The sequence below is a fragment of the Euleptes europaea genome, chromosome 13, assembly GCF_029931775.1.
Source record: "Euleptes europaea isolate rEulEur1 chromosome 13, rEulEur1.hap1, whole genome shotgun sequence".
NCBI lineage: Eukaryota > Metazoa > Chordata > Lepidosauria > Squamata > Sphaerodactylidae > Euleptes > Euleptes europaea.
The window spans coordinates 50,907,731-50,967,794 of NC_079324.1; the positions used below are offsets into that span (position 1 = coordinate 50,907,731).

Genomic DNA, 60,064 nt, shown 5'->3' on the forward strand with positions numbered 1-60,064 from the left:
TTTTATGCAAGAAACAAACACCCACCGGCCACTGGCCTAAAGTGTCCAGTGCACAAAAGGGGATTGGCTGGACATTAAAAAGTTTTTTCTCCCCTCCCTCCCACCGACTTCCCCCCCCCCTCCTGTCAGTTCTAGCGTACAGGTTCCTCCTGGGTCTTAAAGCCAGAGGGTCCTCCAAATTCAAGTTTATTTGGAAAATAAAAGGGTAGAAAAAGGCCCCCGCAGTGGATTCAGCATTCAGCAAAGTCAGTAAATGCAGGTTCCTAAAATCTGGATCGTGGCCTTCACTCTGGCAAGATGTGAGGTTAGGCCCTCAGCAATACTGGAAGGCAAATATTTTAAAAACCATATCTAGAGAGCCCTCTGTCTATGTGCTATGGGTGAGGTGGAGACGACGATTCGTGTTTTTTTCTGATGCCCATATTATAGTGGATTGAGGGTTAACCTTGTTTATCCTATGATAGCTAAATTCACAGAAAGTTCGGCGCAGGTATGGCTGGGAAAGTTATTAATTGGCGAAAATCCCATGATCTCGAAACAAGTGGCCAAATTTTGTGCTTGTGTGGGGAAAGCCCCGAGCAAGAAAAGGGTTGCTGGAAAGGATAAGGAGTTGTAAGTTGTATAGAAATACTGCTCCAAGTTTTGCACTTTTTTTTTTTTTTGCTTAATTAGTATTTAATCTGTATTTTATCTGTTTTGTTAGCAATCCTTGAAATGTAAGGTTTTAGGTTTTTGGAAATATAGCATAGAAATGCAATATGACATTTTCTGGTCGATGACTGCAATAAATTTATTGTTGTTGTTGTTATCTGGATCATGGAGGAAATGCACTTTCCCACAGGTTCAGAGGCATTTCCAGTACCAAAGAGAAAAACAGTTCTAATATATTATGGTGTAGTAACTTGGGTGTCAGACTAAGACCTGGGAGATATGGATTTAAATTCCCCTCTCAGCGTAGTTATGCCAACAGAAAATGCAGGAGGGGAGATGTTGCCCCTATCGCTCCACACAGGTTCCAAGACTCCAGTTTCCTTGCAAGCTAACATTTCTCAAGCATCCTCCAAGCGTCAAGATTCGGTCCAGTTAAAATGGAGAGAAAACAGGCACCAGTTGCTGTCAAGGAGGCCACCCTAACTGAAAGCATATGAGACCCTGCCAAGGGAGGGAGAGTGTGGGAGCCAACGTTGTGTAGTGGATAAGAGCAGTGGTTTGGAGCGGTGGACTCTGATCTGGAGAACTGGGTTTGGTTCCCCACTTCTCCACAGGAGCGGTGGAGGCTAATCTGGTGAACTGGACTTGTTTCCCCACTCCTACACAGGAAGCCAGCAGGGTGACCTTGGGCTAGTCACAGCTCTCTTAGAGCTCTCTCATCCCCACCTACCTCACAGGGTGTCTGTTGTGGGGAGGGGAAGGGAAGGTGACTGTGAGCTGGTTTGATTCTTCTTTAAGTTGTAGAGAAAGTCGATATATAAAAGCCTACTTCTTCACTCCCTGAAGCTGAGCAGTAGAGAGGCTGCTTTTGGAGGGACTGGATCCCTTGCCCCATGATAGGGGTGAATCTGGCCTATTGGGATCAGGTATTGAGGGACAAATAGGAACTGAGTAAAATAGTCTCACATTAGGGAGTTGTTTTCCAGCCAGCTTCCTTCTGTGAGTTTTACCCTGTGCCACTGTAGTGTCCCTATATCAATTCTGCCCGATTTTTATAGCTGTCCTTCTATTTACTCAACTGTTATAGTGTTTGTTTAATAAACTGTTTCTCATTCACTCTGTTGGGTCCACCATGCCTCATATTCTGCCATATATCGAGGCACGTCATGTCTGAAAGGGGCATTGCCTGGTAGGGAGGGTACTCTGGGCCCTCTCCAGTAAAGCCCTAGAACCATAGTGGTAGCTGCCAGTGAAGACCTTTGCCTGCTCCAGGGCCGGAAGGAGAAGGACGGAGCACAGGAATTGTCTACAGGTTTTTAGTGGAGATGTATGGGTAAGAAACTAAATGAGACAGATTGAAAGATTGATGAATAGTTCTCCAGCACATTTGTATGGCTAACTAGCAGCTGCTTCAGGGTTGTTGCAAGGGTAGAGAAAGGGATAATCCCATGGCGCTGCCTCGCACTCCCAGGTCAACTTGCAATTAAATGGGTTCAAGATGGCGGATGGATCAGCAGCATTGCTTTGAGGCTCTCCCACGACTTTGCTTTTAATTCTTACTAACTCATTTTGTAAAGCTGTCAGAGCAACTCTTGGCTGCTCAGAACTTGCAAGAGCATCTGTGTGTCTGTTTTGTTTTTGGGCCTTGCGCTCCTTGGAGAAAGGACAGTAGAACAGTCAATGGTACAGCTACGTTCTGTCCAGAACCTGCCCTGATCAAGGGACTGTATACATCATGATTGGAAGGGAAACGTTGGGCATGAACTATTGCCTAGTGGGTGGCATATTAAACTTTTTTTTATTCCAAAGGAGCAATATATGTGTCTTTATTACAGAAGGTCGTAAGAGCAAGTGTCATTTTTATGACATCCCTGAACTGCTTAGGAAACTCTTGGATAGACAGCAGCCCTCATTCTGGCTTTAGGGGGATTTCAGACCTCTCAAAGTGAAAGCAACCCACCCCCCGCCTGAGCTTCCGACAGGCAGGTCATAGAGCTGCTTAATCAGCAGGTTCCCACCATTGTCAGGGTGGGCAGGCTAAGAGGATCCTATTGTATTTTGCATGTTAGGAGTCTTTACATTCTCCACTTTTAACATTAAGCACTGGGGAAACTCCAGAGTAAGAACAAGACTCAAATTACGGGTCAGAGAGGAGAATGGACCCCAAACTTCAGTTTGCACAAGAGTTTCAATCCTATTAACATCGGCCCAGGTAAAAGCAAACAGATGTGTTAGATGAGCTTGGAAATAGAAAACAGACACTACAATAGCTCAGTGACTTCCGGTTGACAGTGGCTGTCCAGGTTCTCAGCGAGAGAAAGGTTTTTCCAGACACTTAACTAAGATCCATTAGCTGAAGAGGTCAGGAACGGAACCTTCTATGGACAAAACATGTGCTCTACCAACAAGTCACATCTACCTAGCTCAATATTGTTTACTTTGATTGGCAGCAGCTCTCCATTGTCTCACTCCAAGACCCTCAGCACCAGCTACCCACAATCCTTTTAACTGAAAAAACCAGAGAGGCACTATGATAGAGGCACGGTCAGTCCCCCATTATTGGATGTGACTCTTTAAGACTCAGAAAACTTTATGTTGAAGGAGTGCATTTATATATAGAAACATCCAGGAGACACAAATTCTTCCCTTCCCTGCTCTTCTTAGTGGATTCACGCGTCACGGAAATTCTTCCTTGCACCAAGAGGTAGATTGAGGGTTTGAAATTCAGCAAAACAGCGAAGAGACTTAAGTGGACAGGCAACTTTGGTTTTATTAGCGGCATTTTCATTGGACAGCTCAATCTGGGGACTCCTAGGAGAGCCATTGTACTGCTGGTCTGCCAGTGCAGTGATGGATTTAACGCGTTCAATTTCAGACAATCCAAGAAATTCTTGGCTGGTAAAACAGGAACGACAAAACCTAAGCATCTGCAACAGCGCACCACATGATCAAAACAGGAAAAGTGGTAGGGTACTGTGCAATCACCAGCCCACAGTAGGAAGACTACAATAAGCCAATTGGGTGTAAGAGGTTACAGGGACAAGGCCAAGCAGCCCTATTTCTGTGAAATATTCCAGGAAATAAGACTGGTTATAACCAATGTCCACATTCAGTTGGATACACCAAGCCAAAATGTTCAAGTGTTTCACATTTAAATCCCAATGCTTTCAAAAGTTCATCGTATCGTTTTCATTCGTTTTGTGATTATATCTCAATCTTGGCAAAAGAGCAGATCTCTCTTGGGTTTTTCCCTGGTTTGCCCCCTGCAATCTCCCTCCTACAACAGGCTGCACTTAATTAAACAGTACATAACGAAACAAGGGCAGGGGAGACCACCACCACAAATATTTCGGACATGGGCATAAAAGATTTGGCACAAATTGGTCATGGAATCATTGCGATTTCCCTTGGCACCTGGGCAAAGAGAGGGGGGATGGTCCCTTTCCTATGCCGTGTGAGCATCGTGTTTGCCCAAACTTGTTATCAAGGGACTTGCTTATGGCCCTCGAAGCGAAGGAATCCAACGAGAGCGAGATTAACGTGCTATTTAAAAAGAAGAAATTGATTCACTGGGGAGGATGTTGCTGCCCAGGGCACCACGAAGCCGAATCTGAAGGGTAAAACCACACTGCCAGCTGCTCCGTTTTTCTGCTCAGCCTTGCTGCAACTCTCACCGTAAACAAACTAATTATGGACTGCGCTCATTGTGGGCAGGGATTTAACTCACCTCAGGAACAACTGAGGGAAATTTAAAAGGTCCAGGGAAGAAGAATGGCCTGTCGATCTTTCACTGGACACTGCGCAAAAAGGTGTCTGCCTTAATGTCAGTCTGTATATTCCAATGCAATAAGAACATGTTCACCGTTCTTTTTTTGCCGTTTATCCAGCTTGAGATTAGCTTTCAAACTATTTCTCAAACTTGACCTCTCTGATGTTAAGATGCCAGTTTATGCTGGCTCGCTTAAATCGACTTCCAACAGCTATGACTAGAGCCAGATACATCAAAATCCCTTACGAAGAGAGAGGCTGTGTTGGCACAAAGAGGCCACCCGGATCGGTAGCCCACATCTTACTGCACTGCGATCTTCATGCGCCCCTGTGGGAAAAATTCCTGCTACCACTACTTAAGGATAGTCTAGCCCAAACAGATGTGGGCCCAGTGCGCTACCTATTAGGAGACAGTAATGCGCATATAACATTGATGGTAGCAAGATTCTTGGAAACCTCTCTAGGAGCGCTGCGCCAAGCTCCTCCACAGAGTTAGGCTTTATCAAACGGGTTACATAGCACATTAAGATTTATAGATTTTAACTAATGTATTGATATTTTACTGCTTAAAGATTGTATTTCAACCATTGATTACTGTATTTGAAAGATCTATGCCAATAAAGGTTGGAATCTGAATTTGTGTCAGCCTTAAGAAATCTGTGAGGAAACCCTAAAAATCAGACATGACCAGGCTGGTTAAAAGGATGCCAGCGGTAGACAACTGCCTCCCCGCTACTTATGCCCAGGATAGGGGTCTCTACAGAGAACCCCTCTACGTGTTCTTGAGCCAGCAAGCCCACACACAGGTCAGACCCCTGAAACTTAAAAGGCCAAACTAAATCTCAAAATGGGAGATCCATGATTAGGTATCTTGCTCTTTCTTTTTTTAAAAAAGAACAAACACAAAAACACAACCTCGTAAACAATGAGGGGGGTTGGGGTCAGATTGAGGCTCCGGCATGGCACAAAACATATGCCATGGCATACCTGCATAAGTTCCCTCTGGGACCAAACAGCTCTGGGGGGGGGGGGGGAAGGTTGTAAAAACAGCATGGAGGGAAGCCATTCCTTCCCCCAGCCCCTAATGTAGGCTATCTGTGAAAACCTGGGATAGCCTCCAACCGATATCCCATCATCCCACCTAGCTTGGACCTAAGGTGCCTGCTTCCGACTGAAAAGGACTAGGAAAGGGTCATGAGGAATCAGCTGTTGAGAGAAGCTGTTGGGAGGACTTATGGAATGAATTACATTTCTGTTTTGTCAAAATCCTCCAAGCGTTCCCTCCACCCACAACCACAGTCCCTGAAATGTGCAAAGTACAAAACTGGGGGTGATGGTTCAAGACAGGAATGAAGGCCACCAGGCATCTGATTCCCACCCACCCTCTCCCGCCCGGCCTTTTGAGTTTCTCTGGGATGGCTCCCTTGGTAAGCAAGTCAATGGTAATCTCTAAGTACCCACTGCTGGCAGATTATAGGAGAGGAATGACTGAGAGTGACACCCCCCCATGCTATTTCTGTACAGTTCTCCCTAGCTAAAGGCCCACCATTGGCTCTTTATGGTACCCCTTGGAGTGAAAGGCACAGAACCACACCACTGGCAAGAAAACCCAAACCCGGATCCTAAATTAGTATGGTTTGTAAAAGGCAACTTGGCTTGAACTGCATCCTAATGTGTGGAGGTGGGGAGAAGGAATGTTTCTTTGCTCCCTTTCTCGTGGGCACTGAGAGAAATCCTCTCCCCACTCCCCAGGATTGCAGAGATGGTCTGGCAGCAGACGGTATCTGGACTTGTGTCCCCCCCCCCCGCCCCCAATCTTCTCTGGTCACGTCACCACACAATCAATAATTTAAAATTCTCCAAAGTTCCTTCTGATAAATAAAAGTCAGAAAGCTTGATATGGAAACAGCTGGTTGGGGACGGGGTTAGTGTCCTTTTCGCAGCATAGGAAGAAGGGTCGGGCGCACTCCAGGCACATTCATGCAGACACCCCTAGAATGCCCTTGGAGGTTGGTCACATCGGTTTTTTTCTCCCAGCTGTTGCCTGGCAGGTGCGGGGACAGCCCCATGGCTTCCCACCACGTCCGTTTCAGTCAGTTTTCCACACCTTGTTGAGTACCTTGACCACTTCATCATAGATGATGAAGACGATGGCCACATCTAAGCAGACCCGGCCCAGACGGGGGATGGTACCCTTGTAAAACCTGCAGAGGGTGACAGTAAAGGAAAGAGGTAAATGGACAGGTCACAGAATCCATTAGGCTGTAGTAACCCTAGTCAGATCCTCACAGCAGCACTCTGAAGTAGGTTAGTGTGAGAGCACATTATGACCCAGATTTTAATGTGTGTCAACCACTTTCAGACTCATTTTATGCACATGGGGCTGGGCACAAGTCCCTCCAGAGCCACTCTTTCAAGAAACAGAAAATGGCAGAACTCACGCCAAGGGTCCTTCATACTTCATGATCTTGTAGGCACAGTCCCAAGTGCTCTTGTATTTGTGTGCTTCAAGACCCTACAAAGAGAGGAGGAAAAAAGATGTTACACACCCCTACCTGCCTGGCAAATATTTTGTGTGTGCGTGCACGGCCCATAGCCCATTTCAAACAAATAGCCAGTGGGGAAGGATAGACAGGAGCCATGAGTAATGGCTGGCAAAACCAAGAGAAAGGACACTAGTAAAAATGGATACAAGTCATGATGCATATTTATTCTCTCCAGGATCAGAGGAGCATGCCTAGTATATTAGGTGTGTTGGAACACAGGCAGGATAATGCTGTTGCAGTCATCTTGTTTGTGGGCCTCCTAGAGGCACCTGGTTGGCCACTGTGTCAACAGACCAACCTCCAAGGACTTGATGGGCCTTGGTCTGATCCAGCATGGCTTTTCTTGAACACATGAAGCTGCCTTCTACTGAATCAGACCCTTGGTCCATCAAAGTCAGTACTGTCTACTCAGACCAAGAGTGGCTCTCCAGGATCTCAGGCAGAGGTCTTTCCCATCACCTACTTGCCTAGTCCCTTTAACTGGAGATGCCAGGGATTGAACCTGGGATCTTCTGCAAGCCAAGCAGATGCTCTACAAAATGAGCCATAGCCCCTCCCCTAAATGTAATTCTTATGACACTGTGGGAAAGGTTAGTTCCTCTTAAAAGAGGAACAAACTTCATATTACAAGAAAAGGGTGCTAATAAGGACACCTAGTGATGAGCTACAGTTGAAGTCACAGTCCCTGACACCAAGGGTGGTTTTTTTTTTATAGTGGGAGATTAAAGGTCAAGAACCACTCTTCTAAACAAAGCAAGGCCCCCTCTTTAAAACACCACACTGGCCAAGAGACATTTGCTGTACCTGCATCCTGGTCTTCACGACATCCAGCGGGGTGTTGCCAAACACACTGGCAGCTCCAGCAAGAGCCCCAAATATCCCAGTGACCAGAGGGTTCAAGACTTTGTTGGTATCATCGCCTTGAGGAGGAACATTTTTAAAAGGGGAGAAAGGTATCAGAACAGCCAGACTTGCAATGGGAATTGATTTTACTTTTAAAAACACAAGCACTAATAAGAGCAAGACACGGTTAGCCAGGAAAAGCATTCCATGCCAGCAATATGTCCCAGTGAAGGCTCAGAAATAGATTCTACCCATCTGGTAACCAGGGACCAAGGTAGAGCCAGCAAGGCTTGGATCACTAAGAGCATTTCTAGATAGACTCTTGGCCCAGGTGGGTTTGCTCTCCTGACTCCCTTGCTTAGTTTGCTCTTATTCACAGCCCTCCAACTCAGATCAAGGAGATTCTACCTCTTGACTTGCCCATCCTTGCTGGCTTTTTGCCATCTCAGACTTCTCACCCCCAAACCACAGCCTGGCCACTTAGAAGTTATGCTTCTACCTGCTCTTCCACCTCAATATTTAGTAGCACCTTATAATAGGAAGAATATTGCTGCCAGCTGCCCCATCTGAGCTGTTACTTCTGTTTTCTCTTCTTGTCCCCAGGTATAAAGTTTGGGCATGGCCAGAGATACAGGCCAAGGGGCAAGAGCCAAAGGGCTCTTAGCTCTTGGACAAACTGACCAACTGGATCCAGGACTGGCCCAAGATATAATTTGCCACCTCCTGTACTTTTTTGGACAGTTGCAAGCTGCTTGCCCCACGGTGCAGAGTAGTAAGCTGCAACACTGCAGTCAAAAGCTCTGCTCACGAACTGAGTTCGATCCCGACGGAAGTCACTTTCAGGTAGCTGTCTCATGGTTGACTCAGCCTTCCATCCTTCCAAGGTAAGTAAAATGATTACCCAGCTTGCTGGGGGTAAAGTGAAGACGACTGGGGAAGGCAATAACAAACCAACCCATAAACATAGTCTGCCTAGTAAACATCGGGATGTGATGTCAACCCATGGGTCAGTAATGACCTGGTGCTTGCACAGGGGGGCTATCTTTACCTTTTTAAGCTGCTTTAGGCCCCTCTCTAAAGACAAAAAAATAGGGAATGAATATTTTAAAGAAGCACACCGAATCTGATCATTGGTCCATCTATTACTGTAATGTCTACTTTGACATCAGCCCTCCAGTTCTCAGGCCATTAACTGGACATTAGCAGGGGATCTTTGGTATGAAATCTAGAACCTCCTGCATCAAAGCAGGCGCCCCATCACTGAGCCACAACCTGCTTTTTACTGAATCAACCCCATTCAGCTCAGTACTGTCTGCTCCAAATGGCAGGCCACTCTCCAGAATCTCAGGCATGGAAATGTCTCGTCCCCTGGCCCTGCCCCCCAACACTTCCTAACTGACATTTTTAATTGGAGATGATGGGGAATGAAACTGGGACCTTCTGTATGCAAAGCATGTACTCTACCCATGAGCCCCAGCAACTCAGTTCCTGTGATATAAAAACACAGCAACAAAAGAGATGAAGAAAAGCATGGTAGATAATGGATGGCGATCCAACAGACGGAACAGCCGTGTTTTTGTGCATTTTAAACAAACATCCAAAGGACCTGCTCTCGTTAACAGTGGGGGAGTTGACCTTAGGAAGCCAACTTGTTATTAAACAGCACGTCTACCATAGCTGGTTGTTAAAATCAAAACAAGACTAGGCGGGCATACTTCAGAAAGATCAAGAGTTTTGCACTGATTGCAATATACTGTATCGCTGTGAGGATGGGGAAAACTCAAATGTAGGTGAACATCTCCACCTAGTGGCTTAGCCACAAATAAGGCCATGCTTCTTAAAAAGATGGCCAAGAAAAATGCATGCACACGATCCATGTAATATGTTTTATTAGGACTAACCCAATGACACATAAGAATACATGCCTAGGTTTGGCAGCTAGAACATGGAGACACCACAAAAGATAGTCAGAAAAAACAACAAGAAGAGGTCCCCTTTTAGTTCACACCAAGTAAGGGATCGTTGCTAAGATTGGCTGCAATGTCCCCAGTACGCCCTAACAGTCCTATACGCCCCTTCTGATTTGTTTTTCCTGTCTCCTTTCATGTAATTGGCTAACCTCCTCGGACATCACAAAGGGCCTCTGTTGGCAGAGTCCTGCCATTCTTGCTTCACTTCTCTTGAGACCAGTAGATGACCTGTTCTGCCCCATAAACAGCCTGCGTGAAATCAGTTACCATACAGCTATAGACCACTTCAGTGGCCTTATGGCCCCTATCCAAAGAGGGGCAGGCAACATTGCCATCCATTACATTTTAATCTCATGCTTCCTCCAAGGAACTCAGGAAAGCATGCTCTGGCTTATAGTTTATCCTCACAACAGCCCTGCAAGTTTGGTAAGGCTGACTGAGAGTGACTGGCTCGAAGTCGCCCAGCAAGGATTTAGAACATGGGTCTTCCCAGTCCTAATCAGACACCAACCTCTACACCAGGGTTAGGAGCTGGGGTAGCATGGGGGCTAACAGAATTAGCTGAGATCTGGGAGGTCCCCAGTCCATGTCACCTCTGCCACAAACTCACTGGGTGACCCTTGGGCAAGCCACTGTCCCTCGCCTCAGCTGCAAGCTCCCCTATACGAGGAGAATAAAATTGGCCTGCTTTACAAGTCTATTGTAAGTAACAAGCTAATTTATGTGAAGCACTCCTAACGTTGACAAAGCTAAATAAAATACTAAATATTCTTCCACACTGGCTGTGATGTCTAGGGTAAACCCCCCTTCCCCCATTTTTTTTAAATCACCCTGCAAAAAACCAGGGGCGTCTGTGCATTGCTATGAAAAGAAAACCAAAAGTTCCACTTGTGCAAGTGATTTGTTTTGCCTTCCATTGATGGATTTCAGCCTACAGCTTCATCAGAGAGCACCCATCAGAAGGAAAGCAGAGCATGCTGGGAATGGATGTGATTGTAGATGGGCCAAATACCTTTGTACCAATTCCGGAGTGCCGTCATGACGTAAAAGCGGATAGCCTGGTTTGATCCCTGTTTTAGGACAGTGGCTGTTAAGCCTTGGTATGTTCCCTTCAAACCTGCAGCAGAAAAGGGAAAAGGAGAAACATAATGACTTTTCTGGCAGAAGACTGCTCTTTCACACAGATACCAATCCTAATGTGGGGAGGGGAGCATAATCTGTTCTCTGTGTATGCTTTTTGAGGACAGGGGAAAATCTAGACGCACACATTTACATGCAACAGAAAGTCAGTTTTGCCTGTGTCTGGATGAACCATAAACAAAAATGTGCAGTCCCAAAAATTGGGTCCAAAATTAATTTCTTCTACAAAATATTGTCGAAGGCTTTCACGGTCAGAGTTCATTGGTTCTTGTAGGTTATCCGGGCTGTGTAACCGTGGTCTTGGAATTTTCTTTCCTGACGTTTCGCCAGCAACTGTGGCAGGCATCTTCCAGATGAACTCTGAACTCTGACCATGAAAGCCTTCGACAATAAGAAGAGAGCCACTTCAGCCGCCCATCAGAGCTGAGGCGACTCAAAGATAACAACGCAATTTCCCTCACCCCCCTCAGACCCAAATGAAGTTTACACAAAGGCTTCAGGAGAACAAAACCTTGGGAATCTGAAGGAATTACTATGGCTGTAGATCAGGTGTCAAACTCAATTGTTATGAGGCCTGGGTATGACATACATGTCACTTAGAATCATAGAATCATAGAGTTGGAAGGGACCACCAGGGTCATCAAGTCCAACCCCCTGCACAATGCAGGAAATTCACCACTACCTCCCCCCCACCCCGCACACCCCTAGTGACCAGAAGATGGCCAAGATGCCCTCCCTCTCATCATCTGCCTAAGGTCACAGAATCAGCATTGCTGACAGATGGCCATCTTGGTTGGGCCGGGCCATACCTTACCAGCCAATTGAGAGTGAAGGGGGTGGCTGCCTTGAGGGCCGGATAAGAGCTCTCAAGGGGCCTTATCGGGCCTGCAGACCTTACGTTTGACACCCCCGCTCTAGATGCTTTGTCTTCTCGTGAGCTGATACAAGGAGAGTCCCATGTTGTTTCATGAACCATGATGAGAGTAGAAGGATCTATTCAACTCTAAATGAGGCAGCCACTAGGGGCAGTGCTGCATCAAGGCTAGAGATTACCAGGCCTCACCTTGTTCCCGAACGATCTCTCTCACTCCATGGAAGAAACCTCGATACTTTGGCTTTGGTGAGCATTGGTCATGGATAAACTTCACCTACGAAGAGGACACCAGGACACTCTTCATCATCCATAGTCAACAGCCATCAAAGTACCACTCTGCAGGTACCTTGGGCAAAGTGCAGTGGTAGAGCATGCAAAGGACCCTAGGATTAGTCACTGCCATTTCCACTTAAAATGCGTTGGGAAAGACCCTTCTGGGCTTGAGACCTGGGAAAGTTGCCACCCATCATCAGAGTGGATAATAATGGGCCGGATGGACACATGCCCTTACCAGAATGGCCCAGGATAGCCCAATCTCATCAGAAATCGAAAACTAAGCAGGATTGGCCCTGGTTACTACTTGGATGAGAGACCACCAAGGAAATCCAGGGTCACAACATAGAGGCAGGAAGTGGCAAACCATCTCTGAACATCTCTTGCCTTGAAAACCCTACAGGGTCGCCATAAGTCAGCTGCGACTTGACAGCCAGATGAATGGTCCAACTCAATGCAAGACAGCTCTGAGAAATTAAAAGCCTAGCAATGTATGTTGGATCATTCTTGAAAGACGGGTCCTTCAATGGCTACGATCAACAATAGCTAATAATGGAATCTGCAGTCAGAGAGAGTAATGGGGTGGACCTACCCCATCCTACCAGTCCACTGAACAAAGTTCATTTAGTTAAATATTTATAGCCTGCCTAAAGAGTCACTTAGAGCCCCATGGCGCAGAGTGGTAAGCTGCAATACTGCAGTCAAAAAGCTCTGCTCACAACCTGAGTTCGATCCCGACGGGAGTCAGTTTCAGGTAGCCGGCTCAAGGCTGACTAAGCCTTCCATCCTTCCAAGGTTGGTAAAATGAGTACCCAGTTTGCTGGGGGTAAAGCGTAGATGACTGGAGAAGGCAATGGCAAACCACCCCGTTAACATAGTAAACGTCAGGATGGGTCAGGAATGACCCAGTGCTTGCACAGGGGACTACCTTTACCTTTTAAAGAGCCACTTAAGTTGGAAGTAGCCTCCTTAGGAAAGCTACCTGGAGGATGATTGGATCCACTAACCACTATCTGGGGGACAATCAGGGAAGGCTCTTCCCATCATGTCCTGGTTGTGAGCTTTCTAAGGCGTCTGTCTGTCCACTGGTGGAGACAGACTGGTCTGAGCAGGCAAAGCAGTTCTTATGTCTAACTCTCCCAATACTTCACTGCCCTTTGACATGCCTGTAACAATACACACAGAAAGCAACAACAGTACATAGCAGAAGTTCTGTCAAGCACCTCAAAGGGGACATCTCTCCAGAACCCTCCTCCCCATGCCCCACCCATAAGGAAGGAGAGTTTCAGTCAGATAACAGGTTGTGTATGGGGGGCATTTAAGCCCCCTCCAGTACCACAGCCCTATGCTATCTCCCCCTCCCCCCACTTCCTGCGGTTATTTTTAAGGTTAAATTACACGTCAGGAGATTTGATTATAGATCTCCAACATTATACGTAGTTGGAATCAAAGCCTTCATTTTCTGAATTCTCAAACGGAGAGCCAGAAAACGATAGACTTCTCCCAACCCTTTATTACCTTAACAGTTTCCATGGGGCATACCACCACCACGGCTTCCGCCACGCCAGCCCCCAGGCCAGCAATGAGGCCGCGTTTGCTATCCAGCTTCCCTTGTGCATCTCTCATTTGGTTGCTGAGGAATTCAAACATGCCAAACCTGACAGAGGAAGAAGAGGAGACTATGAAACAAATATTCTACCCAAAAAGATGATAAGCATCATGTTAACTTGCTTTACACACATATATACTGCTAAATATAACCAAGTTTCTGAACCCAAACTTAGCAGGCCCTGATCCCCCACCCCCATACAGAGGGAGAAATAAAGCAGCTGTTCACCACACTGACCTGGAGAACCAGGTTTGATTCCCCACTCCTCCCCATGAACGGCAGAGGCTAATCTGGTGAACTGGATTTGTTTCCCCACTGCTACACACGAAGCCAGCTGGGTGACCTTGGGCTAGTCACACTCTCTCAGCCTCACCTACCTCACAGGGTGTCTGTTGTGGGGAGGGGAAGGGGAGGCGATTGTAAGCCAGTTTGATTCTTCCTTAAGTGGTAGAGAAAGTCGGTATATAAAAACCAACTCTTCTTCTTCTACTAGTACTGCATCTGCCCCCTCTGAGTGTAGGTAAAGGCCAGCCAACGCACACACGCATTCACCTTGCTTGAGCCTGGAGTGGACCAGGAGGGGCAGGGGCAGTGATTTTGGGGCCCCATCCTGGATTTTTGCCCAGGGTCCCAGAATCACTAAAACTCCAGATTAACAAAGCTCATTTTCTCAGTTAAGTTGCATTGGCCAGTACATGGTTGGGGAAAACTGCCTGGATGCCAATCCCATCGTGTTGGAGCAAGTGGCAAGACACAAGCATAGACAGTAAGGCATTCATTTGGTTATAATTTTATGTTATTTAAAAGACAACGACCACCGTAGGACATGATACAAAACAGAGAACCTTCACAACCCGAACAGTTTCATATTCTCTCCCCTACAGCAGACCAAAAAGTTAAAAGCGAATTGCTATTACCTCACGGCGGCCTTTGGTATGGAGCCATAGACCAAGGAGCTGAGACCCCGGTAAAGCCCTTTGATGCCATGGCCTTTGACAGTCTGCGTCACGCAGTCCGCTGAAGGAGAAAACAGCAAAGGTGGGGGGAAGAGTAGAGTGAACTGACTTGATCAAGAAGACCTCAACTGTGAACATGTCATGACACAAGTACCATCTATTACTAGATGGATTAGAAAGGATCCGGTGGGCCAAAAGATCCATTCCTGCAATATCCAATACCAGTGGCTCTTTCCATTTGCATGCCACCCCAGTTTCCAGGCCAGGACCAGGCTCATGCCGGATAACAACCCGTTGCACAATAATACAGTAAAATCACAATAGCATAAAAATGGAAAACTGCATACCAGCCTCAATAACACTAAACTTAATAAGCATCCACAATAAAACATTACTTTAAATACATCAGATTAAAACATCAAATTAAAACCGTCTAATGGCGCACCCCATGAGCTTAATGCGCCCCATGAAGTAACTACATTCATGCCAAATGATCCCACTTACCAGGGAAAGGTCCTACTTCCTGGGACCTATCTAGGTGGTTACAGCATCAGCTAGGATTTGGGAGAACCAGGTTCAAATCCCTACTTTTTCATAGGAGCTTGTCGGATAAGCTTGGGCCAGACACATGCCTCTCAGCCTACCCTACCTCACAGGGTTGTTGTGAGGATAAAATGGAGGAGAGAAAAATGATGTAAGCCACTTAGGGTCCCCGTTGGGGAGAAAGGCTGGGTATGCATGAAGTAAATAAGTCACTGCTTATTTTTTGCCACTGGAAGGTCTTCGTGTGCCCAGATCCCTCCCCATTGTTTCTAGAAGTTAAATGTCATAGTGAATGTATCTCCTCTTTGAGGCACATGTATGCAAATATGGGCACAAACACTAGGGTATCATACAGTGCATAGCCCAACACATCACATACTGTAGCTGCCAAGGCATATTTAGGATAATCTGTTTTAAGAAGAAGGACTTTTTTCTAGCATCTCTCTTATCAAGAACACACGGCATCTTCTCAGTCAGTGAGATACTACAGGCAGCAAGGACTCCTTGGCAAATGAGTGAGTCAGTTGATATAAAACTCGGGGTCATACAAGAACGTCCCTGTTTTCACCTGTGAAATGTTGACAGGTGGGCAATTGCATTGCCTTCACCCCTGCAGGGTATACCCGTTTTGAATCAGAATACAATAAAAAAATGTTGTCCACTGTCTCCCTTGTAAAGAAAAAAGATAGTTTTCAAGGGTTCCATGGGTGTCACATCTCCTTATGAGCACTGTATGTTATCCAAAAAATGGAAGCAACCTGGGTCAGGCTGAGGGAACCACTTCTTTCATAAATCCTTCCAGTCGTGGATGTTATCAATTTAGGCAATTCAATTCAATTCAAAAACCTTTATTGGCACAACAAAGCGTACAAGGTATTCCAGAATTTGACAAATGATAAAAACATCAATATCAAAATCTGTAGCAATAGATATGAATAAGATGAGGTATGCCGGAGTACAGTGAATATAAGGTATATATAGAAAACGAGTGTCTACGAGTAACCGGAATAGCAGCTATTATATTTTTTGTTTGATTTTTATCATTAGAGCTTGCTTCAAAAACATGGCTACTGCGTATTTCTGTAGTTTCTGGATCATCCCCGTTCGGTAAAAGTCTGAACAAAGAGTGGGGGGAAGAGTTCCTATCCAAAATTGATGGCATTAAACATTTAGTGCGTAGGTCGGCTAGCATTTCACATTCCAATAAAATATGATAAATGGAGTCTATCTGATTCAAGCCACAGCCACAAATTCTCTTTTCCAAAGGGGTACCACTAAATCTCCCGAATAAAACTGCCGATGGGAAGGCGTTTAGTCTAGCTAGCATAAAGGCCCTGCGGAGGGAAGGATCACTTAGAAAGTAGAAGTAATCCTGGAGGAATCCAAAATTGGCAGAAAGACCCAATTTGGAATCAATTTATGTATTATTTGATTTAATACCCTTTTCAATCTAGATGCTAAAATTGCAACAAATAATTTATAGTCATTATTCAATAATGAAATCGGTCTGTAATTTTTTAACTTCCGATGGAATCAATTTAGGCCTCTTTCCATCTCTGCAGAAACACAATTTTTGTGGGGCTCCCTAAAGACTCCTAACCGTTTTTTGTTTTTCTGCTTGGAAGTCTAATATCAGATCCTGTTTTTTGTTTGTTTGTTTTAAATAATGCAGTAAAAACACACTGAATTTTCATTTTTTTAACAGTAAACCACTTTTACAGTAAACCAGCTTTATAAGGAACGGGGTACATGACTAGTGTATATAAATACACCTTGAAACAGTGACCATAAGAGCCTGGCCAACTTGGACGAAAAAGCATCCCCCCAGCTAAGCCCTGGTGAACATTTTCTTGAGGAAGACATTTCTAGAAGAACCTGTTAGCAGCTTATCCACTGCACAACAGCTCTTATATTCTAAAAAGCTTTAACTGGATTTAGCCTAAAAACTCAGCTTCCTCTAGCTCAACATCTCCTGCTTGTCAATAGATAGGCTGAACCTCTCCTTCTGACATTTAAAAAAAAACATTTATACTGTCAACATATCCCCCATCCACCCCTCCCATCAATATTCCTTTCTCTGGTCTAAATATAGCCTGTTCCATCAGCCTTTCCTCAGACGACTGGTCTTCTACAGACATTTATCACCATTGTGACTCTCCTCTGTCTCTGTCGCGGTTCAATCCTGCTTCTCAAAATGGCTATAATATACAACAGAGCCAGACTGAAAAACCGGAGCTCTGTTGGGCCATAACCATTAATACTTTTATCCTATTTCCTGGGCTCTGTTTTCTTTTATGTACCATATAGTTTCTGCATGCAAACAAGCTGTGCCAAGAGGAATTCTGCGACCTGCTTGGACAATACAGATTTGCATAACTGCCCCTATTTTGCACAATTTATGTGGGCTTCCTGGTTCTAAAGTGGGTCAACGGACACTGAAATCCCAGCCACAAGCTCTGGAAATCTAATTTTGCTGACTGATTTGAAGCTTCAGCTGAAATTGTCTACACACTGCTAGGTATGTCCGCATATTCATGACATCTAGAAACTTTTTTTATTTAAACCAAGATATTCAAGAAGGTGAAGAATATGCAGCCTTGGCAATACCAGAATCCTTTATAATTTCATATATCATGGAACGAGGCAGGCTTTCTGCAGGCTGCAAGATTATAATCAGCGCAGCCAGTCAATGGAAGCTTTTGTTGAGAATTCAATTCCTCTCCCCTCCCCATTCATCAGTGGGGCCAAATACAAGCCAAAACTCTTGAGCTGGTGACTCCAGCAAGGCTGCACAGATCCTCTTACTACAAAAAAGGACATTTAGCCTTTCCAGTTCCTGTTCAACGTTGGCAGAAATTTCACCCCTGAGGGGTCAGCTTTCCTTCCAACAGTAAGAATCAAAAGTAACTGAAGCCATCAATGCTTAGCTGGAAGCAATACAGATGTGTCTTTTAAGCCAGTACCTTCATAATGTCATAGGGCCTTCAGAAATAGTGTTGCCAATTTCCATGTGGGGCCTAGGGTTGCCAGGCTGCCCCTGGCCACTGGCGGGGGATAGGGGGTAGGGTTACCAGATCCAAGTTGGGAAACTCCTGGAGAACTGGGGATGACTTCAGAGAATTCTCTCAAAATCTGGAGGCTCAAGTCCACAAGAACAATTGCCCCCTGCATTACACTCGCCATATAACATCTACAACTGTTTGGGGATGCAGTCATCATCTGACCATACAGTAAAGCAGATTTAGGATAGCAAGGGAAAGGGCAAAACCCATGTCAGTATGCAACTGTGTACCCCTACAGACCTAGCTGGATGGCAGCAGTCAACCTGATGTCAATTTCTAAGCACCCAGCAAGAGGCAAACTGTTGTATATAATCCAGCAAAGATTCCCTTGTGTATTTCACAGAGAGGAGGCCAAGAGTTTCTCTTGCCAAACCAGAGATCCTTGGGAAACAGCCAGGCTACACTCAGCCACCCTGCCTTTAGCACATGTTAATTCCGATTGCTACATAATGACATGCATATATGTGATTGAGCAAAGCACGTGAACAGCACCAGCCTCCATAGACCCATCTTCTTCAAGTATGGCCCTGACACCGTTTTACTGGGACCGCCCACCCTGCCTGATCTTTCCACACATCTCCCTTGCCACCTCTCCCGCATCACTGGCTGCTTTCACATCGGCTGATTTGGGGCAGCCTTGCAGGGGGAGATGCAGCCTCTAATATTGAGCAGTACAAGAAACCGCAGCACAGAGCGTACATCAACAGAAGGTTACAACCCCGTCTCCTCCAGCCAGGCTGGAACCCTGCCATCCTCTTAACTGATTCAGCTAAGCAACCCTCTAGAGCATGACTCATCAGTTTCTGTCTCCTGAGCAGGAAACCTCTTTCCCTTCATACTGTCACATGGTGTATGCTGCTGGCCAGGTGTATTATGGGATAGCAGACAGCTGTTCAAGAGAGAACTTAATGGACCAAGAATACGAAATGTCCCAAGTTAATGACGAAGAAGAAGAAGGAGGAGGAGGAGGAGGAGGAGGAATAAGAGTTGGTTTTTGTATGCCAACTTTCTCTACCACGTAAGGAAGAATCAAACTAGCTTACAATCACCTTCCCTTGCCCTCCCCACAACAGACACCCTGTGAGGTAGGTGGGGCTGAGAGAACTCTAAGAGAGCTGCGACCAGCCCATGGTCACCCAGCTGGCTTCATGTGTAGGAGTGGGGAAAGCAACTCGGTTCACCAGATTAGCGTCCGCCGCTCATGTGGAGGAGTGGGGAATTAAACCTGGTTCTCCAGATTAGAGTCCACCGCTCCAAACCACCACTCTTAACCACTACGCCATGCTGGCTAGGACGGTCAGTGAGAGCATTTGAGTGGGACTTGTTTACTTTATGAAAGAGGCAGCAATTCTTACAGAAAATATGGCACCCCAATAAGCATTTCCTTTGAAAATTTTCAGTAGGTAGGTTTTGAGTCAGTATCCAAATGAAGGAGAAGTAACAGTTCAATGAGAGAGTCCCTGCTTTGCATGCAGAAGGTTCCCAGTTCAATCCCCAGCACCTCCCGTTAAAAGAAAGCAAATACCAGGTCTGGGAAAGCCCTTTTGTCTGGACAGCTGCTGCCAGTCAGAGTGGCCAATACCAGCTGGATGAAGCAATGGTCTGGTTCGATATAGGTGAGCTTTGCATGTTCACAGGTCCTATGCTCATAACAACCTTGTGAGGTAGGTTAGGCAGAGAAGGCAGCGACTCGCCCAAGACAGTGAACTGAGTGGAGAGTGAAACCTAGGTCTCTTTCATCCTAGTCTAACCATGGCACTAGATCAGCTCAATTCCCACGGCCATTCAGCCAATGCAGAGATCAGCGGGTTTTTAGTCTGACTCCACGGCCAGGCCAAACACTTACCAATGCCTTTGTAGCGTGGAGGATTCGCTTTCTCATCCAACTGGAGCTGAGTTTTCACATACTCTGTGGGGAATGTAATGCAGATCTCGATGCCACCTGCAAGGCCACCTAAGGATGCAAGAAAGAAAGGAAACCAAAATATGACATCAACAGCTTTCTTTGCTGTGCTACGGTGAGTATCCATCAGTGCTGAACACTCTTAGGAGCATGACACATGACAAGCTGCAGTGAGTTCACCCAGAAACAGCGTGCCACCAACACACATTATTACAGTTCATATTTAAGAATTGTGCAGACTTTTTTGCCCAGGGGAACAAATTAGGATAGTTCCTTCCTAAGGAACGTGCCTAGAAAGCAAGATCTGTATGAAAATATGGCTGTATGAAAATATGGCTGTATTTCCCCCCTTGTCACACCTCTAAAAAGAAGAATTCTGTCAGCAATGCTGATTCTACGAACTTGGGCAGTTCATGGGAGGGGGGGGGCATCTTGGCCATCTTCTGGGCACTGGGTGTGTGTGTGGGAGGTAGTTGTGAGTTTCCTGCATTGTGCAGGGGGTTGGACTAGATGACCCTGGTGGTCCCTTCCAACTCTATGATTCTATGATTCTAAGAAGAGTTGGTTTTTATATGCTGACTTTCTCTGCCACTTGAGAATCAAACTGGCTTACAATTGCCTTGCCTTCCCCTCCCCACAACAGACACCTGTGAGGTAGGTGGGGCTGAGAGAGTGTGACTAGCCCAAGGTCACCCAGCTGGCTTCATATGGAGGAGAACTGAATGGGCAGATTTTTGTAGACTGGCAGTTCTATGGTGATCAGCATGGTGTCAACCACAGTGTCAAAAATATATATATGCAAAAGGTACTGTATGAAAAAACTAACTCTTTTGGAAAGCCATAACCCAAATCAAGGACATCATCTATCAAGTACAAATCAGGGGTGTCGAACTCAATTGTTACAAGGGCTGGATATGACATAAATGTCAGTCGGGTCGGGCCATGCCTCGCCAGCCCAGATTAAGAGTGGGGAGGTGGCGGCCTTGGCTGACTCATGGGCCAGATAAGAGCTCTCAAGGGGCTGGATCTGGCCCTCGAACCTAAGGTTGGCACCCCCGGTCTAGAGAGATCGCAAGTGAACACCCCAACTCACAAGCCCCAACATCATTACAGAAAAGTTCTCTGTATTATGATCCTAAGTCACCACACTTTTTTCTACATACAGGGAACTTTTTGGTATGAAAACAGTATTTAATTATGGGAGCTCCCGGTTACAGGTCGTGTTCCCATTGAGGTGATGTGCCTGTATCTATGTATGCATGCACACACACACACACATTCAATCATGGTCAAGCAGGAGGAGAAATCAACTTGTTCCTGCATTTCCTACCAGCCAGATGACGATGAAGGAGGATTCCTCATTTACTTTACAGGGCTGATGCACAAATTCATCCTTAAGTAACCGAGTTCCAGAACAATCCACATTTCAGACAGTCACCTCTGTCCTTATCTCCCCCTCCCACATTCATTGGGGGGAGGGAGAAACGCTTGCCAGTAGTTTTGTTCTGGCCGTTTCTCTCTGTCGTGATCAGCTCCAAGCTGGCTTCTTTCCATACCAGCCAGTCTCTGAATTAACTCTCAACCTCCCACCAAAAAACAAGCAAACAAACCTGCCTCTTGCAAATAAAACTAGATAGGCTCGAAAAACCATCAGATAGAAATATCACCCTTGAGGGCTGCAAAGAAACAACCAATGCAAGGACCCCCCCTCATTGGTCACAAGGAGGAGTCACGTAGCCTGGACAAGTTACCCAGAACAGTCTGCAAGAATTAGGAAGGGGGTCAGCAGTGGACAGATGCAACGCTGAAGCATCCTGCTTGGGGCATGGCAAGGGGGGGGCAGAACAGATATGGGGCAGGATTAACCAACATGATCTGGATGTAGGGTTGCCAGCTCAGGGGTGGGAAATACCTGGAGATTTTGGAGCTGGAGCCTGGGGAGGGCAGGGTATATTGCCATAGAGTCCACCCTCCAAAGCAGCCATTTTCTCCAGGGGAACTGATCTTGGTTATCTGGAGATCAAGTGTAATAATTGGGGGGGGGGGGTGTCCAAGTGCCACGTGGAGGTTGGCAACCCTATCTGGATGACATGGACCGTTGACCATGAGATAGGGGATGTGATAAAAGGGATAAAAGGCAGAAACGATGAGACCTCTGAGAAGAGGGGGCAAGAAAGCTGGACACAAGGACTATTAAGTCCTCTGTGTGCATGTCCCCTTGCATGTTACGTTCATAGGGTGGACATTCCCAGAATTTTAAGTATGGTACAATCAGAGGCCTTGGGGAAGGACGTGGAGAGCTAAGAATAGATGTCTGGACTTATTCTTCTCCAGAGTACTGGAATGCTGATTACCCAAAGCTGTATAAAGCACTCATACCTGATTTATACCACTTCTGAATCTGAAACTGAGCAGACCTACAGAGTTTGCATTAAGCACATCGGAACCAAGACAGCTGGCTTAACCAAGCCATCTAGGTCCGTTCACTTGAAGAAAATGGGAAACTGTAAAGCAAACAAGAGTTCAGTTCCGGTGCAGGATAGCTGATGGAACAGCTATGAAGCTGCCTTATACTGAATCAGACCATTGGTCCATCAAAGTCAGTATGGTCTACTCAGACCAGCAGTGGCTCGCCATGATCTCAGGCAGAGATCTTTCCCATCACCTTCTTGCCTAGTCTCTTTAACTGGAGATCCCAGGGATTGAACCTGGGACCTTCTGCATGCCAAGCAGAGGCTCTACCACTGAGCCACGGCCCCTCCTCAAGTCAGCACAATCCTCAACATCTGAATTTTTTTGACACATAAATACAGCTACCCACCCTCACCAGCAGCATAAGAACACCTTGATTTATTGGAGAGAGAAGCCAGTGGCTCAATAGTTAAGCATCTGCTTGGCATGCAGAAGGTTCCCTGGTTCAATCCCCAGCATCTCCAGTTAAAAGGATCAGGTGGTAGTTGCGGTGAAAGACCTCAGCTTGAGACCCTGGAGAGCCACTGCCAGACTGAGTAGACAATACTGACCTTGATGAACCAGTGGTCCAATCCACTGTAAGGTGGCTTCACACATTCAGTATCATCAACAGGCCTACACAGATCTCCAAGGGACTCCAGTCGGTGCATTGGAGAAGACACAGGGAAAGATCTTTTCCCCCTCTGCAAACTATTTATTTAGTGCATTCCTAAACCATGCTCGGAGCTCGATTCCAAGGCACACAATGGCCAATTTGGATAAGAACCGCATGGAGAAGGGAGCTTAAAGCCTCCCCGTCACACACTATTTTCCTGGCCTTAGGGTTGCCAGGTCCCTCTTCACCATTGGGGGGAGGTTTTTTGGGCGGAGCCTGAGGAGGGCAGGGTTTGGGGAGGGGAGGGACTTCAGTGCCATAGAGTCCATTGCCAAAGCGGCCATTTTCTTCAGGTGAACTGATCTCTATTGGCTGGAGATCAGTTGTAATAGCAGGAGATCTTCTGCTATTACCTGGAGGTTGGTAATCCTACCCGGCCTGCCATGGAAGTTTGTGGGATATAAATGAAGTCAATTAATAGATATATCTTAGCCCATTTCCCTTTAGTTAGGCATAATCTTTGTTTTGATCACTTACATAGACTAAGCATATGATCCCTTCACATAGTACAGGAAACAAAAATCTGCATTTTAGAGGTCTCTAACACAAGAACATGTTTTACTTTAGGCACATTCACCTTTCAAAATGTGTATTCTAGTATGCACTTGCTGAAAACGTAAAGAACGAAGCAACAATTAGGAAGAAAATTTTTTTGGTACATATAATTCTCTCGCTCCCATCTGTAAAGAAAGAAAACCTACAGAGAGCCAGGAAGATAATGGAAAGTGTCTTTCAGAAGCACTTTGTGGGGGTTGCAAGGCAAGCGTAAAAGCATTTCAAGTATTTCGTTTACAGCAACAACTGCCTGACAAACAGAAAACACACACATGCCCCAACAACTCACATCCCTGCCACAAGGCAAAAAAGCTGTTTAGGTGCATTAAGAATTGGGTACTTTATGGTTGGCAATTCGTGATTGTACTGGAACCCTGCACATGAATGCAGCATGAGCCGAAACACACATGTGCGTACACACACACAGACTTTGCTTCTCTACAGGTTCCCCATTTTTGTTTAAATTCTTAACACCTACAAATGTAAGCCTCCAATCCTCTTCACAGAGGAAGAACTTCAGTCAAGACAGACTAGTGGTGGGTTATAAAAGCTCACAAACCAGTTGCGAACAAGAAGAAGCCCAGTTTGGGTGGTTTTCCTCATGTGGGGAGAAGGAGAGGGCATCATCTCATAGGCTTTCAGCCAGGACCATAAATGTTGCTTTGAGCTCCTGGGCAGAAGGATAGGGCAAAAACACAATTCTAATTTAAAAAAAAAACAACAAGAACAAGATTTTGTCTCCAGAGGGTTGAAGATGTTCTAAGGGAGTCTGAGGTTGTGCCTCTCTGAATGCACAAAGCAGGTGACCAACACAAAGTTTTGCAAAACTGGAAAAAGGGGTTGTGACATGGATTCCATAGAGTGTCAAGGACACAACCCTGCTGTTTCAAAATAACCAACAGCGCCCCCATTACTAAGGTCCAGCTCTAGAGCGAGGGTCATCTGGCAGTCTCTTCCACTGAAGAGAAGCTTCAGAAGCTCTTCAACTGGCAGTCTCTTCCACTGAAGAGAAGCTCTGATGTAGCTTCTTATTTTCATGGCCAGCTGGTGTACACACCCCTACTCACTCTCCAACAGGCCTGAAACCTGACCTACCCAGGCAGGGAAAATCCACCACCACGTTATATGCCTGCCAACCAGCCAAGTGCCCCGCACCCTCTGTCATTCACAAGGCACATTACCGAGCATGACTCAGCAATGCGAGAGGCACCCTGCCAGTTATCACTGGCCGGCCGGCTACACACCCAGCCAACGTCCCAGTCGGCAAAATTAAATGGAAACAGGAATCAGCTGAGAAGCCGCAGGGTTCAGATTGACAAAGCTGACGGCGGACCCTGAAGGGAATATATTCAGTGTATGCTGAAAATCCTATTAAATGAGAATTTGGCTGGTGGGCAATGGGTTCCTAAGTTAAGGTGGCAAACAAGAAACAAATAGAAGTACCCAATAGTTTACGATTAAGGAAGACTGTATGAATGATCGGGTCAGAAGTGTTCAGCACAACAGTCAATAGATATTATCTAAGTGTACAAAAAATAGTATATGAGAGCCAGGTGGTGTAGTGGTTAAGAGGGGTGCACTTTAATCTGGAGAACGGAGTTTGACTCCCCACTCCACCACATGAAGCCTGCTGGGTGACCTTGGGCTAGTCACAGTTCTCTCCAAACTCTCTCAGCCCCATCTACCTCATCAGGTTGCTGTTCTGGGGTGGGGGGAAGGAAAGGCGATTGTAAGCCCCTTTGAGACTCCTTAAAGGTAGAGAAAAAGCAGGGTATAAAAGCCGTCTTATGGAATTGTGTCACCTGTCTCCTATGATGACACGAGTACTGTCCAATAGGCACCCATGGGGCTTACGTAACCATAACCTACACAGCCCTTGTAAGCTGGCAGGGGAGAAAATGCAATTTCACCAACACACTCAACTAGCTACCTTGAAGAAAAATTGGATCCCCCACAATAACCAAGTAACCGTGGAGCATGGCACGTGCCCAAAATGATATTCCATTTCCAGCTGTGGCCTTGATTGAAGGTGGATCTAATTCCATTCTCAACACATTGTTGGGCAGGTATTTATTTTCAAAATTATTGAATTTTTTTTTCACAATAAGCCACTCCCTTGCTGTCAGCAAATCAGGGTGGGGATTTTGGAGCTTCCATCATGCCTTGGGCAACTCTGAACAAATCCTGTTCCCAATACTTGAAGGGGCAGGGAGAGAAGAATCAGGGCTCCAAAAATTACCCTTTGCGACAGGTACTCCCAGGTATTTGTGTGGACAGATAATTAAAAACCAGAAAAATTTACCCCCTCCCACACACACAAATCATTATTTGGGGAGGGGCTGTAGCTCAGTGGTAGAGCATCTGCTTGGCATGCAGAAGGTACCAGGTTCAATCCCCGGCATCTCCAGTTTAAGGGACTAGGCAAGTAGGTGATGGGAAAGACCTTTCTCTGCCTGAGACCCTGGAGAGCGGCTGCCGGTTTGAGTAGACAATACTGACTTTGATGGACTGAGGGTCTGATTCAGTATAAGGCAGCTTCATGTGTTCATTATTGAACAGCCTCAGAAGCAGACATAATTCACCAGCCTATGGAGAACAGCAGGAAATGATACAAAAAACACAACAGTTTTCCAAAGACTGAACCACTGTCACAAAGTGCCCCTCAGCCCCCCAGAAATCTTTGCAACCAAAGGACCTTGTGAGCCATTCCCAGAGATTCAAAAAGAATCAGCTCTCCCCGAACACTAAAAACTAAGCTACTAAATGTTACTTGAGAAACAGGTTTTCTATACACACCCCACCCTCAGAGTTAAAACAGAGCCAACACTCCTCTGCATTCCCCTCCAAAGCTTAGAACACCAAAGCCAACCCAACTGAAGACTGAACAAAACTTCCTTCTAGGGTAACACAGCTTTCAACAATCGCCACTGTATAGAGCTCTGATTTCTGGCAATAAATAAATAAATCCAAACTCAATACAATTTGGCCTCCATTCCAGCCCACTGATCCAGAAAAAAATCAAAGTCCTATCTTTTGACTTTGTTGAAAAACCCCTCACTGTAGCGGATAGCTCAGTTTCTTCCCACACCCCAACAATGGCGATCCTTTACAATTTCTCAGACGCCAAGGTTAAAAATCAGCTGGTTTCAGTGGGACCACATTGCTAGGATACCAACCTAGAGGGCAGAGCCGCTGAGCTCGCCTTCAGAACAGGTACTACTCGATGATAGCCAGAATGTAGGCTTCGCTTTTAACTACTTGGCGGCAGCTGCTTCAAGCATAATCTATAAAGACACAGTAATGAACACTTTTAAACCACATCAGCACACAAATACTTCTAGAGTCCAAAGAAATCAGCTGTGCCTAAGGTTCGAAAAGGAAGGCGGGGGTTTAAAAAATAGGCGATGCTCCATATTATCAGGCAAGCAGATTGCTTTCATTCAACTGGATCCATCCCAAGGGACTGGATTGAGAAGGTCCCAGTGAGCAGAATAGCATCGACCATAAGTAGAACAGTATCTTCTGGTCCTACGCTGTAATTAAGATCCAATGAAGCTAGCCAGAGCTATGGGGGATCTGAAAACTCAAGGTTTGCAGATGCTCTCTCTAAAATAACTGTTTGGGGGTAAAAGAAAGGGGGAATTGGGATTTCCCTTCCCTTTCAATTCCTTGAGGGTCACCCACTTGTAAATTTATATACTGTAACAGCTGTAATTCCAGGTCATCTGCATGATTTTAGTACGTGCCGAGCAAACTCCCAACATCTGGCTTCCCGTTTTGCAGAAGGGCTTTCACTTCCGCGAGAATGGCTTTCCATGGGGGGGCTCTGCTCCGCTGGGACTCTTGCACGCAGAGGAGCAAGGCATTCAGACAGGATCGTTCAGGGTTTGCATCATAAACTTCCCCAGTGCCAAATGCCATGTAACAGTTGCAAAGAATCCTAGACTAAAGAATGGCAAGTTGGTTTAAATACCCTTCCCCAACCACAAAGCTTTATGGAAAACAGGGGCAGCAAAAAAACAACAACCTGTAGCTTAGGAAATGCTCAGAAGGAAGTGAGTGGAAGGAATTGTTTCATGTGCGCACATCAGCAGCACAGACCATTTTTCGCTACTCTCAACCCTTCCTACTGGGAATAAGGAGTCCACAAGACAGCAGAAACAATGATGTCCCTCTCAGCAGATTATGGGATGGCCCAGAGAAGACAATTAACATGGATGCTGTGGGGATAAGGCTGCTGCGGAGTTCGGGCTCTGTTCTTTGCAACTCCTGGCCATGTGAACCCCCTTTTAAAAGAGTATGTCCTGACCTGGTTGGTCCAGACTAGCCCAATCGTGTCACATCTCAGAATCTAAGCAGGGTCGGACCTGGGAGACCACCAAGGAATACCAGGGTCGTAACGCAGAGGCAGGCAATGGAAACCACCTCTATTTGGCTCTTGTCTTGGAAACCCTATGGGGGTTGCCGTACATCAGCTGCGAATTGATGGCAAAACAGAACCAGCAGCAAAATCCGATTGGTCAGCTGCTTGCATGCCATTCAATGTCCAACTAAACAACAGTCTTCACTAGCGCCTCAAGACTAAGCAGGTGCCAGTTCAACTGAGAAGGTGCCTCCACAGAGAACGCCCTGTGCATGGTAGACACCCCCTTTGCTTCTGAAGGAGAAGGCAGACAGGGTTGGATCTCAGATGAAGATGTTAACTATTGAGCATGTCTGTATGGGAGGGAGTGGTCCAGATACTCTAGGTTCCAGAGCATGCAGGGGCTTCCCAAGTCAAAGCCATGACTTTGGCTAGCTTCTACTGAGTGTGGGACTAGGATCTGGGATGGCCAGGTTCAAATCCACACACTGCAAGGGAAAATTGAAGAAGAAGAAGAGTTGGTTTTTATATGCTGACTTTCTCTACCACTTAAGGGAGACTCAAACCGGCTTACAATCACCTTCCCTTCCCCTCCCCAGATACCCTGTGAAGTGGGTGGGGCTGAGAGAGTGTGATTAGCCCAAGGCCACCCAGCTGGCTTCGTGTGTAGGAGCGGGGAAACAAATCCAGTTCACCAGATTAGCATCTGCCACTCATGTGGAGGAGTGGGAAATCAAACCCGGTTCTCCAGATCAGAGTCCACTGCTTCAAACCACCACTCTTTACTACACCATGCTGGATGATCTTGGGCCAGTGTGTCTGTCTGTCTGTCTTTTTGTTTGTCTCTCTCTCGCACACACAGCCTAACCCTTATTGCACAGGGTTATGGTGAGTATAAAATGAAGAAGCCAATACTTGGCTGGAACAAAGAAATAAACTCAAGGAAGCAACGCAGGAAAGCGACACCTGGACTCTCCAGTTAGCAGCTGCTGCTGAAGCTCTGTTGCGCAGGAAGAGAGCTCTCGGTAGGGGAAAAGTCCTCTCTGCCTTCAGGCGAGAGATGACGGGACGTGCCACAACACCCTCCGTTACAGCTGGGCACCCTGCCCAAATCAGAAACCTATTGGCACGGCGTACTTGACAAGAGAAGAGAGGCAACTTCAGCAAAGCTGCTCAGCTTGAAAATCTGGTCCCAGTTAGCAAGGCATGCACTGCTAGAAGTTGGCAAGATAGTATCGGCAAAATATGCCTGGCACAGATTTAGACCTCAATCCTTACAGAAACTACATCTTGTTTTTCAACTGAAATGAAATTGGGTCGGGGGGAAAGGAATTCAGAAGCTCAGAGCAGAAATTTGCAAGAACAGATTTGCCGTATGGTGAAAAGTCCTTGCACTCAAAATTGCCAGTTATTATCGAGGTGAGCCATCCACAAGACACCCACAATTCATTAGGGAGGCCCGATAGATCACACTCACACACACAAAGTATTCCCTGTCTTTCAAACAGCAATTCCAAGTGTCAATCTAACTGGTAAAGTACTTCACTTCTATAATATCTGCATGACTTCTTTAGCAGGGGTTAAAATGACTCCAAAGGGTTTTTTCCTTTGCTTTGCCCAAACAGCGTCCATTTCATATCCTCGGCATTGAGAACAGATGATGCTGTCTTCAAAAAGGGAATCCTAAGTTAGACAGAAATGCCCTAGTACGACAGCAGTCATTCCAATCAATGCCAAAACTGCCTATACTACTTAAATATCCCTGGGGAAGTCACAGTACACCACTGCTGGATCTCTGAACCACTGCTGATTATGTGCAAACTCTGCAGAGTAGAAGCAGAGTCAGGAGTTTCACTGCAAACTGGAAATGCACTGCCAATGCTATCACGGCCAAATGCTCCAGATAAATCATGAGTTCACTGCTGGTCAAGTCAGTATGGTGGAGTGGTTAAGATGGCAAAATAGGACCTAGCAGATCCAGCTGCAAATCCCCACTCTGCAATGAAGCTAGCCAAGGGACCTTGAGCCATTCACTGTCTCAGTCTCAGCCCACAGCCGCCAGTATGCCACCGCAATTTCACTGGAAGGAGGACTGCAGGATAAAAGCATACCAGATAAAGGTAAAGGTAGTCCCCTGTGCAAGCACCGGGTCATTCCTGACCCATGGGGTGATGTCACATCCTGACGTTTACTAGGCAGACTCTGTTTGCCAGTGCCTTCCCCAGTCAACTTCCCTTTACCCCCAGCAAGCTGGGTACTCATTTGACCGACCTCGGAAGGATGGAAGGCTGAGTCAACCTTGAGCCGGCTACCTGAAACCAACTTCCATTGGGATTGAACTCAGGTCGTGAGCAGAACTTTGACTGCAGTACTGCAGCTTACCACTCTGCACCATGGGGCTCTTATAAAAGCACACTAGGCAGACAATTTTTAAATGCCTTTGATCTCAATATTTCTGGCACAAAGAGATCAGCTGCGACACAGGGATTTAGGTGGGACGTCTTGAAGTCTTAGCACAAACACCATGAAGTTGCAACAAACCCTCCCTAACAAAAGGTTTCCCCTCCCCCTGCTGTGCAAAGAAAAGCAAGCATTTTAAATTTGCCCAAGGAGCTCTTAGCTTTTTCACTTTCTCCTTCCTTGAGTGGTGCCTACTGAGAGCCTCTCTAGTCTTAAACTGAAAAGCAAGTCAGTGGGGAAGGGAAGAAGCAAGAGAGATGGAGAGAGCGTGATTAACTGGAGCAATGAATTTGTAAAATCACTGCCATGATCTCCACCTGTCCCTAGAAGGGCAGCAATTAGATAGTAAAACTGTACTCAGAAGCCTTAGCCTACAAGTAAAGGCCTTCCTGGTGAGAATTCTGTCTGCCCCAATTTGAAATTAGGGATTCGGTTCCTGCAGAATGGTGCACCAAAAAAGTGAGCTCCCCAAACTCCACATTGCCCCAATTCACTGAGCATTCATCCCAAATGTGTATGCTGTAGCCCCACAATATCATGCAGAGAGTCTAGAATGTTTAATGCATCTTTCCAAGTATCTAAATCATGAGTCAACTGAGCATGAGTCTAGTATGCAGGGGAAAAGAATACATGTATCTAGTCTTACAACTACAAAACTCATGAGGCAGTGTAACACAAGAGAAGAAGTAGGCACATAAGACAACCAAATATGACAGATGGCACCTCAGGTCTCTGGCAGCCACACGAATTCCCTTTCTTCTACCTGGCTACATCCAAATGAATGTGAACAAATGGAACATCAGCCAACGCCAGACTGGTTTCTCATGAAAATCCATTAATCTCTGCCATGATCTCAAGATTATTTATCTGTGTGAGTCACAGAACAAGAGCCGGCAAAAACTGTTCACAATTATTTCAAGTCACTATTTTGAAATATATGGCACTAAGCAACATTCTCCAGGGTTGGTGCTATAATGCCTGACTTAATTCTTGCTCCACACTAAAATTAACATTCTGAATAATAAGCATCTCTCTTCTAGAATGACGTACAGTACGGGCATATATAAAAATCCAGATTTTCTGATTCGAGACCCACATTATAAAGGCAGGATTTTATTTTTTGAAGTAACAGGCCATCTTCAGAAAAATCTGCACTGGCTCACCCTTCCCTCCAAGAAGCTGAGGGCAGCAGCGTAGTTCACACAACAATACTACGGGCAGGCTGAAAAGTGAGCTTCATGGCTGACTGAGGATTTGAACCTGGGTCTCCTGAGTCACAGTCCAACACTCTATGCACTACACCAGAGGTTCCCAAACTGTGCTTCGCAAAGCATCTCCTAGTGCTCCGTGAAGAGATTGGAAAGAAAAACAGTACTGTCATTCGGTTTAGTATATAGGTAAAAGTAAAGGTCCCCTGTGTAAGCACCTGGTCATTCCTGACCCATGGGGTGACGTCACATCCTGATGTTTACGAGGCAGACTTTTGTTTACAGGGTGGTTTGCCAGTGCCTTCCCCAGTCATCTTCCCTTTACCCCCAGCAAGCTGGGTACTCATTTTACTGACCTCAGAAGGATGGAAGGCTAAGTCAATCTTGAGCCGGCTACCTGAAACCGACTTCCGTCGGGATTGAACTCAGGTCATGAGCAGAGCTTTTGACTGCAGCTTACCACTCTGCACCACGGGGCTATGTGAAAATTAGTGCTTCGTGACGAATTTCTCTCCTGAAAAGTGCTCCATGACTCAAAAAGTTTGGGAACTTCTTACGAATATGCAAAACTTAAGGTGTAACATAGCAGAGTAATAGATATGAGTATTCAGATGTATATTAGTATTTACATCCTAAGTGGTACAAGCTGAAATGATTAGATAATTGATCTATATGTAATAACGAGTAGAAATAGAGAGTGTAGTAAAACTAGAAGGGGAGAATAAATTTAATAAATATTGTACAACTCTTAAGTGGAAAATGGGAAAGTAGTTGGAATAGTCAGGAATGTAACTATAATAAAAGCAGATATAATGGCAACGGTAACAGGATAGTATATCAAGTAGATTAATCTTCTTTTTAATGATACAAAATGCGAGTTTATGAAATGGCAATTGTTTACCGGAACCCCAAGATGGGTGAAAAAAAGACTGTGTGAATGTGCATGTTTGTTAATGTTTTGTTTTATAAAATTTATAATAAAATAAAAAGTTTGGGAACTTCTGCACTACGCTATACACAACGTGATGGTTGGAGGGATCCAATAAGAAACGGCCAGCAGCGCAGGCCTGCATTCAGCCCAAACCAGCGGCAAGCAATCTGGAAGCAGCAGGCCAGCTTTGGTCAAGAGACTGGTTGGCCAGGTAGGGGAAAGGGAACTCGTGTGGCTGCCAGAGCCCCGAGGTGCCGTCTGTCACCACTTCTACGATACCTGAGAGGGTCGCGAATGACCTTCAGCGGAGAAAACACGGAGCTGTCTCTCTTTGGCTCCAGCTCACGAGGACGCAGACAGAGCGTCACGTCTCCTGCTCCGGCAGTTACAGAACACGGGTCGAGGGGTTAAAGTCCGCAGCGCTTCTCCGTGGCCCCACTAAGACAACATGTCAGCAAGGGGTCAGTTTATAAAGCTCGGGCCAAAGGCTGCAGCCTGCAATTTTGTGGCGGGGAGGATGCCGTGATGCGGACGTGTGCAAATGATCTTAAAAGACAAGCATGGGTAGAACGCTGCCTGCCCGTTTTTCCTGCAAACAATAACAGCAAGATACAACAGAACAGAGCCAAAGAACCACAAAAAGTTCCTGGAATAACCTTGGGCAGGGGAAAAGATCAGAGGATGGATCGACTCTATAAAGGAAGCCACGACCCACAATTTGCAAGACCTGAGCAAGGCTGTTAAGGATAGGATGTTTTGGAGGACGTTGATTCATGGGGTGGCCATGAGTCGGAAGCGACTTGATGGCACTTAACACACACACACAAGGGTAAAGGAGGTGGAAGAGTTTGCACTGCCTCTTCCATTGGAGGACCTGTGTGGTGCAGTGGTCAAAGGACCCACCGAACACTGGAGAGACCCAAGTTCGAATCTCCACTCTGCCACAAAGCTGACTGTGTAACCTTAGGCTCATCACTCACTTCCAGCCTCACCTTCCGACAGAGCTGGGGAGGACGAGACAAGGCAGACAAAACCACACATACCAGAATGAGCTCCTTGGAGGCAGGATGTTATAAATAACTAGGGTTGCTAGGTCCCTCTTCCCCACTGGCGGGAGGTTTTTGGGGATTGAGCCTGAGGAGGGCGGGATTCGGGGAGGGGACTTCAATGCCATAGAGTCCAATTGCCAAAGTGGCCATTTTCTCCAGGGGAACTGATCTCTATTGGCTGGAGATCAGTTGTAATAGCAGGAGATCTTCAGCTAATACCTGGAGGTTAGTGAATCCCTAAGGAAATGATCTCGGTACACAGCCACTAATTTAAATGACCCATAGTCATTCTCATGAACAGCAAATCTGCAGTCAGAGATATTATTGCACAGTCTGAGGAAGCATATTGCACTTTTATGCGAAACAAGGAGATATAACCGGGAACTTGTCATCATTTACGTGCCATATATATCATAACAACAAAAGCGCATAGCCATAGAAGCTAGCGTTTAAAATCGGCTCAACCAGCAGTAAAGGCGATAGAATCATCGGATTGGTCTACGCGGGATCAGCTGACCGCGATTGAGAACACTTTGAATTCGCATTGCCTGATTTGTGGAGAAGTATAACACATCTTAAGGACTTTATGGACCTTGCTGCTGGTCGTAAGAAATATTCCCCCTGGGGGTATTATAACTTGGAATAATTGTATTACAAAGAAAAAAACTGTGTAAATGCATACAAGCCTAATTGACATTGATTTCAGGCTGTTTGTAGTTTAGAACTTAGTTATATAGTGTTAAGCATATACAGTGTGCATATTGCAGTAACATATTAGTAAAAGTGCATATGTTAAAGAAAATTAGTGGCTGTGTACTGAGATCATTTCCTTAGGGATTCACTAACCTTATATCAATACCTGGAGGTTGGCAACCCTATAAATCACACACACCCACACAAACAAACAAATAAATAAATAGAAGAAACCTCTGTTTTTTGGCAAGGAGGCACTGGAAACAGGCACTGGGGTGGTTGTGGGTTCTCCTGCCTTTTCCCCATAGGAATGACTGGCAGCCATTCACATACATCAATATGAGGTGTACTCAAGGAGAGCCTTGTAAGGTGGGCGTGCTGCCCCAGCCATTCAAGAACCAAGCATGTTCCTGGATGCACAGCCCCCTTTCCGTGCTTTGCATTTCTTGGCCACACTGCCACAATGAGGGAATGCTTCAAACAAACATTTATATAAATGTAAAGAGATGAAGCCCTGAGCTGGATAGCCCCAGGCTAGCCTGATCTGATCAGATCTCAGAAGCTCAACAGGGTTGGTCGTGGCTAGTATTTGGATGGGAGACCTCCAAGGAATACCAGGGTCGTAGGGTTGCCAGGTCCCTCTTCGCCACTGGGGGGAGGTTTTTGGGGCAGAGCCTGAGGAGGGCTGGGTTTGGGGAGGGGAGGGACTTCAATGCCATAGAGTCCAATGGCCAAAGTGGCCATTTTCTCCAGGGGAACCGATCTCTATCAGCTGGAGATCAGTTATAATAGCAGGAGAACTCCAGCTAGTTCCTGGAGGCTAGCAACCCTACAGGGTTGTGACACAGAGGCCTGTAATACTAAGCTACCTCTTCAGCCAGGGGTCAGCCCCTGAACCTGTTTTCAATTTGGGGACTCTTGGACTCTGACGTAAACGCAATGGACTTTAGGCACTAACAAAGCACCGCTCTCTCAGGGCAGTGGAAGCATCACCAGATCTATGCCAAAGGTGAGATCAGATCTATGCCAAAGGTGAGATCGCACACAGTTCTATCATGATTTTTCTGCCAATATTTTTTTCTTTAAAAAATGCCATGTTCTTGCTGGGGAGGGGGAACACCACTTGCAAATTGCTTTTACCCTTGCTGGGAAAACTCTAGTGCGAGGGAGTCGATTTTTCGGCAGGAAGATGGGGGGAAAGAGCAAACTCATCCAGGGGAGAAAAAAAAAATGATCGCAGACCACGTTTACCGTGTCGTTCCACGCTAAAGACTTTCAAAACCAAGCAGGCAAAATAGATCTGAGGCAAGTTCGCCGGCAAAAAGCAAAGCACACTGTCATAATCAGACGGAAGCGTTTTATTTATATAGCAGACGCATTAAGAGGCGGCCAAGTTTAATGCCGGATTTCTCATTCCTTTTCTCGCTGGTTGTCAGCGTGGCAACTGCAGCCTTGTAAGCCGAGATGTTACAGTCAGATGATAAAGAGAGCTTTGGACGTGCAGAACGGCCACGGGTAAGCTACCGCCTTTCTATGCACGGTGTTGTCAGGCAGGCAAATAAGGTGGGCAAACAAAAGTCGGAGATAACACTGCAGAAGAGGATGAGGCAACCGGGACTTCTCCCTCGTTCTGCAGGAACTGGCTTATGCTCCAGCTACCTTTGCTTCCACATTTCACAACCTCTGGCTTATCGAGCTTTAAAAATGTACACACCGCATGACATGGTATTTTCGAGAATTTCAGACACAAAGTAAAAAGGTCAAGGCAGCTTTTATGGTTTTATTTAAAGGGGATGTAGCTCAGTGGCAGAGCACACGCTTTGCGCGTATGAGGCCCCGGGTTCAATCCCCGGCATCTCCACATTTAGGTGAGGGGCTGTGGCTCAGTGGTACAGCATCTGCTTGGCACGCAGAAGGTCCCAGGTTCAATCCCCAGCATCTCCTGTTAAAGGGACCAGGCAAGTAGGCGATGAGAAAGACCTCTGCCTGAGACCCTGGAGAGCCGCTGCCGGTCAATACTGATTTGATAGACAATAGACAATACTGATTTGATGGACTGAGGGTCTGATTATAAGGCAGCTTCATGTGTTTTTGTGTTCAGAATGCTGTGAAACAATCCACATGTACAAAAGCAACTTTAAAAAAAAACCAATCCCCTTGATTTTGTTTCCCTCCCCACAAAACCACTCCCTCCAACCCCTCTTCCTTTTTCCTTTTCATGTTTCTCTTTTTATTTATTTGCTTCATTTGGAAGGTCAACAATCAAGATTCACTTTCTTTTTTTTAATTTTTTTATTTCTTTTTACAAATAAACACAACATAAAAACATTCAAACATAAACAATCAACATATTACAATTTATATGGAGCTTACTTTTTAATTACATCTTAATAATTAACTTTTTAAGATTACAATACTCTATATTCTCATAACTCTTCATATCTGATAATATATTTATTGTTAAACCATGCATGACCTCAATCACTTCTGTTTTGGCTTAATTCTATTCTTAATTAAAGAAAATTCTCTCCAGGATCAGAGGAGCATGCCAAATATATTAGGTGCTGTGGAACACAGGCAGGATGGTGCTGCTGCAGTCGTGTTGTTTGTGGGCTTCCTAGAGGCACCTGGTTGGCCACTGTGGGAACAGACTGCTGGACGTGATGGGCCTTGGCCTGATCCAGCAGGGCTTTTCTTATGTTCTTATGTAACAGTTTTCCTGAAATTCTGACATTGGTCTATTGTGCATCAAAGATATTAGTTTAGCCATGGTTGCATATTCTGTTAGTTTATTAATCCAGTCAGTCAAATCTGGGTATTTTTCTGGCTTCCATTTTGCCGCAGTCATATACTTAAATAGTTCCCTACGTGTTTTGGGGATATTGTTTGACAAGATATTTAATAGCATATTTTTCAGATCCAATACAAACTTGAGTTTGAATATTATTATTTTTCATTTCATCATGTATCATTATCCAATATTTTCTTGCTTTCTTACATGTCCACCACATATGATAAAATGCTGCATCAGTATTCTGATTCACTTTCTTTCGAACACCACATCCCAAGGTTCCTGTGCAAAGAAGCTTGAGCACTTTTCATATGCAGAGCGCAAAACCTTCTGTCAGGAAGAGAGAAGGGATGCTTGTCGTGTCAGCTAGCTGTCAGACAGAGGTGCTGAGCCACTCAAGGGTGACAGCTCATTCCAAACTATGCGCTGATACACTCGTGGGATCCAGAGACAGCCATCACGAGCCCAGAACAAGCACATTTTTTAAAAAAGCTGTTTTAACCCCTACATCCCTAACCTAATCCCTTAAAAAGGATATTACAGAGCTTGAGAAGGTGCATAAAAGTGCAACCAAAATGATCAGGGGGCTAGAGCAACTGCCCTATGAGAAGCGGTTAAAACACTTAGGGCAGTTTAGCTTGGAAAGAAGGTGGCTAAGGGGAGACATGATAGAGGTCTATAAAATTATGCATGGTTTGGAGAGAGTGGACAGGGAGAAGCTTTTCTCCCTCTCTCATAATACTAGAACGCGGGGTCATCTGCTGAAGCTGGAGGGTGAGAGATTCAAAACTGATCAAAGTATTTCTTCACACAACGCATAGTTAAATGGTGGAACTCCCTGCCCCAGGATGTGGTGATGGCTGCCAACTTGGAAGGTTTCAAGAGGGGAGTGGACATGTTCATGGAGGGGTATTCATGGTTACTAGTCAGAATGGATACTAGTCATGATGCATACCTATTCTCTCCAGGATCAGAGGAGCATGCCGAATATATTAGGTGCTTTGGAACACATGCAGGATGGTGCTGCTGCAGTTGTCTTGTTTGGGGGCTTGTTTGGAGGCACATGTTTGGAGGCACTTGGTTGGCCACTGTGTGAACAGACTGCTGGACTTAATGGGCCTTGGTCTGATCCAGCATGGCTTTTCTTATGTTCTAAGCGAGGACCCAGCTAAGGTGAGCTAACCAAAGAAATTAGTCTCCAATTTTCACACACAGAATCTTAGCTTAGTGGACATAGGAAGCTGCCTCGGTCAGACCAATGCTCCATCCAGTGTCTATGCTGGCAGGCAACCAGGGCCGGTGCCAGTCATTTTTGTGCCCTAGGCAAGGCTAACTACTTGTGACCCCCCACAATGCTAACCAATTTTCAAAAACAATTGTCTTGTGGAAAAAAACAAAAGCACAACACTTTTTATAAGACGTTACAACTAATTATATTCCATAGCACTGTTGTGGTCCTTATCTTAAAATAAAAGATATAAATTGTCAGTTGCATTTTTTTTCAAGAAACTACTCTGTTTAAAACTGTGCCCATCAGGCCTGTCCTGCACCCCTCTGAGCTCTGCGCCCTAGGCGACCGTCTGGTTTGCCTAATGATAGCACCGGCCCTGCAGGCAACGGCTCTCCAGGACCTGGGGGAGAGAAAGGGCTTTGCCAGCACCCGGTATTCAAGATGCTTCGACTGGAGATATTTTAACAGGGACTTCCTGCATGCAGCCTGCCACCGAGCCACAGTCTCTCTCCGAAGCAGAACAGGTTTGCAAGAATAATGCCCGAGGTTCAGATTCTGACATCTCCCATTAAAACAGAAGCATGGAGAAAAAGCATTCACCGTACTTTAGCAAGAAAACCAAAAATGGATCCAAATGAAACGTTCAGCTCTGGTCCTGCCAACTGTTACAAGCTGGGTGGGGGCTGAAAGGTTACTTTTAAGTGCCAGAAAGATAGAGGTGAGTGGTAGTCCAAAAGAGAGAGACTCTACAGCAGGTAGGGTTGCCAGCTCTGGGTTGGGAAATACCTGGAGATTTTGGGGGTGGAGCCTAAGGAGGGCGGGGTTTGGGGAGAGGAGGGACTTCAATGCCACGGAGTCCAATGGCCAAAGCGGCCAATTTCTCCAGGGGAAGTGATCTCCGTCGCCTGGAGATCAGTTGTAATAGCGGGAGATGGCCAGCCGACACCTGGAAGTTGGCAACCCTAGCAGCAGGCTTGGCTCATTGACTGCGAGTTCCTAACTCCTGATCTACAGCCCTCTATATGCACCCTTTCATAAAGATCTCAAATATAATGGAACCAACAATCAGACGCATTATGCACACAAATGTGCAATCATTCTGGGATCTGCCATTTTGCAAGAACAGCTAGAGATCTCGAACAGACAATTCTCAACACCCTCTTCAAGCAAAAACTCCCAGGCTTCTCGGTGGAGGGAAAGAAATCAATACATCTGTAGCGCGAATATGTTAGGTTTTATAGGTGGACTCTCCTGCCTTTAAGAGCTCCGGTCGTATGAAAGCTGCTCATTCTCAATGAGACAACTGCAGGGTTTGTTTGTTTTCCTTTCAGTGGATCCACCAGATCAATAAAATAGAAAACTGATATACCAAAGAACATCTTCAATAAGATTAAGGCATCCCACAGCCAATTTATTTTCCCCCGCCTAAAAGGATTGATGGCTCCCAGCTGGCGGGAACAGCGCTCATTACCTTCCCTGACAGTTCAGTTTGTTTAATACAATTAAGCCCAGGAGCCAGGCAAGCCAAAACGCCCCAGACATTTACAGATCTCTGCGCATTGCTTTACGGGAGACGCAGAGGCCAATTTCTCAGCGCTGTTATTTTTCAACAGCATGAAAAACACATTACAATAAACCCCTGGTTTTGACATGCAGTTTTGTTACAGGTAATACATGCAGCTCTGCACTAATTTCACGGCCGTGTGCAAAGGAATCTTTGATTGGGATGAAAAGAACTAATGCCAGCGGGGTTCTTCGTTAGGAAAAATGAGTATTTGGAGCACAAAAAAGGTGAAAGGGCTTCTACGTTTCATTTTAATTGGATATTTATATCCCTCTTTTCTCCCCAATGGGGACCCAAACCGACTTGCATCCCTCTCTTTGCCATGCTATCTTTGGGGCGCAACCCAGTCACAGTTCCTCTTTCCCTCCCGGCTCCCTAGGGATGCCAGGTCCCTCTTCGCCCCCGGCGGGAGGTTTTTGGGGCGGAGCCTGAGGCGGGCAGAGTTTGAGGAGGGGAGGGACTTCAATGCCATAGAGTCCAATGGCCAAAGCGGCCATTTTCTCCAGGTGAACTGATCTCTATCGGCTGGAGATCAGTTGTAAAAGCAGGGGATCGCCTGTTAATACCTGGAGGTCGGCAACCCTACTGCTCCCCCAGCTCCATCCCAACCCCTTCTCTGCTTTTCTTACAGCGACGTTTTCAAAGTTTCTCCACTTCCTTCTTTTCAAGTCAGAGTCACACCTTGGTCTCTCCCTGAGTTTTCTTTCCCCTTTTATACTTGAGGAACAACATCCTCCAGATCATGGCCGTAACCAGACAGACATGGATTTTCCAAGTGATCTATAAGGTATGGGAAGTGCCACATCAGGCCCCAAGTTGAAAATTCATTAGAATGTGCAATAACCAACAAATTGCGAAAAATTAAAAGAGGGGAGAGTTGACGATCCATAATTTACCAAAGCTTCTTTGCAGACTGCAGAGACAATGACCAGAAGAGTGGCTATTTGCAAGCTTCCCTTAAAACATGAAGGGATAAAGCTGTATAAAGGAACACTTCATTGGGCCCGTTCTTCCGAAGTGGGCACACCGAAAACCTAAAGTACCTGGTTGTACAAGAACATAAAAGTTTGATGCTGAGCCAGGAGCCGATGAATTTTTTATGTTTTCCACAGCTGCCTGTAGCAGAGTTGGCATTTAAATTATGTTCACGGTGGCCCCTGGGAACTAGCAATACCATTCTAGCACTGCTCAGAATCCCATACTGATGCAGGGGGCTTTCGAAGCAACGGTTTAAACCTTAGGGCATCCAATGGGCCTTTGTTATACAAACATCAAAATTCGATTATGCTCAAACACCTGCTGGTCCAGCACATACCCTGCTCATAAGCTGCAACCAGGGAGCTGATAGTTCAGATAAATAGATTTGGGTGTATTATTTATTTACAACATTTCTATGCCACCTTCCCACCAAACAGGGTCCCCAAGGTAGATGAACTCTGATGTGTGCGTTTGCATCGTTACATGACTTTCTCACACAATTAGCTGGGTACCCAAGGTTGGGTGAAAAGACAATATATATAAGTCTATGTATAAATACTAAAAGTATAATTTATTAGAAGCGCTATGTAAAAGTTAAAATTATTTAAAAGCATTAAAATAGCACAGTGGCATTTCCTGAGGTTGATAACTGTAACCACGTACCGAACGCGTTTCGGCCCATGGGGCCTTCATCAGTGGTTAATTAAAACCCTTTCTTAAGCCTGCACACATACACAGAAATGCATTAATGAATACAAATACAAACAGTTCAAACCCAACCAGGCATGTGTATATGTTGTAAATTCTATTCCCAATTACTCAAACATCTGGTACGATAGGTTCTTGTTGTAATGCTGGTTAGTATAAGTCTCTCAAATACTATGTGTGCAGGTATCAACCTACCACATAGTATATGAGAGACTTATACTAACCAGCATTACAACAAGAACCTATTATACCAGATGTTTGAGTAATTGGGAATAGAATTTACAACATATACACATGCCTGGTTGGGTTTGAACTGTTTGTATTTGTATTCATTAATGCATTTCTGTAAATGTGTGCAGGCTTAAGAAAGGGTTTTAATTAACCACTGATGAAGGCCCCATGGGCCGAAACGCGTTCGGTACGTGGTTACAGTTATCAACCTCAGGAAATGCCATTATGCTATTTTAATGCTTTTAAATAATTTTAACTTTTACATAGCGCTTCTAATAAATTATACTTTAGTATTTATACATAGACTTATAGATATTGTCTTTTCACCCAACCTTGGGTACCCAGCTTTTGTTTTTAGGTTGGGTTTTATTCCCCTCCTTTTGTTCTTTCTCACACAATTAAACAACATTCTCACAAAGGCTACAGACCCCCTTCCCCCCACTTGCCTGCCACCAATGCCTCCAACATTAAGAGACATACAGTAAAGAAAGAGCCAGAGCGGTCAGAAAACATCAGACTACGATCTGGGAGAGTCCGGTTCAAATCCTCTGCTGTGGAAGCTTACTTGGGCCAGCCACACAGACTCAACCTAAGCTCAAGTTGTTATAGGATAAAATGAAGGAGAGGAGAACAATATAATCTGCTCTGGATCCCCGTTTGGGAGAGAGAAAGGAGAGGTGTAAACAAAGTTTAAAAACAAATTAATTTTGAAATTTATTACTTAGCAGGTAGTATCCTACAACCAATTATTTGCTTCATTTACATTCCGTCTTTCTCCCCAATGGAAACCCAAAGCGGCTTACATTGTTCTCTCTCCTCCATTTTATCAGCACAACAACCCTGTAGGGTCAGGCTGAGCGTGCATGGCTCCCCCCAAGCGTCCACAGCAGAGTGAGGATTCGAACCCAGGTCTCCCAGATCCTAGTCCAACACTCTAACCACTACATAAGTGGTTGCTTATGTGCTTTGCATGTAGAAGATCCCAGCTTCCATCATTGGCATTTCCAATGTATAGGATTCAGGGAAACGGGCTGGTTCTGCCCAAGTCCTTGGAGAGCTACAGACAATCAGATTAGATGATCCCAGACAAATAAGTAGGGCAATTCCTTTGAGACTATAAGAGTGAGAGAAATGGACCTACCAGCCTCTGTCCCCACCAGAGGTCATGGGATGGTTTTCATCACCTCCAATCATACAAAACCACTGGACGCTAAAGACCAGACCAGCCCCAATGGGTTAACACCCCCTTCTCCCTCATTTCTTCCTTCACCAGCATGGTATAGTGGTTAAGAGCAGTGGTTTGTACTCTGACCTGTAGAACTGGGTTTGATTCCCCACTTCTCCACATGAGCGGTGGAGGCTAATTTGGTGAACTTGATTTGTTTCCCCACTCCTACACATGAAGCCAGCTGGGTGACTTTGGGCTAGTCACACTCTCTGCCCCACCTACATCACAGGGTGCCTGTTGCAGGGAGGAGAAGGTGATTGTAAGCTGGTTTGATTCTTTCTTAAGTGGTAAAGAAAGTCAGCATATAAAAACCAACTCTTCTTCTTCTAGTCCCCTTTCCCTGGGACATCTGGAATCTCTCCTAATAAGAGTTCATTTACTTGGTTATCTATCTATCACATGTTTATCCCATGCTCTCTTGTTGGAGAGCCTGAAAGCAGAGGCCTCCCTTACTGAACTCAAAAGCGAGATACCGGTAAATATCATAATTATTTGTTAGCATGCCAGGTCATCCCATGGAGAAAAGTCCAACAGACTCTATGGTACTTGCTTATGGGAAGAGGGGTTATACCACCCTTGTGGATCTGGCCTATGAGGTCGTTTGGGGGGAAACTCTGGACGTTTCTCAATACAAGAGGGCTCATCTGGACAAGACTTCACTGTACTTTTCAGGAACGATTCGATTTAGAGTCAATCACTTCTCACCTGCCTGCCCCTTGCAAACAAATTACCAGCATCCTCACTGCACAACACACCTTGGGGCCTGATTCCAAGGCAGTCTTGGCAGCTACAACACACACACACACCACAAATCAGTTCTTTCACAGCAAGGATGTACAAGTGAGCCTCTACAGGTTGACACAACCATATCGCAATGGACAGCAGAAGGTCAAAGGCCATGCACTCAACACAACCCAAAAAAAGCCCAGAATGAGACAAGCCCTGGAGAAATCTGAGCTAAGGGAAGGATTGGGGAAAGGAGTTTGCAAGAAACAGGCTTTTAAAAAAATGTTCAAAGCCAGTTACGACCTCAGCTCCCATAACAGAAGGCATGGGGGAAGACAAGAAGCCTTTAATTACAGTTGCGGGACTACAAATAGCATAGCCAATTTCATTTTTATATCTGCAGATGGGGTTTCCATTTTTGAGAATTCAACATTTAGGTCCATGGCCAATGCTTCTCCATGGTGAGAAATAAATTCTTGCTCCCGCAGTCTTTCAGTAGAGACAAGAAATATTTAGCCTATTAGCCTGACGCATCTCTTCAAACAAATCTGGGCACTGCTAGACTCCTGAAGATCCCAGCTTTCATGTAAAAGTGTGGTGGAGGAATCTAGTCCTCATTGTTTGACACGACTTGAGCCGGGACACCAAGCCCTAAATGCAAGGGATGTCAAGAGGGAATTCAATCTGTGCACCTTTACCCAGGTCCTTCTAGAGAGGATACAAGGAAGTCTCTTAAATACAATAAGTCAGAGCAAGTTGTGCGATACCCCGACCCCCTTCAAAGTGTCAAAGTGTTGCTGGTTTCCCTGCAACAGATACCTCTTCTCTTCTTGAAGGGAGTTTGGGCCAATGTTGTATAAAATGTCAAAAACAAAACAACTAATGTGCGCTAATTGGTTTAATGGGTTTCGTTGTTAAATTTTCTTGATTTTTAACAGAGGCTTACTGCACCATTAATTTACTCCAAATTATCAGCGTGCTCGAACTATGTGGCTTGGCTGCGCAGTCAGATTTCCCCCACGCACCTTGGCTAAATTCATCGCTGTATTTACAACTGCCTGTCTGCACTTTCCCCCCCGGGGAGCGTCACATAATTCATGATGTCAAGGATGTGCGACAAGCTCCCCTTCCCCTTCTTTTAATTTTTTGCAAACTTCACCCCGGCAGCCTGCAGCCTGGGGACTGCATCTCCACTCAGACCCCCTGCTGTCTCCATAAAAATGTCCTCAAGCACGTACAAATTGGGACAAGTAGTGTGAGAAGCCGGGCAGAACTTGCATAGGGTTGAGCGAGGGAGACTGCAACACCAAGCAAGGAACTCTCTCCCGTTGCTGCCACCTTCGTTTGAAAACTGCAGTCCCACAGTCTTCACAGAACTCATTTAATTATAATAAACACTGCACAAAGTTGCTGGTGTGTCTGCAAAGCCCCTGTCCCGGAGGAATCCCTACTCAGAGAGCTCGCATAACTGCTCTCCAAATTTCTCTGCAACTTTTTTTTTAGTTCACTTTAGGCACAGTCGGGTGCCTGAGGATTTTTTTTTTTAAAGCTACACTCAAAGGGACAAAAGACTGCTCAAAGCAGGAAATCATTCCCATCTTACCTTGGGGATATTGCACCCAGAGGAAAACGGGGGCGAGGGGGAGAGAAGAGAGAAGAAACTGAAACAATCATTCTACCGTGGCCAGAACAAAAGCAACAAGTACAGCCTCCTCCGTAACAACAGAAACAAAAGAGACTGGCTGGAGAATGGGTCGCTTCTTTGCAGGCTTTAAACACCATGCTTGGCATCCTGATCCCTTGTTTAAAAAGAAGAGGAACAATCCAACATTACTCCAAGTGCATTTATTTTTTTAAAAAAGGCTCAGAAAATGGCCACCGGAGGGAAAGGGCGGGGAACTAAACAGCGTCTTAAAGCTATGTGCATCTCAGGGGAAGCCGTCTGGGAAATGGAGAAAGGAAAAAGATCGCCTTATAAGCGTTTCTGGAAAACACGTGGATTAATCGACAGCGAAACGGTTCCACCACCGAAGGGAGGGGGGCAGGTGCAATCATGAATCGATAAAACGTCTCAATAAACGTTTCAAACAGTGAGTGCGTTAGCCCTTTGTGTTGTATTGTACTGAACTTTACATGTTGGATTTTTCAATGATTGTTAGCGGGGATATAAATCTAATAAAATAAATAAAAATAAAAGGAGGATACTGAAAGCGAAATGGTCTAATTACAATCTAATTTAGTGGCTCCTTGGCTCCCATGCTTTCCCAAATTCATTCATAACTGCCTTTAAAAAAAACGTCAAACAAAACTGTTAGAACTACCAAATGAAGCTTTTAAGGCAAGGGTGTCACAAGCATAAGGCCTGCGGGCCGGATCCGGCCCCTTGAGAGCTCTTATCTGGCCCGTGAGCCAGCATGGCCCGGCCTGACCAAGTGACATTTATATCTCCTCCAGCCCTCGTAACAATTGAGTTCGACGCCCCTGTTTTAAAGATTTTCCCTTCCACGATACCAGGCCTCTAACCTTTACCCATTTGGGACCAGAAATTGCCAACCGTGTTTCACACGGATGCTGCATTCTGAGCCACAGCATTTTCTTGCTGCAGAATCACATTTGGGTGCTGCTGTACTTAAATATGGTTTACGTTGAACGCTCTTATCAGAAGCCTTCACTAGAAGACTGGGCAGGGCAGAGAGGGTGCGGGTGAAGAATTCATCCTCTTACACCCTCTTTTATACCCTCAATCAGTGTGACAAGCAATCCACAGGCACCCTTACTACGAAAATATGGCTGTATTTCCCCCTTCGACACCCCTCTAAAAAGAAGAAAAGTTGGTTTTTATATGCTGACTTTCTCTACCACTTAAGGAAGAATCAGATCAGCCTACAATCACCTTCCCCTCCCCACAACAGACACCCTGTGAGGTAGGTAGGGCTGAGAGCTGTGACTAGCCCAAGGTCACCCAGCTGGCTTCGTGTGCAGGAGTGGGGAAACCCAGCCGGTTCTCCAGATTAGCCTCCGCCGCTCATGTGGCAGAGTGGGGAATCGAACCCGGTTCTCCAGATCAGAGTCTACTGCTCCAAACCACAGCTCTTTATCCACTACACCACGCTTCACAACTTGCCCTGTGACTTCCTAAAGTGCTGAGCTTCACATTTCTTAGAGACCTCATCTCTTCTTTTTCTAAAACCCAGTCAAGAAACCCCTACACGAGAAACAGGAAATGTAACAGAGGCCTCCATGGAGGCTTAGGACCATTCAGTTTCCAGGGGTGGGGCACAACGTGCTGATTCTCATTGTTGCCAAGGTGCCCGCATTTTCTATGATGCACCCAATGCTCACCATCCGGTGCAGGCCCAGAACTCTGTGGAAGGAAGACGGGGATAAAAATGCGAGAGACCAAAGGAACATATGCCAGGCTTTCAAAAGGGACCTCACAGTCCTTTGGACCACAGATTGAAAATTAGTGATGCAAGCCAACTGGACCGCAAATACGTCTCTCCCTCCCAATTGCACAAGAGGTCACTCGGATCACGAAAGCGGCCTCACCCAGAAATCACTCCCCGGGCCTCCCACTCTCAGCAAAGCATTTCATGGAGGCATGATCCGTTCTGCAGTCGCGCAAAGAGATGCGACCGACCCGAGGCCAGAAGGATCTGGCACAGAATTGGGCAAGCCCGCTCAGTTGAGTGGGATAAGTACCGTAGGGCTGTGGCGGCATAAATCGGAGAGCGACTCCAAACCACCACAACAGAATTATTCTTAAGCAAGCTGGCACTGCAGGTAACCAGTAAGCCAGGATTCTTCTGAAGTTGTTGTATTCAGTGGGGCCGGAATGGGAAAAAAGGCATCTTGCCCATCGAGGGTGAAGACAGATGTAACATTCTGGGGGTAGCAGAAACCGTCTCGTCGTCCTGAAGGCAGATGTTACGTCAAGTGGTCAACTACCCTTCTTTTACAGCAGGGGTCCCCAATCTTTTTGAGCCGGTGGGCATCTTTGGAATTCTGATATAAGGCGGTGGACACAACCACGAATTGGCCGCAACCATCGGTGGAGCCAGTCGCAAAACGGCTGCCGCTACCAACCACAAAAATTTAGATTACAGATCACTCTAATCGTAATTCTTCAGCATTTCAGGCAGAAGGCCTGTCTAACGGGACGCCTTTTGGGCTACACAGCCAATCAGAAGCCCTGCTAGGCAAAAGCCCCACCCACTTTCTAAGATCACTGGGGGGGGGACCCCGAAAAGGCGTTGGTGGCGGCGCGGCACCCATGGGCCCCACGTTGGGGGCCCCCGTTCTCCAGCTTTTAGATTGCTACCTTGGTCCTCACCCTCAAGTGCCACCCGTTGCCAAGATCACTTTTAACACCGCAGTCTGAACAGGGCTGCTCAAAACAATCCCCTACGAGGGGACGGCCAGTTCTTTTGAAGCCGGGAGGCTCCGTTGTGTGCCAGATAAAGCGCCACTTTGTTTATTGTGTTAAAGTTCAAGGCACGAACCGTGCTGTTGGAACCTTGCTCTTTGGACAGCACAAAGAAGAAGAGTTGGTTTTTATATGCCGACTTTCTCTACTACTTAAGGGAGACTCAAACCGGCTTACAATCACCTTCCCTTCCCCGCAACAGACACCAGGTGAGGTAGGTGGGGCTGAGAGTGCTCGAAGAGAGCTGCGACTAGCCCAAGATCACCCAGCTGCCTTCGCGTGTAGGCGTGGGGAAACAAACCCAGTTCACCAGATGAGCGTTCGCTGCTTATGTGGAGGAGTAGAGAATCGAACCCGGTTCTCCAGATCAGAGTCCGCCGCTCTTAACCACTACACCATGCTGGCTCTCAGCGTGAAGACTGCAGACTAACCCCAGGGCCTGTTCCCTTTGGCAGTGGGGGATCTACTATGAAACTCATGAAGGTTAAACTTCAGGGCCCCTAATCCCAGAGGGGCCCTGAAGCAATGAATGAATTTTTCAACAAAATTGATGGAGTTTTTTAAAGCGTTTGTTATTAAAATAAGGCTGTTTTGGAGATAGAACCATAAACCATTGGTTTGAATTACTTAATATTGACCTTAGAATATGCTTTAATACCCGTTTCATATGGTCTCAAAGTGTTGTTGGTTGCAAAGGGGCCCCCATAACAATTCAAGCTTCAGGGTCCCATGAACACATGGGCCTTATACCGGATCAGACCCCTGGTCCATCAAAGTCAGTATTGTCTACTCAGACCAGCAGCGGCTCTCCAGGATCTCAGGCAGAGGTCTTTCCCATCACCTACTTGCCTAGTCCTTTTAACTGCATGCCAAGCAGAGGCTCTACTCTGAGCCACAGCCCCTCTTCCAAGACTCTCCAGGGTCTCAGGCAGAGGTCTTTCACATCATCTACCTGCCTAGTCCCTAACTCACTGGTTCCCAACCAGGGGTCCGCGGACCCCCAGGGGTCCGCGAGAACTAAATTAAGGTCTGCTAAACAAAGTTATAAACCCATAATAAATTAATATTTTCAATTAAAAGTTCTCTATTATAAAATATATATATTCAAATATTATTCTAAGTTTAATGTTTAACTAACAGTTATGATTAAAGTTTATTTTCAAATTCTCAGAATTTATATTTTGAACCTTGGGGTCCCTGCACCAAACAAAAAAATCCTAGTGGTCCCTGGTCAAAAAAAGGTTGGGAACCACTACAGGTGCCGGGGATTGAACCTGGGACCTTCCGCATGCCAAGCAGAGGCTCTTACCACTGAGCCACAGCCCCTCTTCCAAGACTCTCCAGGGTCTCAGAGGCAGAGGTCTTTGCCATCATCTGCCTGCCTAGTCCCTTGAACTGGAGGTGCCGGGGATTGAACCTGGGACCTCCTGCATGCCAAGCAGAGGCTCTTACCACTGAGCCACAGCTCCTCTTCCAAGACTCAGTGGTTCCCAACCTTTTTTTGACCAGGGACCACTAGGACTTTTTTGTTCGGTGCAGGGACCCCAAGGTTCAAAATATAAATTCTGAGAATTTGAAAATAAACTTTAATCATAACTGTTAGTTAAACATTAAACTTAGAATAATATTTGAATATATATATTTTATAATAGAGAACTTTTAATTGAAAATATTAATTTATTATGGGTTTATAACTTCGTTTCGCGGACCTTCATTTAGTTCTCGCGGACCCCTGGGGGTCCACGGACCCCTGGTTGGGAACCAGTGCTCCAGGGTCTCAAGCTGAGGTCTTTCCCATCACCTACTTGCCCAGTCCCTTAAACTGAAGGTGCCGGGGATTGAACCTGGGACCTTCTGCATGCCAAGCAGAGGCTCTTACCACTGAGCCACAGCCCCTCTTCCAAGACTCTCCAGGATCTCAGAGGCTTTCCCATCATCTGCCTGCCTAGTCCCTTGAACTGGAGGTGCCGGGGATTGAACCTGGGACCTTCTGCATGCCAAGCAGAGGCTCTATTCTGAGCCACAGCCCCTCTTCCAAGACTCTCCAGGGCCTCAATGAAAGCTCATACCCTACCAGAAAATATTTTTGTTAGTCTTTAAGGTGCTACTGGACTCTTGCCCTTTTTGATACAGGGTCTCAGAGGCAGAGGCCTTTCACATCACCTACTTGCCCAGTCCCTTGAACTGGAGGTGCCGGGGATTGAACCTGGGACCTCCTGCATGCCGAGCAGAGGCTCTTACCACTGAGCCACAGCCCCTCTTCCAAGACTCTCCAGGGTCTCAGAGGCAGAGGTCTTTCCCATCACCTGCCTGTTCAGTCCCTTGAACTGGAGGTGCCGGGGATTGAACCTGGGACCTTCTGCATGCCGAGCAGAGGCTCCTACCACTGAGCCACAGCCCCTCCCAAAACTGTAGGCCCGCCCCCGGCCTCGGGTCCCGCTTGAGCAAACCAAACAAACACAAACTTTGCAAAACGCAGCTGATCCCAGCCCGCCAACCAGCTCTCGACAGCAGCAGCAGCAGCAGCAGCAGCAGCCCCGGGGAAGGCGGGGCGCGGCCGGCCAGCGGCTTGCTGCTTGCTCGGCTACCGGTTGCGCGCCCCCGGAGCGCAGAGGCGCACCGCCCGGCCCCTTCCAGCAGCCCAGGCTTGCAAGGGAGGATCCCACGCCCCTCCCCGGGTTTCGTGGCGCGGTCTCCGGCAAGCCCCGCGCGGATCTCCGCGGAGCTGGAAGAAGCTGCCCAGTTCGCCGCGCGTGCAAATCGCCTTCAAGTCGCAGCCGACTTCTGGCAACCCCTTTTTGGGGTTTTCCTGGCAAGAGACGAAAAGCCATTTATTCGTGGGAGGTTTCGCATTGGATTGGCCACTCTATCGATGCACATTTCCCCCATCTGAATTCTCAGCACGGCGGCTTATTGTTGAGTTTTGAGAATATGGATGGGGGGGAAAGTGCATGTAAAGAGTGGCAAATCCAAGGCAAAACCTCCCATGAATAAATGCCCTTACAGAGGTGGTTTGCCGGCGCCTTCCTCTGCACAGCAACCCTGGACTTCCTTGGTGGTCTCCCATCTGCCTTCCTCTGCACAGCAACCCTGGTCTTCCTTGGTGGTCTCCCATCCAAATACTAACCAGGGCTGACCCTGCTTCGCTTCTGAGATCAGACGAGATCAGGCTAGCCTGGGCCATCCAGGTCAGGGCTAGGGGGGGAAAAAAGTTTGCTAGGGGGAAAAAAAGGGGGTGGGTCGGTGGGAGAGGCAGGGAAGTCGGGCGCAACCAGCCAAGCGCCTGGGAGATTTTGCCTTGGATTCGCCGCTCTCTTTGCACGTTTCCCCCCAGCCAAAGTCTCCAAACTCAACCCCCAGCCCCCGTGCAGAGTTTTGAGGATCCGGATGGGGAAAAGGGTGCCTCGAGAGCGCGGCAAAACCTCCCCTGCGTTTTCATGCAACCCTTTTTTGCACGCGCCATCCAAGCCAAAGCAACCCCCCACCCACCCCAAAGCCCCCTAAGTGAGCTTACCTGCCAGGATCGCTTTGCCCGGATGGGTCAGCTTCGCTTTGCCGGCCGGGGCGGCGGCGGCGGCCAAGCAGCGAGGTCTGGGGAAAGGGTCCAGGGAAGGAGGCGAGGGCGAAGCCATGGTGGCCAAGGGAGAGGGCAGCTCCGAGCCGACTCCGGGCGCGCCTCCTGCGGGGAGCAGAGACGGGCGATCCGGCCGCCGGCCCCGCCTCTCCCCCCCCTCCGGCCGCCCCCTTCTCCCCCGGCGGGGGTGCGGCAGGCGCTGCCGGCGTCACATCCTTGCAATGGACATGCCTTTGCAAGGAGGAGCGAGCGAGCGAGGAGGCGGAGCGGCTCTCGCCTCCCTTTCCAAACACAGCCCGGATAACCTACGAGAACCCATGCACTCTGACCGTGAAAGCCTTCGACACTAAATAAATAGTTTGCAGAGGGGGGAAAGATCTTTCCCTGTGTGCTTCTCCAATGCACCGACGGGGTCTCCCCAGCGGCCACGATCCGTGCGGGGAGGTCGGGCTCTCTGGATTAGATCCCCCCTCCCCCCCCCGGTGCAAAGGAAGCCACGGCTTTCAATGGGCAGGATCAGAGCAGGGCTGTCAAAAGGGCGAAAACGCACGGTCGCTTGAGCCTCCTTTCTTCCCTGTTCCAGCCAGCGGCTGGAACAGGGAAGAAAGGAGGCTTAAGCGACCGTGCGTTTTCGCCCAAAGATAAGGACATTTTGTGGGAAATGGTAAAGGCTGTGATTTAATCTGATTCAACTGATCAATTGGTTCTTGTGTCTCTCAGTGTAGGAAGAGTAATATATCGTCAGAAAGGGGTTGGGTTTGAGCGGAATCATTGTCCTGCAAAAAGTATCAAAGGTAATGGGGCTGATCAGTATCATCAACAGGCCTGCACAGATCTCCAAGGGACTCCAGTCGGTGCATTGGAGAAGCACACAGGGAAAGATCTTTTCCCCCTCTGCAAACTATTTATTTAGTGTCGAAGGCTTTCACGGTCAGAGTGCATTGGTTCTCGTAGGTTATCCGGGCTGTGTAACCGTGGTCTTGGTATTTTCTTTCCTGACGCTTCGCCAGCAGCTGTGGCAGGCATCTTCGGAGGAGTCACACTGAAGGACAGTGTCTCTCAGTGTCAAGTGTGTAGGAAGAGTAATATATAGTTAGAAAGGGGTTGGGTTGAGCTGAATCATTGTCCTGCAAAAAGTATCAAAGGTAATGGGCTGACCAGTATCATCAACAGGCCTGCACAGATCTCCAAGGGACTCCAGTCGGTGCATTGGAGAAGCACACAGGGAAAGATCTTTCCCCCCTCTGCAAACTATTTATTTAGTGTCGAAGGCTTTCACGGTCAGAGTGCATTGGTTCTCGTAGGTTATCCGGGCTGTGTAACCGTGGTCTTGGTATTTTCTTTCCTGACGCTTCGCCAGCAGCTGTGGCAGGCATCTTCGGAGGAGTCACACTGAAGGACAGTGTCTCTCAGTGTCAAGTGTGTAGGAAGAGTAATATATAGTTAGAAAGGGGTTGGGTTGAGCTGAATCATTGTCCTGCAAAAAGTATCAAAGGTAATGGGGCTGATCAGTATCATCAACAGGCCTGCACAGATCTCCAAGGGACTCCAGTCGGTGCATTGGAGAAGCACACAGGGAAAGATCTTTCCCCCCTCTGCAAACTATTTATTTAGTGTCGAAGGCTTTCACGGTCAGAGTGCATTGGTTCTCGTAGGTTATCCGGGCTGTGTAACCGTGGTCTTGGTATTTTCTTTCCTGACGCTTCGCCAGCAGCTGTGGCAGGCATCTTCGGAGGAGTCACACTGAAGGACAGTGTCTCTCAGTGTCAAGTGTGTAGGAAGAGTAATATATAGTTAGAAAGGGGTTGGGTTGAGCTGAATCATTGTCCTGCAAAAAGTATCAAAGGTAATGTGCTAATCATTGTCCTGTAAGTATCAAGCTAATGTGCTAATGAGGGTGTGGTATGTTAATATGGAACCATTGTATCCTGAAGTGATCTGTTAATGTGTGAAATCCAAGGCTAATCTGCATGGCTATTGTGGATTGTAGTCTGTGTTAGTCTGGAGGTTTTCAGGACAGGAAGCCAAGCCTTATTCATTCTTAAACTCTCTTCTTTTCTGTTAAAGTTGTGCTGATGTTTATGAATTTCAATGGCTTCATAAACATCAGCACAACTTTAACAGAAAAGAGTTTAAGAATCAATGTTGAAAGGATGAAGTATTCAATAATTAAAGTATCTAGGATGATTATATGTCGTTTTTCAAAATGATATAATGAATTATGAATTAGAAAACAAATACAGAGGGTATATAGATATTAATTTGATAGAGGAGGGGAAGTCAAAAGTCGATACTGATTAGGCTGATTCGTTTGAAATGGTTTTATTTTATGTAACTCTGAAGATGACAATATTGAAATTGAATGTGACTTAATAAGAAAATAAAAAAAATTATATATAAAAAAGATAGGACATTTTGGAGGACTTTCATTCATAGGATCGCCATGAGTCGGAAGCGACTTGACGGCACTTCACACACACACCCGTACAAAAGTGTAGGGGGGGAGGGAGAATAAGCGCCTGGCTGTCTCCAGTTAAGGTAGCAAGGCGACTTAGGCTGCCCTGCACACTGTGTTTGGTGACACAGTCAAGTGGCACTGAATTGTAAAGGAGGGCAGGGGAGGTTGGAAATCACGTTGGTGAAAACGCAGGGGAGGTTTTGCCTTGGGTTTGCCGCTCTCTAGGTGCACATTTTCCCCATCTCAATTCTCAAAACTCTGCACGGGGGCTTGTTTTTGAGCTTTGAGAATTTGGCTGGGGGAAAATGTGCATCTCGAAAGCTGCCAATCCAAGGCAACCCCTCCCATGTGTTTTCCCTAATCGTGACTCTGGAGACAAGCGGTACTCAGAGGATTAAAGGAAAATACCCTGCACACGCTCAGAGGCACTCTTTTCATGGTTTCACAAATCTCCAGGCGACTTCCGGTAATGAAGGAAATTGTTTGGGGACTGACACCGTGGCATGTCTTAGAATCCAGAGTAAAGGGAAGGGGGTAATCGTGATGAGGTCCCTTAAAAAAAAAAGATGAGTAAGGCAACAATCTCTATACTTTTGGGAATAAGGTACATTGGGTAAAGTTGGAGTCTCTTCTGATTGTGTGTGTGTTAAGTGCCGTCAAGTCACTTCTGACTCATGGTGACCCTATGAATCAAAGTCTTCCATAATGTCCTATCTTTGACAACCTTGCTCAGATCTTGCAAACGGAGGGCCCTGGCTTCCTTTATTGAGTCAATCCATCTCTTGTTGGGTCTTCCTCTTTTCCTGCTGCCCTCAACTTTTCCTAGCATGACTGTCTTTTCTAGTGTCTCTTCTGATTACACATACATAAGATTGCAGCTTTAGAGCTGCAAGAGGAAAATAAGTGGAAGCTTTGTACTATCAGAAAAGATTAGGAGGAAATGGGAAGCCCAAGGCTGGTATGATAGAGAACGCAGATTGAAGGCGCTACCTCAAACATCGCCTGTAAAGCACCATTAAGGATGATATATTTGAACATCAACCTCTGTCCCTGTACTCAGGTGTGATGAACTCTTAAAGGGGGGGGGGTCTCCCAACCAACTTAATGGCTGTTTCCCATCTAGAAACAGTACATTTCCCCAATATTCAATCACATACCCTTCCCTCTGAGGAGTTAGAATGTGTGTGAAGATTGACTGCTTTGTATTGTTTGTTCCTTTATATTGTATTTTATTTGTGTTGTGTATGCCATAGCAGCACAATGAATGGGGAATATACCGTAATGGTAAATGGAGAGACTCCATCTCTAAATATTCTCACACAGGAAAGCTCCTTCACATTTTAGGGGAAATACCAGTGCTTAGGAAATCCACCATGACAAACACCTCTCCTCCTGCCTTTGCTGTGTTTGTGTAAATTATAGAGGGTAGAATTTAATTTAAAATATTTATATTTAACCTTTCCCCAGTGCCCAAGGCAGCTAGGGAAATGTCCTGCTGTTAATGGAAATGCTTTGAAATGTTACAATCAGCCTCCTGCCAGCAGTGAGTAAATAAACACCCAGCCCCGGAAATCTTAGCCAGAAGACCTCCTTATTCTTGCACATGATCTAGAAAGGGTCTGGCGATCAGTTCTCCAGACTGTATCCAAACTACAAGACCAAAAGCATTGCAAGGACAGGGCAACAGACCTGAGCTAACTTAAAAACAGAGTGCGTGGGCCTCAGCAAAAACCAAAACCAAGCCACATAATGTATTTTTTTAGGGTCAATGTTTTATTTTTACTGCAGGGGTTTTTTCCCCTTTTGGATACTCAGGAGAAAGGCAGGCTTATAAATATTATAAACAAATAGAGGTCCATGAAACATCCAGGCTCCAGGCAAGATTTATTTCTCTAGTCTTGCTTCAGAAAGTTTAAAGTAATGGTACAATCACTCATGCTTAAATTGTCTCCAAGGGGCATATGCTTGCTCTTGCTATTATTTGCAAGGAAAACGAAGCGAAAAAGGGGGGGATGCCCTTTGCCTTAAATAAAATATATTTTCCAGTTGAACGACATACATTTGGAACTGCCAAAAAATGCCCCTCTTATTGTCCAGAACTTTGCAATTTACAGGAAAACTACAATTGATTATATTATAATTGTATCCTTCATTGAAGCAGCTCAGGGGGGTGAATGCACTGCCCCTCCTTTAACAAAAAAAAGTGAGCCTGTGAGATAGGTTAGCTGATAGTTACTGGCCCAAGGATCAGCCAGTAAACTGTGTGGCTGAACAAGAACTGGAAACCCAGTTTTAACACTACAGCCACAACACCATCTAGATTCTCGCTGGGTACAACAGTTGGTATTTACATAGTTGTTTTCCCCAAAAAGCCACTGGGGCTGTGATATGAAATAGCCCTGGCAGAAAGGGAATAGATGTGAGGGCAAAGGGCTTCTTAATCATTTTTCCCCTCTGCCCTTTTCCTGCTTGTCCCGTTCTTTGTGTGGCCAAATAAGGAGGAAAAGCAAGAGGGTACCGTCAGACAGCCAAAAACAGGCCAGGCTGAAGCACAGGATAGCAGGGAGTGTCTACGACTGGCATGACCTCAGGTGGCAAGATGTTGACCCAGCAAAGGGGTAGAGCTCTCCTCCTGCATAAGATTGGAGCACTCTTTGATCGGGTCCAGCCCCAAGCTACAGTTTGTGTGTGTGTTAAGTGCTGTCAAGTCGCTTCCAACTCATGGCAACCCTATGAATCAATGTTCTACAAAATGTCCTATCATTAACAGACTTGCTCGGGTCTTGCAAACTGAAAGCTGTGGCTTCCTCTATTGAGTCAATCCATCTCATATTGGGTCTTCCTCTTTTCCTGCTGCCTCCAATTTTTCCTAGCATTATTGTCTTTTCCAATGACTTTTGTCTTCTCATAATGTGACCAAAATAAAGATAGCCTCAGTTTAGTCATTTTAGCACTAGGGACAGTTCAGGCTTGATTTGATCTAGAACCTACTTTGTGTTGGTGTTTTTTTTTGGTTGTCCACGGTTTATCATTTTCAGTTCTGCAAACTTCCTACATGGGCCTCCATATCTGCCCAGTTTTGTCAACTTCAGTCTGCAAATCAAATTCACAAAGAGGTTTTTTTAAAGTTGGTAATCGGATTTGTACGTAGTTTTCATGGACTTGTTTACGAAGCAAATAGGTAGTTTTGCAGAAGTGGACGCACTTATGGCTAAAGATCAAACAATGTCTCAGTGCAATGCGAAAGCGGGATATTTATATTTGAAATGATGCAAAAAGGCAGGTCAGAGAGGAAAAGGGTGGTGGAGAATATGACTTTATTACAAAGGTGAGGCTACATCACATGCCGCAGCCTTAAAGGTCTGGATCTGAACTATAAAGAATCTAGATGGCCTTTGGCCAAAACTCACCTGGGTTTTAGCTGGTTTTGAAGCTGGAGAATTGAAAGCCGAAAACATCAAATTTAGCTTTACAGAAGATCCAGTGGAGAAAAGATCCAGTTCTTCAAGTGGTCATCTGTACATTCACACCAATGGGCAGAGCTATGATTTGGAAACTTCTGGAAGTAGCTTTTAGGCATGAAAACCTCCCCCAACCCCTGAGACACAGCTCCAACTGCACATGCCCAGAGGGGAGAAGTTGCAACTTCCAAATCAGGGCTTTCTGAATCCTACACCTAAAGGAAGACGACCTACAGCCGGGGGATTTGTCTTCATGACAAACGTACCCTCCGGCTGATCGATAAGTCAAAACACGATAAGGCTTCTGTTGATTCTTAACCTACTTTTTTGCCATCAAGTTGCCGCCAACTTAACGGTGACCCCCTAGGGTTTTCAAGGCAGGAGACATCAGAGGTGGTTTGCCATTGCCTGCTTCTGCAGAGCGACCCTGGACTTCCGTGGTGTTCTCCCATCCAAGTACTAAGCAGGGCTGACCCTGCTCAGTTTCTGGGATCTGACAAGCCTGGGCTATCCAGGTCAGGGCTCTTTATCTACTGAACATGAATTTCTAATAATGTTAATATAGGGACTGCTGTTTTTCTTTATTTCGACTGTTTGCCTTACATTTCGACTGTTTGCCTATATTATTACATAGGATCTGTGTATTTGAGTAAGCATTAGAGACAGATCTGAATTATTGCCGGCATTTATATTTTTCAGTCCAGAAGCCTTTGGTGCAGCCCCAAGATCTTTTTTTGCACTTGGTATGATCCAACCTAAGGTCACTTTACCCTCTGCTACCTCTTTAGCAGCTGTTATATACTTTTAAAAGTCTTTTCCTCATGCCCCATATCCCCCTTTTTAATTTAAGCATTCACCCTAAAGTGAAGTTGATGAATTCAAATGCTTGCTTACTATTTTGTGACAGTCTTGTTGATCCTATTGTTATTTGTGGTTCCTTGGATTCAGTGCATATGCTTTCTGTATTACAGTTTAGTAAATAACAGGTTAATTCCATATTAATTAGGGTTATTTCTGAGTAAACGGCTAGGATTGCATTGAAAACATACCCAGTCAGCAGGAGACCCATTTGTGTAAGTAGATTATCCTTGTGGGGTATATTCAGCATTCACAGCCCTGTGCCCATAAACCCCTTTCATTCCTGAACTATTTTAAGAATATGCCTATGCCACATAAGTGATTTTATAATCGTACATTGAACATACCACCTGTGCCAACACTGAAAACAAGCCAGTTCTATGGAAATGGAAAGCAGGTCATCACAATTGCTGAGCATCTGGAGAAAGCAAAATGACCACAGGGATGAGAAACAGATCTGTACATAGGATCACACTGTCCAGATGAAAAATGCAGTTTCTTGTCAACCAAGTGAGGCGTGAAATCTTCTTGGCTGCTGTAGCAGGTACAAACTGTCAGAGGAGCTGTGGCTCAGAGCATCTGCTTGGCATGCAGAAGGTCCCAGGTTCAATCCCCATCTAAAAGGTTTGTAGTAGGTGATGTGAAAGGCCTCTTTACCTGAGAGCCAGTCTGAGTAGACAACACCGACTTTGATGGACCAACAGTGTAATTCAGTATACGGCATTTTCACATACTGACTCTGTCTCCAAAACCTGGGAGTGGTAGGCAACAACTGTTGCTCCAACTGTATGAATTGGGGAGCTGACTGGGAAGGGTGCCAGTCCCCAAGATAAGAGCTTCTTGGGCCTTGCCAATGGCTCCAGTCACACCATGAGAGCATTCCACCACAGCAAATAAAGAAATCTCAGCTCCAGACAACTAAAGGTAAAGGTAGACCCCTGTGCAAGCACCAGGTCATTACTGACCCATGGGGTGACGTCACATCCCAATGTTTACTAGGCAGACTATGTTTATGAGGTGGTTTGCCATTCCTTTCCACAGTAATCTACACTTTACCCCCAGAAAGCTGGATGCTCATTTTACTGACCTTGGAAGGATGGAAGGTTGAGTCAACCTTGAGCCGGCTACCTGAAACTGACTTCCATTGGGATCGAATTCAGGTCTTGAGCAGAGCTTTTGACTGCAGTACTGCAGCTTACCACTCTGCACCATGGGGCTCCTAGGTGCATGGATACCCACCAGCTGTCACCATTTCTTTCTTGCCCTTGGTTCCAAACCTATACCTTCTCTTTCCAACAAGGGGAGG

At 46.1% G+C, this 60,064-nt stretch overlaps 1 protein-coding gene across 1 annotated transcript; it reads right to left on the reverse strand.

Annotated features, from left to right (window-relative positions):
• Positions 1–6,409: 6,409 nt before the first annotated feature.
• Positions 6,410–52,039, reverse strand: SLC25A1 (solute carrier family 25 member 1). The gene is made up of 9 exons (XM_056859071.1): positions 51,922–52,039; positions 20,082–20,189; positions 14,592–14,691; positions 13,584–13,722; positions 11,982–12,066; positions 10,791–10,895; positions 7,770–7,885; positions 6,861–6,934; positions 6,410–6,623 (listed from the first exon to the last, which is right to left on the reverse strand). Exons 1-9 carry the CDS (start codon positions 52,037–52,039, stop codon positions 6,509–6,511), a joined length of 960 nt encoding a protein of 319 aa, XP_056715049.1. The 3' UTR covers positions 6,410–6,508.
• Positions 52,040–60,064: the final 8,025 nt, after the last annotated feature.

Coding starts and splice junctions, on each gene's coding strand:
- SLC25A1 (XM_056859071.1), bottom strand. CDS start 52,039: ATGGCTTCGCCCTCGCCTCCTTCCCTGGACCCTTTCCCCAGACCTCGC. Junction 10,896..11,981: donor AGAGATCGTTCGGGAACAAG/GTGAGGCCTGGT, acceptor TTTCTGCTGCAG/GTTTGAAGGGAACATACCAA. Junction 6,624..6,860: donor AAGTATGAAGGACCCTTGGC/GTGAGTTCTGCC, acceptor CACCCTCTGCAG/GTTTTACAAGGGTACCATCC.